General features: G+C 47.5%; 5 protein-coding genes and 3 pseudogenes across 7 annotated transcripts in view; 4 read left to right on the top strand and 4 right to left on the bottom strand.

Annotated features, from left to right (window-relative positions):
- Positions 1–19,160: 19,160 nt before the first annotated feature.
- On the bottom strand, positions 19,161–22,934 carry LOC147957773 (uncharacterized). The gene is made up of 4 exons (XM_087535678.1): positions 22,718–22,934; positions 22,181–22,599; positions 20,275–22,100; positions 19,161–20,185 (listed from the first exon to the last, which is right to left on the bottom strand). Exons 2-3 carry the CDS (start codon positions 22,592–22,594, stop codon positions 20,277–20,279), a joined length of 2,238 nt encoding a protein of 745 aa, XP_087391804.1. The 5' UTR covers positions 22,595–22,599; positions 22,718–22,934; the 3' UTR covers positions 19,161–20,185; positions 20,275–20,276.
- Positions 22,935–29,724: 6,790 nt separating this feature from the next.
- Positions 29,725–31,397, top strand: LOC147957772 (acid phosphatase 1-like). The gene is made up of 4 exons (XM_087531849.1): positions 29,725–29,892; positions 30,147–30,349; positions 30,430–30,639; positions 30,959–31,397. The coding sequence occupies exons 1-4, from the start codon at positions 29,725–29,727 to the stop codon at positions 31,134–31,136; spliced, it is 759 nt and encodes a 252-aa protein (XP_087387975.1). The 3' UTR covers positions 31,137–31,397.
- Positions 31,398–31,877: 480 nt separating this feature from the next.
- LOC147957771 (uncharacterized) lies at positions 31,878–34,590 on the bottom strand (annotated as a pseudogene). The gene is made up of 2 exons (XR_015611199.1): positions 32,600–34,590; positions 31,878–32,529 (listed from the first exon to the last, which is right to left on the bottom strand). The product of XR_015611199.1 is annotated as an uncharacterized LOC147957771 (transcript).
- Positions 34,591–43,077: 8,487 nt separating this feature from the next.
- Positions 43,078–44,181, top strand: LOC125523583 (sphinganine C4-monooxygenase 1-like). Its single transcript, XM_048688603.2, has 2 exons — positions 43,078–43,302; positions 43,376–44,181. The coding sequence occupies exons 1-2, from the start codon at positions 43,078–43,080 to the stop codon at positions 43,961–43,963; spliced, it is 813 nt and encodes a 270-aa protein (XP_048544560.2). The 3' UTR covers positions 43,964–44,181.
- Positions 44,182–53,494: 9,313 nt separating this feature from the next.
- LOC125518311 (uncharacterized) lies at positions 53,495–56,321 on the top strand (annotated as a pseudogene).
- Positions 56,322–56,589: 268 nt separating this feature from the next.
- On the top strand, positions 56,590–60,995 carry LOC125522508 (uncharacterized; annotated as a pseudogene). Its single transcript, XR_015610256.1, has 2 exons — positions 56,590–60,274; positions 60,345–60,995. The product of XR_015610256.1 is annotated as an uncharacterized LOC125522508 (transcript).
- Positions 60,996–61,508: 513 nt separating this feature from the next.
- LOC125522509 (acid phosphatase 1) lies at positions 61,509–63,544 on the bottom strand. Its single transcript, XM_048687565.2, has 3 exons — positions 62,717–63,544; positions 62,428–62,637; positions 61,509–61,914 (listed from the first exon to the last, which is right to left on the bottom strand). Exons 1-3 carry the CDS (start codon positions 63,151–63,153, stop codon positions 61,737–61,739), a joined length of 825 nt encoding a protein of 274 aa, XP_048543522.1. The 5' UTR covers positions 63,154–63,544; the 3' UTR covers positions 61,509–61,736.
- A 6,502-nt stretch (positions 63,545–70,046) lies between these two features.
- Positions 70,047–70,792, bottom strand: part of LOC125520424 (coiled-coil protein) — a 3,744-nt gene continuing 2,998 nt past the window's right edge. The window contains exon 2 of the mRNA XM_048685338.2: positions 70,047–70,603. Coding sequence (XP_048541295.1) covers positions 70,343–70,603 — 261 coding nt within the window. The 3' untranslated portion in view covers positions 70,047–70,342. The remainder of the gene's footprint in view (positions 70,604–70,792) is intronic.

The following is a 70,792-nucleotide window of genomic DNA, read 5'->3' as shown; positions in this document are numbered from 1 at the left end:
TGGTGAAAAAGGTGAAGATTGGTATTGCTAAGAGTCAGTCCAAGTACAAGTGCTACCGACTTGATGACAAGGACACTCTCTTCTTCGAGGATCGAATTGTTGTGCCCAAAGGTGAACTTCGTAAAGTGATCATGAATGAGGCTCACAACTCTCTCCTCTCCATCCACCCTGGGAGCACGAAGATGTATCAAGATCTGAAGCAAACTTATTGGTGGACTCGAATGAAGCGCGAGATCGCTCAATTCGTGAATGAATGTGATGTCTGCAGAAGAGTGAAAGCAGAACACCAAAGGCCAGCAGGTCTCCTCCAACCTCTTTCCATTCCAGAATGGAAGTTTGACCACATTGAAATGGACTTCGTGACTGGGTTTCCTAAGTCCAAGCGTGGCAATGATGCTATATTCGTTGTCATCGACAAGCTCACCAAAGTGGCTCATTTCCTGCCTATCAAAGAGTCAATCACTGCAGCTCAATTGGCGGAGCTCTATACCTCTCGAATTGTCTCTCTACACGGTATTCCTCAAGTGATATCTTCAGACCGTGGCAGCATCTTTACCTCCAAGTTCTGGGATTCTTTTCAGAAGGCCATGGGCACCAGCATTCGCTTCAGCACTGCTTTCCATCCTCAAACAAGCGGTCAAGTTGAGCGTGTCAACCAGATTCTTGAAGATATGCTCAGGGCTTGTGTTATCTCCTTCGGCATGAAGTGGGACGATTGTCTTCCTTATGCTGAATTCTCGTACAACAACAGCTTTCAAGCAAGTTCCGGCAAGGCCCCATTTGAAATTCTGTATGGTAGGAAGTGCCGTACACCTCTCAACTGGTCTGAAACCGGTGAACGTCAGCTGCTGGGTAATGACCTAATCACAGAGGCAGAAGAAATGTGCAAGGTCATTCGTGATAACCTCAAAGCAGCCCAATCCCGCCAGAAGAGCTACTATGACAGCAAGCACCGTGATTTGGCCTTCGAGATCGGAGATCATGTCTACCTCCGCGTCTCTCCTATGAAAGGGACTCATCGCTTCGGTATCAAAGGGAAGCTTGCCCCCAGATACGTCGGGCCTTTCAAGATTGTCAGCAAGAGAGGCGACCTCGCCTATCAACTCGAGCTTCCTGCAACCTTTGCCAATGTTCATGATGTGTTCCACGTCTCGCAACTCCGAAAGTGCTTCAAGACGCCTGAGCGCACCGTCAACTTCGAGGACATTGAGCTCCAAGAAGATCTCTCCTACCGTGAGCACCCAGTTGCAATCCTTGAAGAGACTGAACGCAAAACTCGCAACAAGTCAATCAAGTTTCTCAAAGTAAAGTGGTCACACCATTCCGACCGTGAAGCTACCTGGGAACGCGAGGATCACCTCCGTTCTGAGTACCCGGAGTTCTTTCAGTCCTAGATCTCGGGACGAGATCTTTTCGTAGTGGTGGAGTGTTGTAAGGCCCCATATGTAACCTTCCCGAATTGTACTCCAACTCTTGCCATTTCTGGCATTAAGTTATATTTAATTCTCGGGTTCGGGTCTTTGTCTCCGTGTGTTGTTTTCGTTTTCGTGCATCTCATATCATGTCATCTCGTGCATTGCATTTGCATACATGTTCATCTCATGCATTCGAGCATTTTCCCCGTTCTCCGTTTTGCATTCCGGCGCTTTGTTCTCCTCCGGTGGCCATTTCTAGCTTTCTTTCATGTGTGGGGATTAAAAATTTCCGGATTGGGCCGAGACTTGCCTTGCGGCCTTGGTTTACTACCGGTAGACCGCCTGTCAAGTTTCGGGTCATTTGGACTTCGTTTGATACTCCAACGGTTAACCGAGGGACCGAAAAGGCCTCGTGTGTGTTGCAGCCCAACACCCCTCCATTTTGGCCCAAAACCCACCAAACTCTGCTCCATCGTCTCGGTCGTTCGATCACGATCGTGTGGGCGAAAACCGCACCTCATTTGGACTCTCCTAGCTCCACTTATGCCTATTTAAACACCCCCCATTTCGAATCTCGTCTTCCTCCCCGTCCTCCTCCTAAAAAAACACAGATCAACCCCCCCCCCCCACCGACGGACGTGTCCGGATCCGACCGGACACCGTCCGCCCGCGCCGCCTCCGCCAACCATGCGCCGCCACGTGGCGCTCCAGCGCCCGCCGCCGCCAGCGCCCGACCCCGCCGCCCGAGGCGCCGCCGCCGCGCCCACCTCCGCCGCCTCGTCATCGTTCCTCGCCGCCGCCAGCGCCCGACCCCGCCGCCCGAGACGCCGCCGGCCCCGCCGCCTCCTCGCCACGCCGTCGCGGGACGCCGCCCCCGCCGGCGCCGCCGACCGCCACCGCCGCCGTCCACCTCCGCCTCGCCAGCCTCTTCTCCTTCCTCCGGCTCCGGCGAGCTCCGCCGGCGTCGAGCTGCTACAGTGCCACCTCGGGAAGCGTGCCCTGGATCTGGATCTGAGATCCCGTCTCGGTTGACTTTTGTCTCGAACCCCTAATTTTTTATGCCATGTTTGACTGCTCGTATCTCCACATCCGTAGCTCCGTTTTGGGCATATGATATATCAAAATCTTTGTCTCGACGGGTACATCATTTCATTACATTGCATCATTTGCATTTGAGGTCATCTTGGTGCCCAAAATGCTGTTGGAAGGAGGCATCATGAGTTAAATTGCAGATCCGTTAGTTCATCATGCACTTTTGTCATTTTTGCCATGTTTAATCCGTGCATGATATGCCTGTGCCCCTTTGGGATGAATTGTTAAGCATATTGTCTTCTTTCCAGAGGTGCCTCCCTTGCATTTTTAGGATGGGTGTGTTGTCTTGTGCAAGCTTGCGAAGTAGGGTACCTGAGTTTACCGATTTCAGGGACTTAGTGAAAATCACTAAGTCTGGGATGTTTTAGTTCACGATGCTATATGTCCAGCTTGTTTCCTAGTGATCTGTGCCTCTTTTGAGGATGATCAGTAAGAGTGATTTGTTATGCTTGTTGTGCTTAATCCATCCATGTCTTTACTTGTTATGTTGGAGCACCCTAGGTTGACTCAATCGAGCTCAACTTTTGCATAGTTGTTGTTTTGGGCAGATCGTGAACTCTTTTGCGATTTTGCCGGAGCTATTGCTAGTGATCCATGCATGCTATGCCTTTGTTCTTGCCATGTCTAGCTAGCATTTTGTGCCTTCTTCATGGATATATGCTTGCCTTGCCATGACTTGCACCGTAGTGAGTGCATCGAGCTCGTTTACAAGCCTCCGTGAGTTATATTTCAGCATGTCCCAGTTTTCACTAAGTCTGAAAACTGATTGTGTTTCATCGATGTTCGTGTGCTCGGTAGAGTATTTTGTGAACCCTTTTGGCCCCAGGTCATTTTGGGTGTTTTGTTAAGCTTGTTGAGTAGCTCAATGCCATGCTCTTACTTGCCATGTTCAGGTTTTGCTTATGTTGTTTTGCTGCTCCGAAGAGAGCATCATGGTCTGAATTTCCAGACTAGCGGTAATTTCGCTAAGTCTGAAATCTGTTTTGCTTATTCAGTTTTGCCATGCTTGTTTGAAGCCCCTAATGGATGAATTTTCCTATGCCTCAGTCCTGGTGATTTGTTAAGCTTCTTGAGTACATCACTGCCATGCAATTTGTTTTCATGTTTGGTGGTTGTAGCATGTCCATTTTGTTGCATTTAGTAGCCTACTTGCTGTAAATCGCAGATCGGTTCGTTTCGTAAATCGCTTGCCATTTCTAAACCGTAGCTCCGATTGCCATGATCTTTATATCGTTTTCAGGGGATTTCTTCCCCTCTATCCAATGGCACACTTGGTTTTCCAAGTTGAGTCCAGGTTCATGCATTTCCTGTCACATCTAGCATTTTGCATCCCGCATCGCATCCCGCATAGCATATCATCTTTGCATGTTATTGGTTGCCCTTGCACGTGGTTGATTGTATCCTTGTTGCTTGTTTGTGTTGTTGGGTAGAGCCGGGAGACGAGTTCGCTAACGAGGAGCCCGTTGAGTTTGCTTTTGAGGATCCAGTCAATTCTGACAACTGTGCAGGCAAGATGATCACACCCTTGAAATCACTACTATCTTTGCTATGCTAGTTTGCTCGCTCTTTTGCTTTGCCAATGCTACGATGCCTACCACTTGCTTGTCAGCCTCCCAATTGCCATGATTGAGCCTCTAACCCACCTTTGTCCTAGCAAACCATTGATTGGCTATGTTACCGCTTTGCTCAGCCTTCTTATAGCGTTTCTAGTTGCAGGTGAAGATTGGAGCCGTTCCTTATTGGAACACTTATTTACTTGTTGGGATGTCATTATATTGCTATGTTATCTTTACTCATCTATATACTTGGTAAAGGGTGGAAGGCTCGGCCTCTCGCCTAGTGTTTTGTTCCACTCTTGCCGCCCTAGTTTCCGTCATATCGGTGTTATGTTCCCGGATTGTTGCGTCCCTTACGCGGTTGGGCTATATGGGAACCCCTTGATAGTTCGCCTTGATTAAAGCTTTTCCAGCAATGCCCAACATTGGTTTTACCATTTGCCACCTAGCCTTTTTTTCCCTTGGGTTTCCGGAGCCCGAGGGTCATCTTTATTTTAGCCCCCCACGGGCCAGTGCTCCTCTGAGTGTTGGTCCGAACTAGAGTCCTGTGCAGCGCCCCCTCGGGGAAACCCGAGGTTTGGTTTTAGTTGTATGGAGCGCTCATCTGAGTGTGCCCTGAGAAAGAGATATGTGCAGCTCCTATCGGGATTTGTCGGCACATTCGGGCGGTGTTGCTGGTCTTGTTTTAACCTGTCGAATCATCTTGTTGTACCGGGATACCGAGTCTGATCGGTGGGTCCTGGGTGGAGGTCTATTCCTTCGTTGACCGTGAGAGCTTGTTATGGGCTAAGTTGGGACCCCCCTGCAGGGATTGATCTTTCGAAAGCCGTGCCCGCGGTTATGGGCAGATGGGAATTTGTTAATGTCCGGTTGTAGATAACTTGAACCTTAAATAATTAAAATGAATCAACTGCGTGTGTTGCCGTGATGGCCTCTTCTCGGCGGAGTCCGGGAAGTGGACACGGCGTTGGAGTTATGCTTGCGTAGGCTGCTCTATATAGTTTTCCGCTCGTGCTTTGCCTCCTCTTCTCGCCCTCCTTTGCGAATAAGTTAGCCACCATATATGCTAGTCGCTTGCTGCAGCTCCACTTACATTACCCCTTTCCTACCTATTAAGCTTAAATAGTCTTGATCACGAGGGTGCGAGATTGCTGAGTCCTTTGTGGCTCACAGATTACTATTACACCAGATGCAGGGACCGATGACACTTCTCTGGATGGCGCGCTCGAGCTGAAGTGGGAGTATGACGAGGACTCTCAGCGATACTATGTGTCTTTTCCTGATGATCTGTAGGGATGCCTATTTCGGGGTTAGATTCAGGGCCTAGTCGCTTGTTGGGGGTCTTTTCTATTTTGGCGCTGTAGTCGAGCCTTGAGTGATTGTATGATGGATGTTATTTATGTACTTTGATGTGACGTGGCGAGTGTAAGCCAACTATGCTATTATTCCCCTTTTTATTATATATGTACTTGGGTTGTGTAATGATTCCCGACTTGCGACATTGCTTTCAATGCGCCTATGTCTCTAAGTCGTGCCTCGACACGTGGGAGACATAGCCGCATCGAGGGCGTTACAGCCGGCCACCTTCTCCTAGTCCTAATAGGACTAGGGAGAGGGGGGAGGCGCACAGCCCTATGTGGGCAGCCCTTTCACCTTTCCACTAGGGCCCATGAAGGCCCATTTGGCTCCCGGGGGGTTCCGGTAACCCTCCCGGTATTCCGGTAAAATCCCGATTTCACCCGGAACACTTCTGATGTCCAAACATAGGCTTCCAATATATCAATCTTTACGTCTCGACCATTTCGAGACTCCTCGTCATGTCCGTGATCACATCTGGGACTCCGAACAACCTTCGGTACATCAAAATGCATAAACTCATAATAACTATCATCGTAACGTTAAGCGTGCGGACCCTACGGTTCGAGAACAATGTAGACATGACCGAGACACGTCTCCGGTCAATAACCAATAGCGGGACCTGGATGCCCATATTGGCTCCTACATATTCTACGAAGATCTTTATCGGTCAGACCGCATAACAACATACGTTGTTCCCTTTGTCATCGGTATGTTACTTGCCCGAGATTCGATCGTCGGTATCCAATACCTAGTTCAATCTCGTTACTAGCAAGTCTCTTTACTCGTTCCGTAATACATCATCTCACAACTAACACATTAGTTGTAATGCTTGCAAGGCTTATGTGATGTGCATTACCGAGAGGGCCCAGAGATACCTCTCCGACAATCGGAGTGACAAATCCTAATCTCGAAATACGCCAACCCAACATCTACCTTTGGAAACACCTGTAGTATTCCTTTATAATCACCCAGTTACGTTGTGACGTTTGGTAGTACCCAAAGTGTTCCTCCGGCAAACGGGAGTTGCATAATCTCATAGTCATAGGAACATGTATAAGTTATGAAGAAAGCAATAGCAACATACTAAACGATCGGGTGCTAAGCTAATGGAATGGGTCATGTCAATCAGATCATTCAACTAATGATGTGACCTCGTTAATCAAATAACAACTCTTTGTTCATGGTTAGGAAACATAACCATCTTTGATTAACGAGCTAGTCAAGTAGAGGCATACTAGTGACACTCTGTTTGTCTATGTATTCACACATGTATTATGTTTCCGGTTAATACAATTCTAGCATGAATAATAAACATTTATCATGATATAAGGAAATAAATAATAACATTATTATTGCCTCTAGGGAATATTTCCTTCAGTAATGACTTCGGAGAAACATCACTATCTCATCTGGAAGATCAACTCCCACTCGATTCAAATGATTGTTGTACTCAGACAATCTGAGCACAAACTCAACAATTGAGCTTTTCTCCTTAGTTTGTAGGCTAAGAAAATCGTCGGAGGTCTTATACCTCTTGACGTGGGCACGAGCCTGAAATCCCAATTTCAGCCCTCGAAACATCTCATATGTTTCGCGACGTTTCAAAACGTCTTCGATGCCTCAACTCTAAGCCGTTTAACTGAACTATCACGTAGTTACCAAAATGTGTATGTCAGATGTTCGCAACATCCACAGACAACGTTCGAGGTTCAGCACACTGAGCGGTGCATTAAGGACATAAGCCTTCTATGAAGCAATGAGGACAATCCTCAGTTTACGGACCTAGTCCGCATAATTGCTACTATCAACTTTCAACTAAATTTTCTCTAGGAACATAACTAAATAGTAGAACTGAAGCGCGAGCTATGACATAATTTGCGAAGACCTTTTGACTATGTTCAGGATAATTAAGTTCATCTTATAAACTCCCACTCAGATAGACATCCCTCTAGTCATCTAAGTGATTACATGATCCGAGTCAACTAGGCCGTGTCCGATCATCACGTGAGACGGACTAGTCAGCATCGGTGAACATCTTCATGCTGATCGTATCTACCATACGACTCATGCTCGACCTTTCGGTCTTCTGTGTTCCGAGGCCATGTATGTACACATGCTAGGCTCGTCAAGTCAACCTAAGTGTTTCGCGTGTGTAAATCTGTCTTACACCCGTTGTATGTGAACGTTAGGATCAAACACCCGATCATCACGTGGTGCTTTGAAACAACGAACTATCGCAACGGTGCACAGTTAGGGGGAACACTTTCTTGAAATTTTAATGAGGGATCATCTTATTTACTAACGTTGTTCTAAGCAAATAAGATGTATAAACATGGTAAACATCACATGTAATCAAATGGTGACATGATATGGCCAATATCATATTGCTCCTTTTGATCTCCATCTTCGGGGCTCCATGATCATCATCATCACCGGCATGACACCATGATCTCCATCATCGTGTCTTCATGAAGTTGTCTCGCCAACTATTACTTCTACTTCTACAGCTAATGGTTAGCAATAAAGTAAAGTAATTACATGACGTTTATGTTGACACGCAGGTCATAAATTAAGACAACTCCTATGGCTCCTGCCGGTTGTCATACTCATCGACATGCAAGTCGTTATTCCTATTACAAGAACATGATCAATCTCATACATCACATATATCATTCATCACATCCTTTTGGCCATATCACATCACATGGCATACCCTGCAAAAACAAGTTAGACGTCCTCTAATTGTTGTTTGCATGTTTTACGTGGCTGCTATGGGTTTCTAGCAAGAACGTTTCTTACCTACGCAAAACCACAACGTGATATGCCAATTGCTATTTACCCTTCATAAGGACCCTGTTCATCGAATCCGATCCGACTAAAGTGGGAGAGACAGACACCCGCCAGCCACCTTATGCAACTAGTGCATGTTTGTCGGTGGAACCGGTCTCACGTAAGTGTACGTGTAAGGTTGGTCCGGGCCGCTTCATCCCACAATGCCGCCGAATCAAGATTGGACTAGTAATGGTAAGCATATTGAACAAAATCAACGCCCACAACTACTTTGTGTTCTACTCGTGCATAGAATCTACGCAATAGACCTAGCTCATGATGCCACTGTTGTAGAACGTAGCAGAAATTCAAAATTTTCCTACGTGTCACCAAGATCTATCTATGGAGAGACTAGCAACGAGGGGAAGGAGAGTGCATCTACATACCCTTGTAGATCGCTAAGCGGAAGCGTTCAAGTGAACGGGGTTGATGGAGTCATACTCGTCGTGATCCAAATCACCGATGATCCAAGTGCCGAACGGACGGCACCTCCGCGTTCAACACACGTACAGCCCGATGATGTCTCCCACACCTTGATCCAGCAAGGAGAGAGGGAGAGGTTGAGGAAGACTCCATCCAGCAGCAGCACAACGGCGTGGTGGTGGTGGAGGAGCGTGGCAATCCTGCAGAGCTTCGCCAAGCACCACGGGAGAGGAGAAAGACTAGGGAGAAGGGGAGGTCTGCACCAGAACATTGGTATGGCTGCCCTCCCACCCCCCACATATATATAGGGGCAAGGGAGAGGGGGGAGGCGCAGCCTTGGCCCTTCCTCCAAGGAAGGGTGCGGCTAGGAGGAGTCCCTCCTCCCCAAGGCACCTCGGAGGTGCCTTCCCCCCTTAGGACTCTTCTTATCCCTCATCTCTTGGCGCATGGGCCTCTTGGGGCTGGTGCCCTTGGCCCATATAGGCCAAGGCGCACCCCCTACAGCTCATGTGGCCCCCCCGGGGCAGGTGGCCCCACACGGTGGGCCCCCGGGACCCTTCCGGTGGTCCCGGTACAATACCGATGACTCCGAAACTTGTCCCGATGGCCGAAATAGGACTTCCTATATATAAATCTTTACCTCCGGACCATTCCGGAACTCCTCGTGACGTCCGGGATCTCATCCGAGACTCTGAACAACATTCGCTAACCACATACAAACTTCCTTTATAACCCTAGCGTCATCGAACCTTAAGTGTGTAGACCCTACGGGTTCGGGAGACATGCAGACATGACCGAGACGTTCTCCGGTCAATAACCAACAGCGGGATCTGGATACCCATGTTGGCTCCCACATGTTCCACGATGATCTCATCGGATGAACCACGGTGTCGAGGATTCGATCAATCCCGTATACAATTCCCTTTGTCTATCGGTACGATACTTGCCCGAGATTCGATCGTCGGTATACCGATACCTTGTTCAATCTCGTTACCGGCAAGTCTCTTTACTCGTTCCGTAATACATCATCCCGTGATCAACTCCTTGATCACATTGTGCACATTATGATGATGTCCTACCGAGTGGGCCCAGAGATACCTCTCCGTCACACGGAGTGACAAATCCTAGTCTCGATTCGTGCCAACCCAACAGACACTTTCGGAGATACCCGTAGTGTACCTTTATAGCCACCCAGTTACGTTGTGACGTTTGGCACACCCAAAGCACTCCTACGGTATCCGGGAGTTGCACAATCTCATGGTCTAAGGAAATGATACTTGACATTAGAAAAGCTTTAGCGAACGAACTACACGATCTTTGTGCTAGGCTTAGGATTGGGTCTTGTCCATCACATCATTCTCCTAATGATGTGATCCCGTTATCAACGACATCCAATGTCCATGGTCGGGAAACCGTAACCATCTATTGATCAACGAGCTAGTAAACTAGAGGCTTACTAGGGACATGGTGTTGTCTATGTATCCACACATGTATCTGCGTTTCCTATCAATACAATTCTAGCATGGATAATAAACGATTATCATAAACAAGGAAATATAATAATAACCAATTTATTATTGCCTCTAGGGCATATTTCCAACAGCATGTCCACCCTTGATGTGCAACTCAGGGCTGACCCAATTTTGTCACCGATTGCAACTCCACCACCGACATGCAATTTGGGGGTCTCAATTGCAAGTCCAACCTCAATATGAAAGTGGGGCTCGATCCATTTTTTGTCCTAGTTGCAAGCACAACCTCGGCATGCAACTGGGGGGGGGGGGGGCTTTTTTCCTAGTTGCAAATCCACCCTTGATATGCAACTGAGGGCCGACCCATTTTTTGTCACCGGTTGCAACTCCACCTCCGACATGCAAGTTGGGGATCCCAGTTGCAGGTCCACCCTCGATATGCAAGTGGGGCTCCACCCATTTTTGTCCTAGTTGCAAGCAGGCCCATGAAATGCAACTGGGAGGGCCCACCCTCGACTTGGAACATGGCACATAGCCTTAGTTGTTCTAGTTTGCAAGTCAGTCACGGACTCGCACCCGGGCCCATGGTATGGAGGTGTCCCAATTACAAGTTAACCCTCGATTCACAATTGGGCCAGTAGTTGAAGTTATCTCAGTTGCTAGTCCAAGTTCGACTGCAACTTGCTAATAGTTGTTTTGTTGTCTGAGGTGCCACTCAACCCCCGACTCACAAACGGGCATGTAGTTGTTTGCCTTCTTAGTTGCAAGTCCATCCTCTACTAGCAACTACGACCATAGTTTGTTATGCTCCCAATTGCGAGCCCACCCTCGACTCACAACCCGGGTCCCGTAGTTTTGTTTACTTGTCCTGGTTGTAAGTCCACCATCGACTTGCAACTGGAATTGTAGTTGTAGATGCCCCAATTGCAAGTCCATCCCTCGAGTCATAACCGAGATTGTGTTGTAGGTCTCCTAGTCGCAAGTACACCCTCTACTAGCAACTACGTCATGGAGTTATAGTTGCCCAAGTTGCAAGTCCACCCTTTGACTCACAAATATGCAATTTGTTCTCATCTTAGTTGCAAGCACACTCTTGACATGCAACTCGGGGCTCCGACCCTGGTTTTTCCTAGTTGCAAGTGCACCGATGATATGCAACTTAGAGCCGACCCATTTTTGTAACTGGTTGCAACTCCACCTCCGACATGCAATTTGGGGGGTCCTAGTTGCAAGTCCACCCTCGATATGCAAGTGGGGCTCAACCCATTTTTGTCCTATTGCAAGCACACCCTTGACATGCAACTTGGGGGGGGGGGGCTTTTTTTCCTGGTTGCAAGTCCACCCTTGATGTGCAACTGAGGGCTGACCCATTTTTGTCATCGACTGCAACTCCACCACCGACATGCAATTTAGGGGTCCCAATTACAAGTCCACCCTTGATATGAATGTGTGACTCGACCCATTTTTTGTCCTAGTTGCAAGCACACCCTTGGCACACAACTAAGGGGGGGGGGGCTTTTTTCCTAGTTGCAAGTCCACCCTTGATATGCATCTGAGGGACGGCCCATTTTTTAACACTGGTTGCAACTACAACTCCGAAATGCATGTTGGGGATCCCAGTTGCAAGTGCACCCTTGATATGCAAATGGGGCTCCACCCATTTTTGTCCTAGTTGCAAGCACACCCATGAAATGCAACTAGGAGGGTCCACCTTCGACTTGCAACATGGACCGTAGTTGTAGTTGTTCGTGTTTGCAATTCTGTCACCGACTTGGACCCGGGCCTGTGGTTTGTAGTTGTCCCAATTACAAGTTCACCCTCGATTCACAACCGGGCCCGTAGTTGAAGTTGTCTCAGTTGCTAGTATATGTTTGACTCGCAACTCGCCCATAGTTTTTTTGTCAAAGGTGCCACTCAACCCCTGACTCACTATGGGCTCGTAGTTATTTGACTTGTTAGTTACAAGTCCATTCTCTACTAGCAACTACGACTATAGTTTGTTATCCCCCCAACTGCGAATCCAGCCTCGACTCGCAAGTAGGGTCCCGTAGTTTTGTTTACTTGTCCCGGTTGTAAGCCCACCCTCGACTCGCAGCTGGGATTGTAGTTGTAGATACCCCAACTGCAAGTCCACCCTTGAGTCATAACTGGGATTGGGTTGTTGGTGTCCCAGTCGTAAGTATGCCCTCTACTCGCAACTAGGTCATGTAGTTGTAGTTGCCCATGTTGCAAGTCCACCCTTTGACTCACAAATCTGTAATTTATTCTCATCCTAGTTGCAAGCCCACCATCGACTCGCAATTGGGCACATATTTGTTGTTTCCACGGTTGCAAGTCCACCTCCCACTCACAACTTGCCCCATAGTTTATAGGTGTCCCAGTTGCAAGTCCAAGTTCGACTCGCAACTAGCACCATAGTTTTCTTGTCGTCCAATTTACAATTCAACCCCCGACTCGCAACTAGGCCATGTGGTTTTTTATCGTCATAGTTGCAAGTCCACCATCGGCTTGCAACTGGAACCTGTTTGTTCTCCTCCTAGTTGCAAGTCCAACCTTGACTCGCAGCTAGGGTCTCATAGTATTTGTCCCAGTTGCAAGTCCACTCGCAACTCACAACTAGGATTGTAGTTATTGGTGCTCTAGTTGCAAGTCCACCCTCGACTCACAACTAGGCTTGTACTTGCAGGTTCCCAGTTGCAAGTCCAGACTTGACTCACAACTGAGGCTTGTACTTGTAGTTGCCCGAGCTCCAAGTCCATCCTTGACTTGGAACCGATCCCATAATTATTCTCATACTAGCTGCAAGCACACCTTCAACTCATAATCGACCATGTAGTTGTAGGTGTACCAGTTGCAAGTCCATGTTCGATGCGCAATTGTCACCTTAGTTTTTTTGTCGTCTCATCTGCAACTCATTCCCCGAATCTCAACTGGCCCCCATAGTTGTTTGTTGTCATAGTTGCAATTCCACCCTCGACTCACAACTGGAACTGTAGTTTGTTCTTCTCCCAGTTGCGAGTCGACTCACAACTGGGTCTCGTAGTATTTGTCCCAGTTACAAGTTCACCCTCGACTCGTAGTTAAGATTGTAGTTGTAAGTGCCCTAGTTGCAAGTCCACCATCGATATGCAATTGAGCCTGTAGTTTGTTTTCATCCTAGTTGCAAGCACACTATCGACTCGTAACTAGGCATATAGTGCATTTGTCACCCCGGTTGCAACTCCACCTGCGACTTGGAACCAGGCCCGTAGTTTGTTCCCAATAGCAAGCCCACGATCAGATCACAACTGGCCTTGTAGTTGTTCTTTCCTCAGTTGTAAGCCTACCCTCGACTCGCAATTTGTGGCTGACCTTTGTTTGTTTCCCTTCTTTGCCCAAATGGGGGACATTTTTATTCGAGTTGCAACTTCAGTTCCGACATGAAATTGGGGGGCTCCCATTTTTTCTTTTCCCAGGTGCAAGTCCGCAGTCGACATAACTAGCGCCCGGCCCATTTTTTGTCCTAGTTGTAAGTCCAACTACACCATTTAAGTGCAATTGGGGCCACTTTTTTGTCCCAGTTGTATATCCATCCTTCGTATGCAATGGGGGGCCAACCCATTTTTGTCCTAGTCGCAACCCCATCCATGATGCGCAACTAGGGGCTCAACCCATTTTTGTTCCAGTTGCAAGTCCACTTAGTTCTAGCCCAATTGTCGGCCCGCTCGATTCAGGTTTGCTTTTGTAAAACCCATGTATTTTATCTCGGCCTCTGTTTGTGTTTTGCTGGTCATTTTTCATGGGCTTTTCTTTCTGTGTTTCTTGTTACATGCTTTTTTGTAAAGGAGGAAGGGGCAAGCGTTGTGTTTTTTTGTTTGTTAGTGGTAGTACTCTTATGTCTTAAACCGTTAGGCAAGATCAACAAGTACACATGGAGGAACCTGGGCCAGGCCAGCCCAATGCAAGTAACTAGCTTCTTTTCCCCAGGCAAGGGAACGTAACTAGTTTTTCAAGGTGGGAAATAACTAGCTAATCAGAGCTGTTGTAGTTTGGTGCTTTTATGCTAGGAGCCACGGAATGCTTAAGTAGTTTGTACGCACGTCCCGCGATAGCAGGATAGCTTCCTGTCGGGCTGGAGCGACTAATCAACACAACAACAAAAAATACAGGCTAGAGACAAACAAACAAACAAGAGGGCCACAAACAATGATGATGTCATACTTAGATGTGACATAGTTATGTCACATCTAGATGAGGCCTAGACACACCCTTAAAAATAACCCTGATGGTCGGCCGCCCACTACCTATCGATATCGTTTCTTTGCTGCTGTGGTGCATGCTGCAGGTAATAATAACATGCACTTACATATCAAAGAGAGTACAGATCATTGCTGTTAATTTATATGTGCTTTATGGATTTCGGTTGTATCCTGGATGTTACGTAGCTTTTCTCTCTCAAGCGCCTCACTAAAGTTTGCTATGTCGTTGCACTTGGTTTTGGTGATATCACCGTTTACGGGAACTTTCAAAATGTTTTCTCTTATCTGTAATAGCACATCATTTATGTTTCCAGAATTTGTAAGCAGGACCACATGTACTATTTTTGCTTTTTAACATAATATAAATCGGGTGATCTAAAGCCTTCCATCTGAATATGCCATGGCTAAACTTGAATTTTCTTTCCAATTCTATCTTAGTAAATCCGTGGGTGGATGAAGTGTTTTTTATGTGTTCTAGTCTTCTATTTCTTGATACATTATTCGGACACATTCTGAGTAATGCTTTATTTGTATAGGTTGCTCATTTCTGCATAATGAAATTCTAGGAGTAGCAAAATCTGGAGAACGTGTCCAGTGCTAATCTACACTAACAGTTTGCAACGATGCTTGAACAGGACAAGCTGTTGAGGTGTGATGAAGACTGCTACGCATACATAGATGTACGAGGTGTATACTAACTGTTGGTATTTCACTGTACCTATTTGTGCGCCGCATTGTCCACCTACCTGTTGATCTTGAAGACCTTCACAGTTAATTTGTAGTTGTCAAATTAAAGGCAAGAGAAAATTGAGATGCTAACCATATGTTTGAAGAGATGGAAGATTATTCTGCCATATATCATAAATAAGACTCTTTTGTACTCCCTCCGTCCCATAATATAAGAGCGAATTTGGCACTGGTGTAGTGTCAAAAATGCTCACTAGTGTCAAAAACGCTCTTATATTATGGGACGGAGGGAGTAGCTATTATAAACTGATATGCAGTTCTAGAACATGGGAAAGAGTGACAGGTATGCCCATACCACAACAATCTTTCTTTCTAAAAATTATGAACAACTCGTCAATAAGTTTTGCACTCTAAATATGACAATCATTATTGGACCCTTCAAAACGTCAAGAAATCCAAGAAGTAGCCAAAAGTGACTAGTTTTCATAGAATGACTACTGGTAAAAAAAAAGCATCAAATGGAAAATTGACAGGAAGCCTAAGTTGACTTGTCTATGAGTAGACCTTGACAGTGGGTCTTCTTTCAGCTCCACCACATATAATCCCCACATTGTTCATCATATCATCCCCCATAAGCCCGAGATGAGTGACATGGCTATTCCCCACCTCGTTCATCGTAGCATCCTCCGCTAGCCCAAGATGAGTGTCATGGAAAATCCACACCTTATTCACAGTGCCATCCTCCACAAGCTATCTCTAGTCCTCATTTGCTTGCTCCTTGGATACAATTGTGAAGCTATGAGCTGGAAGGCTGAAAAGGCAGCACCTGCAAGCCTTAAGAGACACTAGCGAAAAATATCAAGTTTTTTTCAAGGGTGTAGGGGGGGGGGGGGGGGGGGGGTCTGCCCACCTGAAATTTTCACAAAAAACCGAGCCGAGCACGCGGCGATAAATTTACAGAGACAAGGGGGAGGAGTGTGGCAGACAATGCCCATCACTTACCACGATGCGGGTGCGACCATCGCTGACCACGACACGGGGAAGCGCTCAGCAGCAATAAGGATGCAAAGGTAGAGGAGGGGGGGAGACCGCGTTTGCAGGAGATCCATGTCCACGGATTGCTGTTATGCACCACAATAGATGGCTGGAGACGTTGAGATCAGTGTGGCAATGAGGTTTCTCCGCATTTGCGCGGACGCATAGGCGTGGAACTAGCGCGTGTTCTCATCGCCACGGAGACAGAAGTGCACCTTGCCCCTTTGCTTCCAGTAGATGGTAGCTTGGACAACGTGCAAGCTGAGAGAGCGCCGCACTAGGAATTCAGGCGAAGCCAGGGGCAGCTCTCCTCCAATCCGTTGAAGGGGGTGATGGCATTGTTAAAGTTTTTGACAAGCATGTCGGGGTGAACCAAGATTTTGGCCCAAGACTTAAGATCATCCTGAGTCGCTTGAACCCCAGCGTGATGGAAAAAAATTATATGAGACCAGATCTCACGGGCTAGCAGGTGGGACCCACCCTAATGGATGACACGTGGCATTCACAAATCATAAAGCATCTAATCTCTCCCCCCTGATTTCAAGTGGGGGTGGGGTAGATGCTTTGTGATTTGTAAATGCCACGTGTCATGCATTAGGGTGGGTCTCACATGCTAGCCCGTGAGACCTGGTCTCATATAATTCTTTTCCCAGCGTGACCTTGGCAGAAGGCAAGGCGATCGCAACGTCAAAGCCGACCGCGGTGATCTAGTGCTTGCTGAACCTGAAGATCTTGGAGCGAGGGATCGTCGTGGTGGCAATTAGCACAAGCGACACGTGATCTGAAACCAACGAAGGAATCGATATGATGGTGGAGTTGGGGATGTCGTCGCACCAGGCTTGGTTAGCCAGGAACCACCGATCAAGGAGTGGTAACTTGATCAGGCTGAGGCCCTTGATGCAGTTGTTGAACAGATCGGCATCTCCAGCGTCAAAGTTGTTAGAGCGCTCTTGAGGGTAGCAAACACAGTTAAAATCACCGAGTAGGATCTAGGCGTCTGAGAAATTTAAGGAGATCCAGGTGATGAGAGCGCCCCTCTCAGGACCAACGCATGGGCCATATGCGTTAGAGATAGTGAAGCGAAAGCCCATGGCCTAACACTCAAAAGTGGAGAGGATACCGGGCCCAGAGGAGGACGAGAGCAGTTCCAAGGCCCGGTCGTCCGAGGAGGGGGTTAGCGGTGGAGGTGGCAATGCAGGTGGAGCCAGGGCGTTGGTGGCTCGAAGCTTGTGACGTTTGAGGGCAAACACGCGGTCCGGCATGTTGGAGTTCACCGCCGGCCTAGCCAGAGCGAGGTGGTCACTGCGACCTTCTCTGCAATCCTAGGGTGGGATATGAGTAGAGGCCCCAACGGAGCCAAGGGTGCATCGATGATGGGTGCGGGTGTGTGCGTATCGGGGGTGCCATCATCATCATCTCAGGCACGACATGCAGGTCCTCCACCCAGGACCCGAGGATAGGGAGCACCTTAATGTTGATCTCAACGTTCTAGAGGTACGAGCTTGGAGCAGACCTTGCCATCCTCCAAGCCTCGGAGCGAGGAGAGCAAGAATGTGCTTATTGACTTAGGCACCGGATCCAGGGCCAGCTGCAGGGGGCAAGCCTGGCTGAAGCATAGTGGCAGCTTTCACATCTCCATCAGCAGTGCGACAAGAGTGGCGTTCAAGAGAAGGATGCCAGTAGCAATGTAGCATCACCGACAACATGGTCAGCAGTGATAGTTGGAGCAGCAAGAGGTGGTGGAGCGTCGATTTTCACGAAGAATTCTGTGCAGAGGAGGTCGATGTCGGTGTGGGCAGGGGCAGCATGGCGAGCTAGAGTGGCAGCCACCCATCCAGCGTGGCACAGCTCTAGCTCAGTGCGCGATGCCGCGCGCACGAGATCAACAAGTGGAGGGAGGTGGACAAGCACGTCCACACCCAACGTGGCCCGCACCCCTTCATGGGCATGGGCCATGGAGTTGATCAAACCGACCGAGACAGTGACCAGGTTGACCACTATCAGACGCGAGAGCCACCGTCTTGAAGAGCCTGTATGAGAATTTGAAAACCGTGCCCTCGCTGGCATCACAAGTGGCATGGATGTAGTAGAAGCCACCCTAGATGATTATCTTCACCCAGGGGCGGAGCTGGAGCAAATGTTACCCGATGCACCACTTTAACAAAGCTTTAAAAAAATAAGCAACGACTGTATTAAATAAAGGTGTGTTTCATAACTTCTAGCACACATTATTGGATATAACAAGAAGGCGGTTTGTAAAAATAAAATGTAGCCATCAAAATGCTTACTATAATAATAAAACAAGGTTCAAAATTACTTGAAAAAGATCACGCCGCATTTCCAAATCCCAAGATACATCATCGGACAATAAGGTTCAATAACCTACAAGATACAAATAGAATTAAACATACTAGTAGAGTATACTAAATGGTCGAATGAAAGTACGTAAATGGCTAAAAATTGAAAGTTACCTTTAGTACGTTATGTTCCTCCGAGCCATGAAATACTCAACCACCTGAGCGTTGGTGACCTTTTTCATTTCTTCTTTCTCAACATAACAAATAAGATCATCACTCAAACTATCATCATTGAGGCGACTGCGCAAGCAGGTTTTGACCAGTTTCATAGCTGAAAACCCATGATGCTATAGATGATCAACAAGAGCCCAAGATTGATGCAACCTAATCGTAGGATCACAGAGGCCGATCCTAGCGAGCAAGAACAAAAGGAGCCATATGCAGGAACATAGTAAATGCATGGAGGGCATCAAAACCACATGCTCACTCACGGGGTGAGCACCGGAGAGGCGGGCTAGATTTTCATCAAGCACCCCACAACCATGGCCAGTATCTATGAGCTGCAACACAGGGGTTAGCGGTGGAGGTGGCAATGCAGGTGGAGCCAGGGCGTTGGTGGCTCGAAGCTTGTGACGTTTGAGGGCAAACACGCGGTCCGGCATGTTGGAGTTCACCGCCGGCCTAGCCAGAGCGAGGCGGTCACTGCGACCTTCTCTGCAATCCTAGGGTGGGATATGAGTAGAGGCCCCAACGGAGCCAAGGGTGCATCGATGATGGGTGCGGGTGTGTGCGTATCGGGGGTGCCATCATCATCATCTCAGGCACGACATGCAGGTCCTCCACCCAGGACCCGAGGATAGGGAGCACCTTAATGTTGATCTCAACGTTCTAGAGGTACGAGCTTGGAGCAGACCTTGCCATCCTCCAAGCCTCGGAGCGAGGAGAGCAAGAATGTGCTTATTGACTTAGGCACCGGATCCAGGGCCAGCTGCAGGGGGCAAGCCTGGCTGAAGCATAGTGGCAGCTTTCACATCTCCATCAGCAGTGCGACAAGAGTGGCGTTCAAGAGAAGGATGCCAGTAGCAATGTAGCATCACCGACAACATGGTCAGCAGTGATAGTTGGAGCAGCAAGAGGTGGTGGAGCGTCGATTTTCACGAAGAATTCTGTGCAGAGGAGGTCGATGTCGGTGTGGGCAGGGGCAGCATGGCGAGCTAGAGTGGCAGCCACCCATCCAGCGTGGCACAGCTCTAGCTCAGTGCGCGATGCCGCGCGCACGAGATCAACAAGTGGAGGGAGGTGGACAAGCACGTCCACACCCAACGTGGCCCGCACCCCTTCATGGGCATGGGCCATGGAGTTGATCAAACCGACCGAGACAGTGACCAGGTTGACCACTATCAGACGCGAGAGCCACCGTCTTGAAGAGCCTGTATGAGAATTTGAAAACCGTGCCCTCGCTGGCATCACAAGTGGCATGGATGTAGTAGAAGCCACCCTAGATGATTATCTTCACCCAGGGGCGGAGCTGGAGCAAATGTTACCCGATGCACCACTTTAACAAAGCTTTAAAAAAATAAGCAATGACTGTATTAAATAAAGGTGTGTTTCATAACTTCTAGCACACATTATTGGATATAACAAGAAGGCGGTTTGTAAAAATAAAATGTAGCCATCAAAATGCTTACTATAATAATAAAACAAGGTTCAAAATTACTTGAAAAAGATCACGCCGCATTTCCAAATCCCAAGATACATCATCGGACAATAAGGTTCAATAACCTACAAGATACAAATAGAATTAAACATACTAGTAGAGTATACTAAATGGTCGAATGAAAGTACGTAAATGGCTAAAAATTGAAAGTTACCTTTAGTACGTTATGTTCCTCCGAGCCATGAAATACTCAACCACCTGAGCGTTGGTGACCTTTTTCATTTCTTCTTTCTCAACATAACAAATAAGATCATCACTCAAACTATCATCATTGAGGCGACTGCGCAAGCAGGTTTTGACCAGTTTCATAGCTGAAAAGCATCTCTCAACTGTAGCAGTGGCAATAGGCAAGACAATTACTAGTTTCAACAACCGATAAAACAAAGGATACACAATGTGCCTCCCTGTCTGCACCATTTTTTTTGAAAGCTCAGTGATTGTTGCTATCTTGGAAAAACTATCATCTGTGCGTACATCAGCAATATAGAGGCGTAGATCCTTATCCAGATCCCTCAATTCCCCAGAATCAAAATCTTGAGGGTATAGTTTAGCCAAACTCATAAGATTCTCCAAATTGAAATCACGAAATGAGTCTCTTGGACTCAAAGCCGCTGACCAAACAAGCAAATTAGTGGATGTCTCACTGAACCGATTGTCAAGCTCTTGAACTAGCCAGTCAAAAACATCATTGAAACAATCAACTTGATAGTGATGTTTGTTGATAATTCCAGTTACCTGCCTTCTCTTTTTTGGATTAACATATGCTTCTTCCATGTCCAACTCTACAATATCATGTGTCTCACAAAACACATGAACTTCACCTAGCATAGATTCCCATTCATTTTCTCTAAGTTCATTCAGAACAATTCTAGTTGACTTCACACATTTCATGGCATTTACTATGTCTTGATCCTTCCGTTGCAATGCTAATGACAATTTGTTTGTAGTTGTGAGGATTGTCAACATAAGATGCAAATAGAATACGAAGTCAAAAGATTGAAAATACACTAGAAGACCATTTGCTTGGTCTCTATTTGTTCTATCAGTGTCTTCTTCTTCCACAAATTCTAGAACTTTAACAACTGACCTGAACATGTGAAGCAAACTCTTAAGTGTTTTAGCATGGGAACCCCATCGAGTGTCTCCGGGCCTTTGAAGACATTGCTCTTGATTTAATCCTGTTCCTGTTGTAAGCTGTCCACACCCTAAAGCCTTTCTCATTTCTTCAAGATTAATATCTCTAATCATGTCCCTTCGCTTGGAAGATCCACCCACAACATTTAGCAAGGTAGAAATCATGCTGAAGAAATTACTAACTCCTTTATGCTTTCTTACCACAGCCACAACAACTAATTGAAGCTGGTGAGCAAAGCAATGAACATAATAAGCTGTGCTACTTTCTCTCATGATCAATGATTTGAGGCCATTAAACTGACCTCGCATATTGCTAGCACCATCATATCCCTGTCCTCTAACTTGATTGTAACTCAGTTTATATTTTGCAAAAAGAGAATCAATTGAACTCTTGAGGTATGAAGACGTTGTTTCTTTCACATGGACAAGACCAACAAAACTTTCTTTAGAATCTCCGGAGCTATCAACATACCTCAAGGCCACGGCCATTTGTTCTTTGCCAGAGACATCTCTAGACTCGTCAACAAGCAAACAAAACACATTATTGCGAACTTCTTTCAGAATAGATTGCACTATCACATGCGCAAAACCTTCACCAATATCTTTCTGGACTTCAGGAGCAGACATGAGAGAATTCTTTGCAGCATCTTTTCCCACAGCCTTGCGTACAACTGGATCATGCTCAGCTAAGAAGTCACGAACTTCCAAGAAGTTTCCTCTATTGTGCGAGTTCTTTGACTCATCATGTCCCCGGAAAGGCAACCCTTGCTTCAGCAATAGTCTAGCTGTGTCAATAGCGGCATTCAATCGAGCAAAATATGCAACCTTCAAAGTTTCACCTTGAACCTGCATAGCAACATCAATGTGTTGATCTTTTTTTGAAAATTAAGTAATTTTTTCATTGCTTGATTATGGACACTGCCCACCTCACCAACATGTTCTTTTAACCTTGATTTCATGTTCCAGCTCTTCCAACCATTCACAACGAATGCCTCATATCCAGCTTCTTTCTTCTGACTACGATCCCTAAATAAGAAGCAAGGAAAACAATATGCCCTTCTCTTCTCTTCGCTGTATTCAAGCCAGCTCTCAAATTCATCAAACCATTCGGGATTGAACTTTCTCTGTTTACCCCCAAAATCTGAGGATTCAAAATCAATCTCTCTTGGCTGACAAGGTCCATTCAACAAATACTTCCTTCTTACCAGATCTTTTAAATTAGGATGATAATGCTCTATCAATTTTCTCTTGCCTGGATCATATTGAATCTCCTCTTCCCAATTTATGTCTTCCGGAACATCCTCTGATGATGCTTTTCTTTTGAGAAGAAACTTGTCCATAGTATCTGTATTTGACAAATAGCAAATTACAAATGCGACATTCAGACTTGTATCGGCAGATGAAATATACCCCAATTACGTGTATAGGGACGAAGATTAAAGATTGGAAAGGTCGCTAATTACCGAGCTCCGGACCGGCCGGCGACGTGCGGCGTCGCTCGCGTGCGTCCTGTCGTCAGCGGCTCACCGTCGCCGCTGCGTGGTCTGCGCTCTGCGGCGTCCGGCGGCCGGCGCCCTGCCGCTAGCGCCTGTCTACGCGACGGCCGACGGCGATACGCGAGACTGGCTCCGTACGCGTCTACAGAAACCTAATCGATCGATAGTCGATGGATCGATTGGTTTTTCTTTTTTGAGGGAGCTGTACGTGACGTGACTACGTGAGGAGGTGGATCGGTAAGTCGTGCGTGGGTGCGTACGCAGGCGGCAGGCGTACTGCTGTGTTGGGCCGCGGACGCGTCGTTGAAACGGGCCGACCCTGATGCATCATTCCTGGGCCACCCTCATGCACTGGGCTTTTTTATTTACATAGGTACTACTAGCCAATTTTTGGACCCGTATTCCTGTGCATACGGGAAGGCCCAATGGGCTCCGCCCCTGTCTTCACCTCTTGGGCTTGGAGAGGATGCACTCCTCTTGGACAGTGGGCAACACCATCTTGCCTTCATCGGGGCCTAGGGTAGCAGTTGCAACGCGCCAAACTGCTGGGCATATGGGCTAGGGTCGTGCGGCGAGGAACCACCCACCTTGCTTGGTTGGCTACTCATGCGCAACCTTGGTAGAGCCACCGCCAACAGCATGGGGGGTGTTGTCACCGTTGTCTTCCCTGTCAGAGTCCGAGCCTAGCAGTGGGATGATGCGCCAGATGGAGATGGTAGCGAGCGCTCCGATTGTGTCGTTGCTCATGACATGCATGAACGACAGGGCATGCTCGACGCGCTCCACCAACACCTCCACGAGCACGGGCGAGAATCATTGCCGGAGACGCACAAAGGGTCGACGCGGTGCTGGTTGAAGAAGTGGGCTGATGTTACGCCTGCTGATCATGTTCAAGTATCTGAACCTGAAGTCGTGTGACTGAAAGTCCAGAGCACCATTTGGGGCTTGGGCTGTGTCCATGTGCAAGGGCTCGGCGGGCGTGTAGTACTTAAGCACTTGTAAGCCTCTGATGGGGTTATGCTTGAAGAGAAAATAAATTGAAAACTCACAGTCTCAATCTCTCTTCTCACTTGCTTTGTGCTCCTCTCACCTACCCTTTCTTTCAATCTCGCTCTCGGGGCGTGACAATCTGGTAATCAGAGCCTCCAAATATTCCCCACCACCCCAGTTCGCTGCCGTCGCCGCCGTAGTCATATCCTCTCGATCCAATTGGTAACATCCACTGTGCTAGGTGCGATTCGTCTCAGTGAATTTGCTCAAAATCTTGCACGGAGTTCGATTTGATTTGGAGTGAGACGATGGAGTTGCCATCCAAACATTCCGCTAGACCCGCCACGTCCTTCCGGCCATGTCGGAAATCACGGATCAGTTGAAGGGCTTGCTCAAGTTGGTCATCTGACACCTCGACGCGAACCAGATCACCGTCGATGAGCGATTCGAAGCCCAGCTCGTCTACAATGAGCAAGTCTCCCACAAGCCAACAGATGCACCGATTGGTTCAGTTACAACAGACAGGGAGCGTCCAAGACTATCGTCGGCAGTTTGAAACATCCATGTGCCATTTGCTCTCCTTGGATCTGTCAGTGAGCCTGAAGTTTTTTTGTCTCCCAGTTTGTGCTTTGTCTGAAAGACAAACTCAGGTTGGGCGTTCGCCTTCAGTCCCCAACTAGCATCACATGGGAAGTTGTCTTTGTGGGCATCTAGGATAAAGAACTGGAGAAGCAGAGGGTGCCCTACCAACGCATCACGCCCGTAGGACGATGACGACCACCCTTGCCGGCTCCAGCTCCAGCGTGAGGCCGTGCAACCACGGCCAGGCGGCGATGAGTACGCCCGTGAGCGCCGACTGCACGAATTTAGACAAGCCAACGGCCTCTATTTTTGTTGCGTCGACAAGTATTCCCGGGAACATCAATGCAAGCGCACATGCCAAGTTCTGATTATTGAAGTAGTCGACTATGGGGAATTCCGTCAGATGACAGCCAACATGCTGTCCCGGGTGAAGGGGCGCCCTCCACCATTGGTGCGTGCGTGCAAGTTGGTTATCAGGCCATGTTGTTGTTGGTCGAGTCTGGAAACACACAGTTTCATCAGCGAAGCATTTGCAGTGCGATTGGCTGTGTAAACAGAGTCCTTGCCGTCCCTATCTGTGCGCGTAGCCAACGGCTAGCGATTGCACTGCGATCGAATGGTGCGTACTCAAGCATGGCAAGTGCTAGGATACACATTCGACACGGATCTGCGCATGCCGCAGTTGAGTGCCTATGACGGTGTGCTGGGCACGGATTGGCTGGTCGTGCACAGTCCGATGGACCATCACTGGCAAGTGAAGACGATTGCATTTGAGACAAAGGGCAAACAAGTTTAGTTACAAGGCGTTAGAAGACTGATCTTCCGCCCATTTCAGGGTTGGACGCGTACGAGCTGCACCGAGTGGAGGTGGCCAACGATATCCGGTATGTGCCCTTAGTCAATGTCGAACGACCTGACAAAGGGAATGTCGCGCCCATGTCGTGCAACATTCAGAAGGTGCTCCATGACTTTGTCAACGTGTTTGTTGAACCTACAACACTTCCCCTGCGTCGTCAGTATGATCACGGAGTCCACTTGGAGCCTGGCGCAACACAGATCAGTACTCGACCCTATTGGTATTCCCAGCAAAGAAAGACGAAATCGAAAAACAAGTCTAGAACATGCTCAAATCAGGGGTGATCGTGTGCGGCATGAGCCCCATACGTTTCCCCTGTTCTTCTCGTTAAGAATAAAGGTGGAAGTTGACATTTCTGCATCGATATCCGCCGGCTCAACAAGATCACGCTCAAGAACAAGTTTCCCCTGCCGGTCGTAGATAAACTTCTCGACGAGCTCGCTGTCACTGCTTACTTTTCCAAGATTTATCTTCGTGCGGGCTACCACCAAATCCGTATGCGCGAAGAAAACACAGATAAAACAACTTTAAGACGCACAATGGCCATTTGCACTTTCGGTCATGCCTTTCGGTCTCTGCAATGCGTCGGCCATGGTAAAATGCCCCATGAACGTGATTTTCGCCAAGTACATCCATAAGTTTGTCATCGTTTTCCTGGACGACATGCTGGTGTTCAACACTAATCTGTAGCAACACCTGCGGATCGTGCTCTCCATCCTTCGCGCGCACCAGCTCTATGCCAAGGCATCCAAGTGTTCATTCGCGCAACCAAGCATCGATTACTCGGGTCTTGTGATCTCTAAGGATGAGGTTGCCACTGTCATGGGCAAGGCTAGTGCGATGCATGCCTGGCCCATGCCCACCACGACCTCGGAGCTCCGCGGTTTCCTCGGGCTCACTGGCTACTACAAGAAATTTGTCTCCAACTATGACATCCTCGCCAAGCCCATCTCCCAGCTGTTGACCAAGAAGGGGTTTCACTGGGACGAGTGTACGCGTACGCAGTAGCCGTTCAACAAGCTGCAAGCAATGATGAAAACGCTGGTGTTTGCGCCGCCGGATATCTCTCGGCCGTTCGCCATTGAGACAGACGCCTATGACACAGGCGTAGGTGCAGTGCTTGTACAAGACGGTCACCCCGTGGCCTACATGAGCAAGTTGTTGGGCGAATCAGGAACTTTCCACCTATGAGAAAGAGTTTCTCACTGTCACGATGGCCGTGGACAAATGTTGCCAGTATCTCCAACACGGACCATTCGAGATCATCACTGATCACAACAGTTTGTGTGCGCTGGGCGAACATCAACTAGACACTGAACTCTAGCGCAAGGCCATGTCCAAGCTGGTAGGTCCTCAATTCACTTCCAGATACAAAAAAAGGTGCAGACAGAGGGGCAGCTGACGCGCTCTCTCGTGTCGTGTGGTACACAAGCTCGCTCTTGACGCACTCTTGATCGTTCAGACACAGTGGTTATAGGAGGTGGACAACTCGTATGAAATGGATGAAACGGCGCGAGAACTCCTAGCGCAACTGCCGATCAAGAGCCCTGACGACCAAAGATGAGCACTTCGGTAAGGCATCATTCGGCAGAGCGACATGCCCAGATTCGCGCCAACACCTCGCTCCGGACCAAGATCATCTCGGCGCTCCATGATAGCACGGTGGGGGGGGGGGGGGGGGGGGCACTCCGGCGTCATGGCGACGTACCGGCGGGTGCGGAAGCACTTTGAGTGCCCCGGCCAGAAGCGCGCCGTCGAAGATTTCGTCCACCAGTGCCTAATCTGATCGTACGTGAAGCACGAGCAATGCCACCCTGTCGGCAAAAGCTGCAACCCCTCCCAACTACGACAGAGTCGTGGCATGATTTGACCATGGACTTCGTCGAGGGGCTGCCCAAATCTGAAGGATTCGACACAATCAAGGTTGTCGTCGATCGTCTGACCAAATTTGCGCATTCCGTGCCGTTGTGGCATCCCTTCAATGATGTCAAGTCGCTCGGGCCTTCTGGGATTCCAACATCAAGCTTCTTGACATCCCCCACTCAATCGTCTCCGACAGAGACAGAGTCTTCATTAGTGCCATGTGGCGCGAGCTCCTCATCGCCGCCGGCACCAAGCTCATGCACACTAGGGTGTACGACCCCTAGACCGATGGACAGAGTTGTGCCGTCAATGATCGGCCGAAGCAGTGGCTCGTTGCCGCAGAGTTTTGCTATAACTCGACACATCACTCCTCACTCCGGTGTTCTCGTTCAAGGTGCTCTACGGCATAGAGCCAAATCTGGAGGAGCTCCCAACCTTCAGCGACAAGATGCCAACCGACGCGGTGACCAGGGACCTCGGTTGGACGATCCACACTGAGTTGTTGTGTGCCCGGCTCGTGCGCACCAAGGATACTTCAATTAGCTGGCCGACAAGCACTGCATGTAGCGCGCCTTCGCCGTCGGTGAGCATGTCCTCTAGTTACAACCTTATGTCCAAGTCTCCGTCGCCAGCTGTCCTTGCCGCAAGCTCGCCTATAGGTACTTAGAGCAGTTCACCGTCACCGACCACATCGGCACCCTTGCCTACTGCCTGGAGCTCTTGCAAGACAGCCACATCCACCTAGTCGTCCACGTCTCCCAATTGAGGCCGCTCACCCTCAACTATTCGTCGGTCTTCTTCGAGCGGCCCATGATTCTGAAGCGCCGCATGGTGAAGAAAGGCGCGGCTGCAATCACGTAGCTCCGTGACCAGTGGTCCAACTTGCCAGCTGAAACAACTACCTGGGAGGACTACGACGTCCTACGCCACTGCTTCCCCGACGCGGTCATTTGGGACGATGTCATGGCTCAAGGAGATGCGAATGCCACGCCTGCTGATCATGTTCAGGTATCTGAACCTGAAGCCGCGTGATTGAAAGTGCACTGAAGTGCAGTAGCACCATTTGGATCTTGGGCCGTGTCCATGTGCGAGGGTAATACTTAAGCACTTGTAAGCCTCTGTTAGGGTTAAGCTTGAAGAGAAAGTAAGTTGAATCCTCATCCCCTTGATCTCTCTTCTCACATGCTCCGTGCTCCTCTTACCTACCCTCTCTTTCGATCCCCTCGCCGCCGGGGTGTGACAGCTGACAGAATGCATGATATGGTTCTTGTTCCAGTGCTCGAGCGGGTACTTGCGATGGATAGGAACACTGCGGCTTCATGGTTGAACTAAATCCAGCTCTCTGCCTGCTCCTAGGAGGCTAGGACTGGATGCACACAGTGTGCTCCTGGCCAACGGTGCAACACGCATCACCCTGTCCCACTCTACTTCATCATGGAAAATCACCACCTGGGAGCCCACCGAGGTGTAGAGAACGCAGTGAAGGTGGCCCTTGCCGGCCTCATTATCTGCACGACGGATGGCAATGACGGGTTGGAGGCGGGGTGGGTTTCATGTGGGCGAAAGCACGACATCTGGACCATCGGCATGTTGGCGTGCACGTAGTCTGGCCGGCCCTTCAACCACTCCAAGCATGAGGATGCCTCCTCCAGGCTCTCTCCTTGGCTTGCAAAGGGAAAGGCATGATGAGCATCAAACTCCAACGGGGCGGGAGCGGCGACGGCTATAGGCGCGTGATCCATCGCCACCGCCTTCTCCAATGGCTCGACCGCAGCCGGAGGATCGAGATCTAATGGTAGACCCGCAGCAGAGCCGGGAACATCATGGTCGCCAACCACTGCCCAGTTAGCGTGGCTGGGGTGACTAGGCGACGGGGAGGGGGGATGATGCCACGAGGCAAAGGCGATCCACTGGCCGCGGGAAAAAGGAACCAAGCATGGCGGAGAAGGGAAATGGCAGCGTGTTAGTGAAGACAACGGTGCATTTGCGCTGCTTGTGGCCTCTTCTGCGGCAGCAGGAGTCGCGGCAATCCGCATCATGGTGTTGAGGGGAGAGACAGTGGGCGCACAACCATGCGAGGTCCATGACAGAGAGAGGACGTGGTTGGGGTGGGCGGCGAGGCGAGAATGGAGGGAGAGGGGGTGGCGTAGCGGCATAGAAGCAATAGGGGCGCTAAAAGGCACATGCATCGCACGGGGCGAGGCATAGACCGGTGGACAGGCCGTGGACCAGGGAGGCGAAACGTCCAACGCATGAGCATCGGTTGCAGCCAAAATTGGGGTGATGGTAGGCGGAGGAGTAATAACTGCGACAAAAGGGGGTACCGCGTGGTCGCAGGCCGTCTCCCCCGCTTCGGTCGCGGAGGCACTCGAGTGCCCCTGGGGTTCACCAGTCCGCGTGAGGGTAGGAGATGGAGGGATGGTGGTGGTTGCGGTGGCGCTACGGCCCCAACTCAGGTGGCAGGCCTAGGCGCATTGGGTCTCCCCTGGCTTGAATCTTCACACGTGCAGCGTCCAGGGATGGGAGGAACCGAAGGACGAGCCAGCCATGGCATAGATTGTTGAGGGAGAGGTTGAAGGAGGCCATCGTGGGTGAGGAGAGCTCGAGCCTGAACTCAAAACCCTCCACACGCAACCACCTGGAAGTTGTCACGCAAGGAATTGAGCCAGTACCGAAGAACCCCATGGATGAGGGAAGCATTGCAACGGTGGAAGCGGGGGTATGGCGTGAAGTTGAGCGAGAAGGAAGGCTTGCCTGGTATGGCAGCGACAGGGCAGCACAGGCGATAAAATATGAACGCCCGATACGCGACGCCAGGCTGGGCAGGCGCATGAATGTTGCTGGGAAGGAGGTCCGAGGACGAGACCCAAGCAGGGCAGTGGCTGGCAGAGAAGCCAAACTTGGTGGATTGGCGATGGTGAAGGGGCGGGTGGCTAGCGGTGGCGCAGCGCGAGGGGGCTCGGTGTGGAGGTGGAAGGGAAGGGGAGATGGGCTTGGCCGGCAACGGGGTGTCGATAGGTTAGTTGCCAAGTGGAGCTCCGTCAGCAACACATACCAGTATAATTATCATGGCGTTCAGTTGCATTTGGGGTGACTGTGTTGCAGCCCGTGCCGGAGGGCTGCGTGCCGCACGTGCGCGCATACCTCACCGGCCCCGCCTACCGCTCCGACCTCGACCTCGTCGCGCGCGAGGCCTCCGCATACGCCCGCTCCGCCGCCGCCGCCTCCACCAACGACGCTGCCTGGGTCTTCGACATCGACGAGACGATGCTCTCCAACCTCCCCTACTACGCGCAGCACGGATACGGGTGAGCCATTTCCAAGACCGCCGGGCCGGGAAGCTCGATTCCTCGTCTGAGATTTGCTCACGCTCGATGTTGGATTGCAGGCTGGAGCTGTTCGACCACCGCGAGTTCAACCGGTGGGTGGAGACGGGGGAGGCGCCGGCGATCCCCTCCAGCCTCCGCCTCTACAGGGAGGTGCGCGACCTGGGGTTCAAGACCTTCCTGCTCACCGGCCGCACCGAGGCCCACCAGGCCGTCACCATCGACAACCTCAGGAGACAGGGCTTCCACGACTGGGACAAGCTCATACTCAGGTACCTACACTTTCACCGTCCCTCTTCTGCCGTTGCCATTGTACGTACATCACAAGCTCATAGGCAGTAGAAAGTTCATTATGTTGGACCGAATACTCTGTTCTAGGTACGCGTTCCAGACATGAATCTACTTAGTTAGCGCCAGTCCTTCCATCCAAATTCTAATATGGCAGTACCACAACCTGAGGACAAGGGTGAAATAGTCTTGTTGCGGTGCTGAATTTCACAGCCACTAATCTTGTTGTAGTCTTCTGCCAACTAGTGTTCTTCATTTCTGCATAATGGGATTCTGAAACCTGCCCTCTGTGATGATGTCCAGGGCAGCGGCTGACCGGGAGAAAACGGCGACGGCCTACAAGTCGGAGAAGAGGAAGGAGATGGAGGCGGAGGGGTACAAGATCCTGGGCAACTCGGGCGACCAGTGGAGCGACCTGCTGGGCTACTCCATGAGCGCCCGCTCCTTCAAGCTCCCCAACCCAATGTACTACATCCCCTGACACAAGAGAGCAGACATGATTGGTGGGCATAGTGTGAGAAATGCAGTGCTTATTTATCTGTTGCGTTCGTCATGCCGGCCCGATTGACTGAACCCTGTACTGACTGACTGAGTGTGCAAAAACAAAACTGAGAATGGAATTGAGAAGGAAGGATTTATACCGTGCAAAAGGATTGGACTTGTGAGCTTGATTTTGTAATGGATAAGATGTGAAATGTTGTTGCTTTGATGGACACAATGTGCCGAAAAGGCGAGGAATCGACGGAATGGCTCCGTGAAATATCCTATGCTGTTAAGCAGGAAGATATCTCTTGAAATAATATCTTCTGGGCATAATCTACAAAAATCTAGCCTCCTCATCTCTGCTGAACAAACCAAAAAAAAAAGTGGTGTGCATCTTCAGATCTTCTTACATTGTTGCAAGGAAGGAACCAGCTAAGAAGAAGAAAAAAAACTGCAGTGCTGCTCTGCGCACCTCTTTTTATTCTGTCAGCAGGATCTCGCATTTACCAACACTTGTGTAGGATCTCTGAGGTTTGAAGGAAGACTGCATCCAACACAGAAAGACACCTTTTTTTTTTCTGTCTACAGAAAGTAACAGCACCCAACACAAAGTTCAGAATGAATTCCCCTCAAAAGGGAGATTGATGTTTATATTTTGAAGGGCAAGCCTAGGTTAGAACGATAGCGTGACAAGATCGAAACTCGCTGGAGCTATCATGACACGCAAGGTTACCAAAAGTGTTGCCAAAGTCAGATGTTTATACTGATACTCTGTTTAGTCCTTGACTTTAAACTGAACCTCAAAGTAAACAGGATCAATGGCCAGACAACACGCTGACATTGCACAATAAAAAAACAGATGCTGAATCTTATTGCTTGTAGAAAAAACATTGTGTGTGTCGCCGTGCTTCCGTTTCATTCGAAAAGAAAATTATATCTAGTAAGAATAACAGCACGGCGTGTCTCTGAAACTTTTGACGACCTTCTGGTTCAGATGGCTTATTACGAACTGCATCATCGTGTGTTTTTCAGCGTTGCAGGACCTGCAGCACCTGCTTCATGGAACTGCATCACCGTGTGTTTTCAGCGCTGTAGGACCTGCAGAACCTGCTTCATCGACGGCCGTGATGATGGGTTTGTGCCGGTGCAAATTAGCCCTAGCTTCAACACCAGTTGTACCTCACGCGAGTAGGCTGGATCTCGTATGTCTGCATCAATCACATTTGTCAAATGGATGTCCTCATCTTGATGAAATTGCCTCCATGCCCATTGCGCCAAATTCTCGTACCCGCCCCCACCATTTGCACGCCTCCCTGTTACCAGCTCCAGAAGAACCACCCCAAAGCTGTACACATCAACTTTCTCATTCATCTTTCTCGAGCTTCCGAATTCTACAAAACAAAGTGTAAGTAGTTGTTCACACAGTTATAATACAGATTTCAAAATAACTGAAATTTTTACCTGGAGCAATGTATCCAAAGGACCCAACCACCGCTGAGACTGACTCTGGCTCACCAGCTTTAAGCAGAGAGCGAGCTAGCCCGAAGTCCGCAATCTTTGCTTTGAACTGAGGATCCAGTAGGATGTTGCTGGACTTCACATCACGGTGTGCTATAGCAGGAGAGCAACCGTGGTGCATGTAACACAGCCCTCTTGCGGCATCGGTTGCTATTGACATTCTTATATCGGCCAGTTCAACAACCGTCTAGTTGTACTAGTAGGATCATCTTTCTGATGCAGCCATTCATACAGGCTACCGTTTTCCATGTATTCGTATATGAGGAGCTTTGATTTGGAGCTTGAAATGTAGCCAAGCAACTTTACAATATTGGCGTGTCGGATGGATCCAAGAATCTCAATTTCAGCTTGAAACTGCTTTTCCAGCATATCATGTTCCCGTCCGCCACTAGTCCATATTTGCTTGACAGCTATAACCTCGCCGTTTGTGTTACCAAGGCAGATCTTATATACCTTTCCTGAGCCACCACTGCCAACAAGGTTTGCATCAATGAGGTTAGAAATGATGTCTTGAATGTCATAATCAGTAGCTTGGAAGGCCGTCAGCTTCCACAGTGGAGATGGGGCATCATCATCCTTTTCCTTTGAGAAAAATGCCTTGATCTTAGTTAAACCAATCAGCCCTGTGCATATGAGAATGGCTGAACCAGAGACCAGGAGAATTATTACAAACATCTTCAAGTGCAATCTGGTGCACTTAGGAAACTGTGTAATGTTTTCTGGTATTGGGCCGGGGAAATGGTTGTCGTACAATAAAAGGCGGGACAGATTCTTGAGCTTACAGAAATCATCTGGTATGTGACCGGATAGAGAGTTATTGTGTAGATCGAGGAGCTCCAGATTCTTCATTCTCCAAATCACAGTAGGTATTGTCCCATTAAGTGTGTTAGAAGAAAAATCTAAGGTTGTAAGTGGGGATAGATTCTTGAGCTCACGGGGATCATCTAGTATGTGACCAGATAGATAGTTGTTGTGTAGATCGAGCAATTTCATATTCTGCATTCTCCAAATCCCACTAGGTATTGTCCCATTGAGTGTGTTAGAAGACAAATCTAAGGTTCTAAGTTGGGACAAATTCTTGAGCTTACAGAAATCATCTGGTATGCGACCGGACAGAGAGTTACTGTGTAGATCAAGGAACTCTAGATTCTGCATGCTCCAAATCCCAGTCGGTATTGTCCCATTCAGTGTGTTAGAAGACAAATCTAAGGTTCTAAGTCGGGTCAGCTTGGCTATAGTGTCTGGAATTTCACCAACTATATTCATAGAACTCATTGACAATTCTTCTAGGTTTGTCAAATTTCCAAGCTGTGGATCGATTCTGTGTGAATCAAAGGGATTGAAAGATAGTTTCAGAACTTCTAGAGATGAAAGCTGGATGATTGAACTTGGAATACTGCTAGATAGACTATTCGATTCAAGGTTAAGGTGGGCAATCGTTTTTGACAGTAAATGAATATTTAATGGGAGACTACCAACAGAAGAATTGTATGAGATGTCTAGAAACTCAAGGCTTGAGCAACTGAAAAGCACCGTAGGGAAAGAACCTGGAATCTTGTTGGACGAAAGGTTAATGTATGTAAGGTTCTTGAACGAGCAAATTTCTGACGGAATTGGCTTGGCAAGATTGTAGAAGCTGAGTGAAATACCTTCAACAAAGCCCTCCTGAGTACAACTGATCCCTTCCCAATTACAGTGGCCTCTGTCCACGATGGATCTCCTCCACTTGATGTCCCAGTGTCTCGCAAGGCTTAGAAGTGCTGCCTTTTCAGCCTTCCTGCTCATAGCTTCACAGTTGTACCCAAGGAGTAAGCAAATGAGGAGGACTAGAGATAGATTGTGGAGGATGGTACTGTGAACAAGGTGCGAATTTGCCATGACATTCATCTTGGGCTTCCGGAGGGTGGTACAATGAACAAGGAGGGGAATAGCCATCATCTCAGGCTTATGGGGGATGTTATGATGAAAAATGGGGGAATTATATGTGGTAGAGCTGAAAAGAAGACCCACGGTCAAGGTCTACTGATAGATAAGCCAATTTTCCATTCAATGCCTTCTGTGACCAGTGGTCATTCTATGTAGAATAGTTGCTTTTGGCTACTTCTTGGATTTCTTGAGGTCTTGAAGGGTCCAACAATCATTGTCATGTTTAAAGTGAAAAACCTGACAACACTTACACTTACACTTACTAAGCCTTTTGTCCCAAACAAGTTCGGGTAGGCTAGATATGAAACCCTTTCACGAGAACTTCCCAGAAGGTCACCCATCCTAGTACTACTCTCGCTCAAATGGGTTTCATACCCAAAGGACTGGCTAGTTTTTATGTTGGCTCGCCAAGCCTATCACAACCCTTAGATATGAAACCCTTTCACGAGGACTTCCCAGGAGGTCACCTATCCTAGTACTACTCTCGCTCAAATGGGTTTCATACCCGACTGGCTAGTTTTTACGTTGGCTCGCCAAGCCTATCACAACCCTCCTCCTTAACCCAGGCTTGGGACCGGCTATGCCTAGAACACATAGGCGGAGTTAGTGCAAAATCTGACAAGTTGTTAATCTTCTATCTCTTCAAACATATGGTTATCATCTCAAATTTATCTTGCCTGAATTTGATTTAACTAGGTATAATTGTGAAGGTCTTCAAGATCAACAGATAGGTGACCAACGTGGTGTGCAAAAAAGCACAGGGAGATAATCAGTTGAGGTTACCTTTCATTTCTGCTAGTCTTATTTGGAACAGAACTACTATGCAGACAAAAGTCCCTGAACGACAAGGGACGACAGCCAAATCCAGCCATCTACTTCACTTCAGTGTTGGGCATGGATGACCTGATCTGCATTGCCGTTCACATGTCATCCACAGCCCATCGTGTGTATAGCAGCGCTGTATTTGGAATATTTAGCTATGTGAGACAACTTGTGGACAAACGCCTTGTTCATTTATTTGGTGCATATTCACGCTGCAGGCCTGATTGATCGTGTACTGACTGTGCGAAACAAAACAGTGCATGGATAACATATAAAATCATTCTACTTGTTTGCCTCAGCCGCATCGAGAAACTCATGCACGCCCTTAATGTACTCGCAGGTGTGTCTGTCACCATACATCCATTGCCGGTTTATCTGCGTGCATTATATATAATTAAGTGTCCAAATTAATAGAAGTGCATCATCACATTAAAACCAAAATGCATACATAGTTCTCATCTAACAACATATAGCTCTCCAGAGCATCTAATTAATTAAACCATACATTGAAACTATGTAAAACATTTCAATGCGAAAACAAATGCGATCATAATCGCAACCAAGGTAACAATTGATCCAACGGCATAATGATACCAAGCCTCGGTATGAATGGCATATTTTCTAATCTTTCTAATCTTCAAGCGCATTGAATCCATCTTGATTTTGTGATCATCGACGACATCCGCAACATGCAACTTCAATATCATCTTCTCCTCCTCAATTTTTTTTATTTTTCCTTCAACAAATTGTTTTCTTCTTCAACTAAATTTAACCTCTCGACAATAGGGTCGGTTGGCATTTCCGATTCACATATATCCTACATAAATAAAATATATGTCACGTTGGTCGGCATAATTTTCATAAACAATAAATGAACCAATAGTTATAAAGATAATATATATACCACATCCGAATCATAGACAAGACGAGGGCCGACGGGGGCGGATACCAAAACCATCGTACTATATAAGATGCAATAATAAAAGTAAGAAAATAATACAAGTATCTGTGTAAACATACAAGTGAGAATATTTTTCCTTTCAGAAAGAAGATAAAAACAAGAGGCTCACCACGGTGGTGTCGGCGACGAGCTCGGCGCGGGTGATCGACGGCGGTGAAGACGGGAACGGGGCGTGACGGACCGCTAAACCTAGACAAATATTGTGAAAAATGGAGCTTGGAGGTCGAGCTTGGAGAGGAGAAATCTTAAGTAGTGTGGCTCGGGCATTCCATCGAACACCTTGTGTGCATAGGAGGTGAGCTAGAGCACCACCAAGCCCTCTCCCCCTCGGCCAGAAAAAAACAGAGCAATGTGCTTTGCTCTTACGCGAGGGGGTATATATAGGCACATCATTGGTCCCGGTTGGTGGCATGAACAGGGACTAAAGAGGAGCCTTTGGTCCCGGTTCAAGCCACCAACCGAGACCAATGATGGTGGGCCAGGAGCGAGGCCCATTGGTCCCGGTTCGTCCCACCAACCGGGACCAATGGCCCATGTGACCCGGCCGGCCCCCTGGGCTCATGAACCGGGACCAATGTCCCCATTGGTCCCGGTTCTGGACTGAACCGGGACTAATGGGCTGACCCGGCCTGGACCAAAGCCCTGTTTTCTACTAGTGATAGAGTTTTCAAAAGAAAATTGTAGACCATCTCTAGTCTTTTCTACATAAGATGCGTAGGGTATAAAATATACAGAAGACCATTTGGTACCATTGCACACATGCCCTTTAATGAGCTGGAGGGCTATATTGGCCTGGATATGTGCCCTAGGTACTTACCTTTTTTGTTGATGTTGTTGTCAGATTAGCTATGTGTTAATTAATGTTGAACTTCTCTGGGCACAATCATACACTTTTATCTCGTTGCCACAGAATACCGAAACAAAAAATAGCAGTGGACAATATATTAATTAATTTTATAAAAGGAAGATATGATGAAACTTGAGGGATGATACATGTATGCATGTCAGTCGTATATATGTGTGGAGAAAGGGGTGATACATACCGGCAATGAGGACCACGCAAAGGAAATTTCAGAAGCTGGTAAGGCATCGAAGTGGATGGAGAAGTGTTCGTTGGTGCTGCGGAAGCTATATATTCTGCCATGAGTTCTTTCTTGGTTATATACCACCAAGCATATCTTTGATTGATGCATCCCTGTTTCACGGTGAGCTACCGGACCATTTAAATACCCCTCCGCACAAAGATTACTGGAGTAACTCGTATGACCGGTCAATAACGACGGGCTAATTGGACTGGAGAAGAGTCGGAAAGCAAGTAAACGGTATGTGCTTTGACCAAGTAAATGACAAGGACATGAGTGCCCTGGATTTATCTTGTTATGTCATTGCTAATGTCGAGCTAACCAACGCGTGTTGAATCTTCAACTAGATTATTTCACTGACTTTGCTGGCTTCTCTACTTTTTATATTTTGTTCTGAAAAGTTCTCCATTTTTTATCTGAATGAACGAGGAATGATGTAGATTTCATGTCAGTCTTGTTAAATGCTCTTTACTAGCTAGTAGGGAATGTGGCCTAAAATATGAGATGAGATCCCTTCGTGGAAGATATTAGAGCAACTCCAACGCGGCGACCCATTTCGTCCGCGTGCGCCTGTTTGGGTCGGCGCTGACAGAAAAGTCGGCCCAACGAGCCGATCCAGACGGACGCGCGTCCGCTTTTCGTCCGCCTGCCGACCCATTTTTGAGCCGGAATTGCGTCGGAGTGGACACGAGACGGACGCGCACGCGCCCGCCTACTCCTCCCTGACCCGCTGGTCGATGGCAGCCTCCACCATTTTCGTCCATTTTCCTCAAAACCCTCCCGCACACGCGCGCTCCCGCCGCTCTCCATGGACGCCGACCTCAATGTCGCCGTCGGCCTCGCCTCCCTCGCCTCGTCCGGCATCACGTTCGCCCCCTTCGGGAAAGGCAAGCCTCGTGCCCCTCGCAAGGCCGCCGCCGCGCCCAAGCCGAAGAAGAAGCCGAAGGCGGAAGAACGGGCAAGGGTGTCAGCGAAGGGAAAGGGCCGGAGGCACACGACGAACGCGAGGGAGGAGGCCATTGTGGTGGCCGCCATCGCCGCCGCCGCGCAGCAGGAGGCCACCAACGCCCACATCGCGGCAGCAACGAGGAAGGCGCTGATGTATCTAGGGTTAAACCCTGGCCAGCACGGCCTCGTCAACGCCGCCATGCTCAAGTTTGAGGACGAGTGATCTATGGCGGCGAGCGCCATCCTTTTTTGTATGCCGGCAAGTGTGCTGGCATGACCACGGCCGCGATGGCGTGGTCGAACTCCCGCCCCTTTTTTGTGTGCTGACATGTGTGCCGGCCGCTGGCAAGTGCGCCAGCTAAACTGGGTGGTGTTTTTCTGAAGCTGGTATTGTATGCTGACGCTGGCATGGTGCCGGCATGAACTATGGGCAACGGCATGGTCACTGGCATGATCTATGGCCGCGGGCCTTCTTTCAAATTTGCGTGCAGACATGAAATGGGTCGCGGCCGTTGGGCGCACTGCCGACCCAAATTTTAAAGTGGGCGGACGTCGAGCGGGCGGCCGACCTAAACGGACAAAAAGCAGACAAATCCGCCATCCGTTTGGGTCGGTGCGTTGAAGTTGCTCTTGGTATCTTACCATTTTTTGCTGAATACGGTTAGGGTTTGCAAACTAAAACATGTTTACTTGAGAACAGACGTCCAAGTCGCTCCCACAGGGGCAGGCAGGCGAAGCCTTAGCTGCCACCGTCCCGGTCTCCCACATCCCACATCCCGCTCTTCTCGCCGTTGTCGAAGGAAACTGACAAGCAATGACTGCCTAGCAGGTGGCGGCAATGGGCTTTCCTCCTTGCCACGCAGGGGCCCTCGCAGATGGCGCGTTGAGATGGCCATAAACGGAGCACACATTGGTGGAGGTTAAACGCCAAGATGGCGACCCGAGTCTTCCTGACGATGGTCGTCCCGCTCCGGCTACGGTGATAGCACAATGGCCATCCATGGAGTCGGCTATGGTTCGTGGTGCATGCTTCCATATTTCTGGTTCACTGAGTGGCGGATCATCCTGGTTCCCATTCAGGGCCGTACCGGGAAAATCGGAGGCCCTGTGCATATCAAAATTAGGCTCTATGTGTGAAAGAAAAACAATAATATTTTTGTTAACCAGTGTAGTTTTTCATAAAAAATTACACCAGTGAAGTTTTAAAGACATGTACCTAATCTGCTTTTTTAGTTGTACTATGCTATTTTGGAAGAGCTGTGAGATTGAAAGAGCTGAGAAAAAACTGATGAATCGTGATTACAGAGAGATGCGTAGGGTGGATTGTTGTAAAATATTTCAAATAGTTATGTACTCTAGTACCTAATGATTTAATTAAAACCTTGATTAACAAAAAAATGGGGCCCTTCTAGTGCCGGGGGCCCTGTTCGGTCGCTCCTATTGCACATGCTCATATACGGGTGCTAATGAGGTGAACCAAGTGTTGGATGCTTATTGTCAGAGTACTGGTCAGAGAATCAACTATGACAAATCATCAATTTTCTTCAGCAAGGGGGTCCCGGAAGCTGTCCGAGATGAGATTAAAGGGCTACTCAATGTGCCAAATGAGACTCTGAACGAAAAATATTTGGGAATGCCTTCGGACATTGGTGCTTCAAAAAGTGGTGCCTTCAAATACCTAAAGGACCGGCTTTGGAGTAAAATTCAGGGTTGGATTGAGAGCACAATGTCCACGGCAGGAAAGGAGGTATTGGTTAAAGCAGTGGCTTAAGCAGTTCCTATGTATTCTATGTCTTGTTTTAAACTCCCAAGAGGCCTATGTGAGCACCTTAACATGCTCATAAGGAAGTTCTGGTGGGGCAGCAAGGACGGGCACCACAAACCGCATTGGTTTTCGTGGAAGGAGATGACCCAACCGAAATCTATGGGGGGTTTGGGTTTTAAGGATTTCGAGCTTTTCAATATGGCAATGTTGGCGAAACAGGCCTGGCGTATCTTACAACAACCTGAATCTCTAAGTGCTCGGCTGCTTCGAAGCATTTACTATCCAAACACCACTATATTGGAGGCGACTATAGGTAACCATCCGAGTCAAATATGGCGGGCTATCCTGGAAGGAAGAGATGTGATGAAGCAAGGCTTGATAAAGCGTATTGGTAATGGTGAAAGCACAAAGATTTAGGAGGACAATTGGTTGCCTAGGGACAAAATGCTTCGACCATATGGGTGTATATCAGCAAACCCTCCGGAACTGGTGTCTGAATTGATAGACATGACATCGGCAACATGGAATATAGAGCGTGTGAGGCAAGTGTTTATGCCAATGGATGCCGCGGTGATCTTGAACATTCCTATATGCACACAAAATGTGGAAGACTACTGGAGCTGGAACTTTGAACGCTCGGGTCTGCTCACCGTGAGATCGGCGTACAACATGTTGGTCGCAACAAGAAGGAGAAGGGAGGCTTGGCTCGAGGGTACAGCCGGGTCCTCAAGTTCAAACAAAGAAGATGGATCATGGAAAAGGCTGTGGAATACTCAGGTACTAGGGAAAATCAAGATGTTTCTTTGGCGGTTATCAAAACACTCTATTCTGACGGAGGATGTACGAGCTCACAGACATATGTCGAATACAAGCTCGTGTGCGCTGTGTGGAGGACCTGATTCGTGGAGGCACTCGCTCCTAGAATGCACGGTGGCAAGGTGTACCTGGGCACTTGCTGACGAGGAGGCCACGAACAGTCTAATAGCAATCGCTAGACCTAATGCGAAGTGTTGGCTATTCTCGCTGATGGAATCGGTATCACATGCGGAGTTCATTAAGATATCAGTAACACTTTGGGCGATTTGGTCTTCGCGAAGGAAAGCAATTCATGAGGGCATATTTCAAAGCCCGCAAAGCACGCACTCTTTTATTCAGAGATTTTTGAGTGACTTGAAAATCATCAAAGAAAGAAGCTCAGGCCAAAGGAAAATTTCAGCACCTCAAGCGAGTAGAACAGCTCGCTCATTAGCACCACCAGCGGGATCAGCCAAGATTCATGTTAATGCTGGGTGTCGTTCGTGGGGACGCACGGCAGCAGCAGTGTGTCGAGATGACCTTGGGAACTACCTTGGGAGTTCTGCAATTGTACTCCGAGGCATCACAGACCTGGCTACACTTGAGGCAATCGCGTGCCGGGAAGCGCTAGCACTGGCAGAGGACCTGAACATCCATCGGATAGTCATCTCATCTGACTCAAAGCAAGTGGTAGGCGATATAAAGTCTGGAAACCTGGGAACATATGGTACGGTTATCAAGGAGATTCATAGTAGAGCTCTTCATTTTATGTGTGATTTCATGTATGAATGCCGCAGATGTAACGTTGAGGCTCATAGTTTAGCAAAACATTCACTCTCTTTAGGCCCGGGACGCCATGTGTGGCTAGGCCAATCCTTTAACCCAAGATGTATACCACAAATTGTGGCTTTTGATCATTAATAAAGCTTGGGTTACCCCTCAAAAAAAAATACGGGCCTGTTCCCATTTTTCGGCGGCGGTGGCAGAGACACACGTTCCCGATCCTTGGAAGGAGGCGATTTGTACCGTCGTGTGGCAAACTCGCTCTACTCGGTTGCAGGCCGCTTTTAGGTGTCCATTTGCACGTAGGTTATTTTACTCCTGGTGGCGTGACCTTAAGCTACTTACTATCTCTAGGGAGGCACACAGTAGTGGGTTTAGACATCAGAGCAGAGGTTGGAATCCTCGGCATGGCCCGCGAAGGCATGTGCAACCAGCAAATACTCTACTTTTTGCTTGATGCTTGGGTTAGGCCCTTGTCTAAGACCCCCCCCCCTCCCCCGCGCGGGCACCGCGCGGACTACCCTAAATCGGCGGCCTCTATACTCTTAGCATCATGGGAGCGGTCTCGATAATTGTCTCCATAGACAGTGGTCGGCATCATGTGTTGCGCGGGCATGGTTCTAATTTCCACTAGATAATACAAAAGACGGCCGCGAAGATGATTGACAATATAACACCATTGAATTTGTGCTACATAACCTCCTTTGTTGATTTTTTTCCCAGAGAAACCTCCTTTATTAATGCTTCCATATTTCTTGCATCCTGACAAATGTTGGAAACAACATTAGCAATTTGTGTATAGTTTGAGGCCCAATAAGCTGACCAATAGGGATGCAAACGGGTCAGGATAGCGAGGGAATACCATAGCACAAATATAGTGTTAATTTTAAAAACGTAATGAGTAAAATTTTAAGCTAATTGATGAGTTTCGCAGGCGAAGGTTTTGAGTTTTGGAGAATTTCCCTCAGACACGCATAGGCTTAAAATCCACGCGTGGAACGACCGACACGCTGACTACTAAACCGCGTATGTCCATGGAAGCGTACGTCTGGCTTGAACGCCACTTTTGACTAAATTCTGATGTGCGTGGAACGCCTTGCTTGAACAACTTTCTTACTAAATTCCGTGTGTGGAACGTCTGGGTAAAGTAACAGAATTTCTACTAAAATCTAGATGTGCATAAGTAAGAGATTTCACAGAAAAATTCCAGACTCCGATGATTACAGCCTTGACAAGACATTGTCCTATGACCGAGGCAATCTGCAGGGAGTATGACCAGCTAGCATTCTCAACGGTCCATATAAACCCACAGTACCAGTAACAAAAGCAAAGGTACAACATGAAGCTCGTATTCGCTGATGAAGCGCTGGCCATTGTCGTCCCCGTCGCTGCCTACTGGGTCTACTCCGGCATGTACATGGCGCTTGGACGGTCCATGGACCAGTACAGGCTACACCCAAGGGAGGAGGAGCGCAGCAAGAACCTCGTGCCCAAGCGCGACGTCGTCAAGGGCGTCCTCCTCCAGCAGCTCCTGCAGGCCGCCGTCGCCGCCGCCATTTTCATGGTATGTCAGAACTCTACACGCATGCACGCACCTGAAGACATTCATAACATATAGCATACGTACGTACGCACAGCTTACGGCCGGGAACACCGCGACGGCCGCCGGCGAAGGCGACGCGAAGCAGCGGACGGCCTGGAGGACGTGCGTGACGGTGGCGATGCAGGTCGCGGTGGGCATGGCCGTGCTGGACGGGTGGCAGTACGCGTGGCATCGGTACATGCACCGCAACAAGTTCCTGTACCGGCACATCCACTCGTGGCACCACCTCCTCGTCGTGCCCTACGCCTTCGGCGCGCAGTACAACCACCCCGTGGAGGGCCTCCTCCTCGACACCGCCGGCGGCGCGCTCGCCTTCCTCGCCTCCGGCATGTCGCCCCGCGTCTCCATCTTCTTCTTCACGCTCTGCACCGTCAAGGGCGTCGACGACCACTGCGGCCTGTGGCTGCCGGGGAACGTGTTCCGCCTTTGCTTCTGGAACAACACGGCGTACCACGACGTGCACCATCAGCCGCGCGCTAGCAGATACAACTTCTCGCAGCCATTCTTTGTGACGTGGGACAAGGTGTTTGGGACGCACATGCCCTATGTGGTCGAGAAGAGGCCCCAAGGAGGGCTCCACGTGCGGCCCATGGCCTTGACATCTACAGGAATGGGCGAATAAACTCAGTACCATCACTGCTAGAAACCATTCTGAAGAAAGAAAATCACTACCAGAAATCATAATAGCCATGTTGGTTGAATGTAACCCTCGGTAGCTTAAAAAATAGAAACTTCTTTTTAAGACAGTTCAGACAGAAGCGCTCATATACACGTGCATACACTCACTTATATGAACGCGCATACACACAACATATCCCTATAAGCACCTTCGACAGACTGAGCCGGCATATCATCTTGAGATATACAAAGTCGAATAATGCGAGCAGCAGCACTTGAATTATGGTGGACTGAGGATACCATTGTCCCTCTAACCACCCAACCACATATTGGTTCACTTAAAAAATGCTCCCTTCGTCCGGAAATACTTGTCGCAGAAATGCATAAAAATGAATGTATCTAGAACTAAAATACATCTAGACAGATCCATTCCTTCGACAAGTAATTCTGGACGGAGGGAGTAGAAACTTGAAGGGTAGTATTTCTATAGGGCAAATATTAAAATTTCCCGGCAGAAATAGCTACATATAGGGATAGAAACATTAATTTGGATGTCGGTTAATATGAGGCAATTGCAATCCAGGAACAATAACTTGGCCTATGGGGACATTTTAGTAAAAAAAATAACTTGCAAAATGTTCACCCGCGACCGATGGGTTCATTCTGGGCCGAAATCGCTTTTGTGTCAACACGTGGCCTACCACGCTAGTGATGCGCGCGCGCACACACACACATCTTCTATATCTAAATAGCTAGCCCCTATTAACTATTTCTCTTAACATGCAAGCATGCCACATCATCCCATAACATGCATGAGAAAAGGCCCACCTCCACTATCATATGTCTTCCAACATGCAAGCATGTGACTTCATCATTATACATGCATGGAAAAAAGACTCGTCTCAACATGCAAACATTGAAGAGAATTTTCATTCTACTATGCTATTTATATAGTAACCAAACATAATAAATTATATGTATTTTCAGTTTTAGCCGTCATATTATTACTTCAAATATTCATTATTCATACAACGAATCACATTGAAATATGTTGCAAAATATTCCCGCAACAACGTGCGAGGTATCATCTAGTAAATATTATGAATATGCATATTCAAGAGTCCCAAATAGTCATAATATAAATCTGTTTTTGTAACAAAGTACATAATTTAATGATGTTTCCCTACAAAAATGTGTCCAATTGACCGATGTTGCATCCGGTGAGGTGTACGAAATTTATCCAGAGTGCCATCTTCTCTATCTACATTATGTTTTTATGAGTTTCATGATGGCAGATTAGACTTAAGAAGAATTAACTTTGGTATTGTCACACTCATAGTTTGATACCAAAAGGGGCTTATGCAGATAGTTGTGCTTTTGAAAATTTTCTCTATGGCCATGAATGGAAATAGTTAAGTCCATATATGCACAGACTCATCTCTTTTTGTCAAAATGCCCATCAAAGAGAGAAATATCATGGATGGGTCATGTCCTTGCATGAAATTTTGCAAGAATCAATATGGAAAAAATATAACAAGGGGTGGTGGTCAAGCTGGATTTTGAAAAAGCCTAGGATAAGGTTAACTGGATTTTTTTGTTTCACGGCTTGACAGAGAAAGGTATCAATGAAACATGATAGGATGGTTCGAAAATATTGTCAAAGGTGGAACACTACTCAATGTGAAGGTGAATGTTGATGTTGGAAAAACTATGGTAGTTTGAAAGGAGTCAGGGGGATCCATTGTCACCATTAGTCTTTAACATTATGCAAACTATCTACAGAAGATTGTACATTTAGCTCAACAAAATGGACATCATGTTGGTCACGGTTGATTGAGAGAGGGGTGGCTATATTACAATATGTTGTTGATACCATATGATTCATACATGATGACTTTGATAGTGCTAGGAATACGAAAATTGTTGTAATATATGTTTGCGCAAATGTATGGCTTGAAAAAAAAACTTTTAAAAGAGTGACGTGCCGATGGTTTTGAATGATGATAGCCAAATGTATGTTGATTTATTTAACTTCCAGTTGGGACCTTGGCCAATTAAATATTTAGGTGTGCCTATTTGTGGTCGTAGGCTTCACACTAGTACAGAAACGGGCTTCGGCGGTGGTTCTCATATATGGGCCGACGGCGATTCCTTAATACGCCTACACCGGGGGCGGCTCATTGTGGGAACCCGACAGAAAGCCTATTGGAGGGCCCACGATGCCCGGCAACAGAGGGCAGCCCAAAGACGGAGATAAACCCCATGCAACCAACTTAACCTCCAAGTTGGTGCGGCCGCAACCCTAGATTGTTTTCCTCTCTCTGTAAAACCCTAGCCTCCTCAAGTGTACAAGGGGAGGCTAGGGAACTCTCATCCTCATCTACTCCCGTAGAAACAAGTCTCGGTAGTCATACACACCATTGTAACCCCTTGCACGAGATATCGCTCCACCATGAATAACAAACATGAGCAGAATGTAGTATTACTCTCTGGAAGCCCGAACCTGGGCAAAACCATTATGTGACCTCCAGACTTCCAGCTATGCTAGGACCCCAACTGAGGGATCTGATGGTTTTCTTCACCGTTAGTTGGCGCGCCAAGCACGGGTTCTGTCGGCCGGAGACCGATCTCAGATCGAATCTTCCCTGGCCTCCGACGGTCTCCCGCCGGGGGAGAGCCACACCTTTGGCCCCCTCAGTTTTACCATCCACGGGGTAAGCCGGGTCGACATCAACCCACCAGCCCACCCTGTCCGCACGATCTACATCAGCATTATGGCCTTCACCACCAACGACCACGACAACCTCTGCATGTGCCTACGTCGATCCAAAAGATCACATCGGCATACTCATCCATAGCTGCGGCATCCTCACCGCTTGCATCGAGCCATTCGTACCCCTTTGGGCTCCAGAACGCCGAAGTCGCGTACCAGCAGATCATCTTTAAATGATTGGACAACCGGACCACCAGGAGAGCGACAGTTGGTCAGACGCCTCAAGTTACACGACACCCTCGCCCCCGATCTCAGACTCGGAAGGCAACGAAGAACTAGCAGACTATGATACCTCATTAAAATTTACTAGTTGGCATGCATGACACTAGCTATGATACTCCCTTATCGGAGCCGGCTTGACCTTGTCACTGACAGCCAGGGAGTCTTCATGTGTGTGCCCCTAAGGGCCATTGCTCTGAAGTCGCCGTCAATGAACACTTGAATAGATCTGAAGCACCTGATACCAAATCTCGCCATCTGACAAGAAAACCTAACCTCACCGCCACAAGGAGATGGCGGGAATCTACGTCGAAGCTCCATCGACTACGTCCAGTTGGGCGAACTCGAGGAGGATCGGAGCACGTGATGCGGCTTGAACTACGTTGGTATTTCCCCAAAGAGGAAGGGATGATGCAGTACAGCGATGGTAGGTATTTCCCTCAGTGATGAGACCAAGGTTATTGAACTAGTAGAAGAATCACGCAACACTACGTAAACGGTACCTGCACACAAAGAACAAATACTTGCAACCCGACATAAAAGAGGGGTTGTCAATCCCTCCCGGGTAAAAGATAGATAAATTTGTAGTAGATCGGATAAATAGATCTCGCGGGAACGCGATATAAAATAAATAACAAAACATTGCAACAAGGTATTTTTGGTTTTTTGGATTAATATATCTGAAAATAAAAGATGCAACTGAATAAAAAGGCAAATAGCAATATATATCTGAAAATATATGATGAGAAAATAGACCCTGGGGCCGTAGATTTCACTAGTGGCTTCTCTCAAGAAAAATAGCATACGATGGGTAAACAAATTACTGTTGGGCAATTGATAGAACTTCAAATACTGATGACGATATCCAAGCAATGATCATTATATAGGCATCACGTCCAAGATTAGTAGGCCGACTCCTATCTACATCTACTACTATTACTCCACACATCGACCGATGTCCAGTATGCATCTAGTGTATTAAGTTCATGGAGAAACGGAGTCGATGACATGATGTAGACGAGATCTATTCATATAGGAATTAGATCCCATCTTGTTATCCTTAATGGCAACGATACATACGTGTCGTTTCCCCTTCTATCGCTGGGATCGAGCACCGTAAGATCGATCCAATCACAAAGCACCTCTTCCCATGGCAAGAAAAAAATCGATCTAGTCGGCCTAACCAAACCAAAGATTCGAAGAAGAAATACGAGGCTATAAGTAATCATGCATATAAGAGATCAGAAGACTCAAATAACTTTCATGGATAAAAACATAGATCTGATCATAAACTCAAAGTTCATCGGATCCCAACAAACACACCGCAAAAAGTGTTACATCAAATAGATCTCCAAAAGACCATTGTATTGAGAATCAAGAGAGAGAGAGAGAGATAGATAGATAGATAGATAGATAGAGAGAGAGAGAGAGAGGAAGCCATCTAGCTACTAACTACGGACCTGTAGGTCTACAATGAACTACTCACGCATCATCGAAGAGGCACCAATGAGGATGATGAACCCCTCCGTGATGGTATCTAGATTGGATCTGTGGTTTCTAGAACTTGCGAGCGGTTGGAATTGATTTTCGTCGACTCCCCTAGGGTTTTTGGATTATTGAGGTATTTATAGAGCAAAGAGGCGGTGCGAGAGGCCACCGAGGTGGGCACAACCCACCAGAGTGTGCCTGGGCCCCCAGGCGCGCCCAGGTGGGTTGTGCCCCCCTTGGGGCACCCCTCTGGTACTTCTTTGACACATCATGTGTCTTTTGGCCCAGAAAAATTCTTCAAAAAGTTTCGCTGCGTTTGGACTCCGTTTGGTATTGATCTTCTCCGAAGTAAAAAAACAAGCAAAAACAACAACTAGCACTGGGCACTATGTCAATAGGTTAGTCCCAAAAAATGATATAAAGTCGCTATAAAATAATTGTAAAACATTCAAAAATGATAATATAATAGCATGAAACAATCAAAAATTATAGATACGTTGGTAAAGTATCAGCACAGAAGACAAACTCAAAGGAATTACACCTGAGAGGACTAAAAAAAACCCTAACCTAACTAACCGGAGCGAAGGCAGTGGGATTCCCCTCCCCACCACCGGTCTCTAGAGCGGCAGGAAGAGGGAAGACGAATCCATAGGCTCACCGGTGAAGCCTGGAGGGAACAGTTTTCCCTAGCTGCCAAGGATAGGGATGGGAAAGAGAAACCCTAGATGTGTGATTTATATATTATGTTAAATCAACTTAGAGCAACTATGTCATGTACGTTGAAATTTAGATGTCTTGGTAAATTTAATTTACAGAGTTATGGAAAATTATTTTCCTGGCATTGGCGAGTTTTCATCGATACACACATGGGCAAATTATTGTATTAGCTTCTTTTGTAAAGCTTTGTGTTCTGCGGTAATAAATTTGGGCCCTTTTTTCCTTTGCCACGTGATGTTTTTAATAGCTTCATGGTTTTCTCAAAAATAGAAAGTTGTAACCCTGAAAGTTACTCCATAATAATAATAATCTGTAACCCTAAAAAAATTTCCCAGAAAAAAAAACCGCAACCCTAAAAAAGGACCCCGATATAGGGCGAACGTCATATTTTGGTGGAACCACCACGAACGAATGGTTCGCTAGAAGCACGAACGTTTTTGTTCTCTAGGATGGGTCTGACTGGGGTCGTTCGCGTGGAAAGGGCCATCCTAGAGAACAGAAATGTTCGTGCTTCTAGTGAACCATTCGTTTTCCGAATCATGTAAATCACGTGGTACAATCGGTACAGAAAAAGCTAGACTTTCAAAATATGGGAGGTATGCTCACTGCCTCACTATCGTCACGGAGTGCATGGGCGCTCTCTAGTTAGTGGGATGGCCACCATTTTCTATACAATTTAAAATAATTAGTGCAATCAAAAAAATAAAAAATCATGTGATCCAAAAAACAATGCAATTTTTAAAAATTTCATGAATTAAAAAAGATTTCCATATTTGAAAAAAACAGTTCATATTTTTTTAAGTTCACATATTTGAGAAAAATTTGTACGTTCATGTATTTGAAAATGTTTGTGAATTTGAAAAAAGTTCAAATTTTTTAAAGAATATCAATAACTTATTTTTCTTTCTGCTTTTGAAAAGTTCATAAATTTTATAAAAAATGTGCATTTGAAAACGATGTCACGTTTTTCAAAATATTAACAAAAAATGAAAGCGAAAAACAGAAAAAGAGAAAGAAACGCGAAAAGGAAAGAAAAGTAGAAAACCTGAATGAAAAGAAAAGAAAGAAAACCGGACTGGGAAGCTACTAAAAGTTTCCCAAAACCTAGCTGAACTATTGGCCCAGGACGGAGGGGGTGTGCGTCGCGGTGCGAAAACAACTAAAGCGGGTGTTAAATAAGATCTTTCCAAGGTCTACGACCGTGTCGACTGGGATTTCTTGGAGAAGGCCCTCATAAAATGGGGATTCTCTTCAAATTGGGTGGATCGAATCATGGTATGCATTCGGTCAGTCAGATATTCGGTTAAGTTCAATGGGAAATTGTTAAATAAGTTTTCTCTAACCCGTGGGCTACGCCAAGGTGATCCATTGTCCCCTTTTTTTAATTCCTTTTTGTGGTTGATGCTTTATCTGCATTGTTGCATAAATCCATTTTGAATGACGGGTTGGAGGCCTTAAAGATTTGTAGAAGAGCTCCAAGAATTTCTCATCTACTGTTTGCGGATGATACCTTGTTATTCTTCCGTGCTAGACCGGACCAGGTAGTTATTGTCAAGAAGGTGTTGAACACGTATGCTGAAGCGACAGGACAATTGATTAATCCTTCAAAGTGTTCCATCTTATTTGCAGACAATTGCCCGCTTGTTCTTACTCAGGAGGTAAGGAGTATTCTGAATGTTTCCCAAGAGGTGTTTGAGCCAAAATACCTAGGCTTACCAGCCCCTGAAGGTAGAATGTGCAAAGGGCTACTTCCGCCCATACAAGAAAGGCTTAGCAAAAGGCTCGTGGACTGGAGCGAAAGATATATGTTCAGTGCAAGCAAGGAGGTCCTAATTAAGGCGGTGGCTCAGGCAATTCCAACTTACATAATGAGTGTCTTCAAGCTGCCCATGTCAGTATGTGATGATCTATCTCGTTTGATTCGGCAATACTGGTGGGGTGTTGAAGATGGCAAAAGGAAAATGGCTTGGCTCGCTTGGGATAAGATGATTCTGCCTAAATCAATGGGCGGCCTGGGATTTCGAGATATGAGAGCTTTTAACCAAGCGATGTTTGCCAAATAAGCTTGGAGATTGATAGATCACCCTGAAAGTCTAGTTGCAAGACTACTAAAAGCTAAGTATTTCCCTGCAGGAGATTTAGTGGATACGGTTTTTTACCGAAAATGCTTCGGCAGTTTGGCGAGGAATTGAGCATGGACTCCAACTAGTGAAGAGAGGCATGATATGGCGAGTGGGAAATGGTAGTAAACTTCGGATATGGAAAGATCCCTAGATCCCTAGGGGTCCATCTCTACGACCTATTTCGCCAAAAGGAAAATGTCGACTCAAAAAAGTCTCTGATTTACTTGATGTGCATGGACGATGGAACATGAAGGTACTGAACAAATACTTCTGGCCAGTGGACGTTCAGACCATTTGCTCCATCAGAACGTCTCTCAGTCAGGAGGAAGATTTTATCGCATGGCATCCGGGAAATTTTGGCACCTTTTCTGTAAAAAGTTCATATCATATTGCGATGTGTGAACATGTTCAGGAACATAATGCAGGAGCAAGCAGTACGCGTCCAGGGGGGAATCGGCCATGCTGGAACCTAATTTGGCAAGCTACTGTCCCAACCAAAATGCGTACATTCGCATGGAGAGTCGCAGTAGATGCCTTGCCAACGAACAAGGGCGATGATCATCATGCTTCTATGGAGGATCTGGAGCTTACGTAATGACCTAGTCCATGATAAAGCTGCTCCACCATTGCATGTTTCTCGTTCATACTTGTGCAGTTACCTGGCATCTTGTAAGGATGCTCTTGAGGCGGAGATCAGTGTCATCCTGGAGGGGTTATCAATGAGCTTTCAACGCTCCGAACTTCCAATTAATATTAATCCAATCAACAAATTCAGTGGCCATTGCTGCTTGACGGACGATTCGCTTATTCGGTCAGCCTATGGACATCTGATGATGGAAATCAAGAAGCTCCTGCAGCTCCATGGGTTTGTTCCGTTTTTAATTAATCATAATCAAAATAGTGTTGCTCGTAGTCTAGCTAATGTAGGGAGAACTGGAGGTAGCACCGCTTGTTGGTTGCATCAGGTTCCAGACAGTATTAAACAGCTTGTATTAGCGGACTGTAACGCTATTTCTAAGGAATAAGAACCCATTTTATTCGCAAAAAAAAAACTAAAGCGGGCATTTAAGGCACAAAATAGGAGTTGCCCACTCTGCGCAGGCCCTCTCAGAGCAGCTCAAAAATCTTGAATTTAAAAAAAGGTCGTGCATTTGAAAAATGTTACTCCCTCCGTAGCGAATAATTCAGGATGCGACCTAAATGCAGCTTGAGTATGGCGGTTGTGGGCCCAAAGATGTTCTAGCCTGGGCCCTCTCAGTACAGCCCAAGATATACGTATGTATCGCGGACCAAAAAATTGGGCCCACCTAGTGTACCCCATCGCGGTTGTGGGACGCGGTTTTTTACGTTCGCGTTCTGTATGCAGCGCGAATTCGACCGGCTATCAAGCATGTTGTCCAATCAGTTAGGTCCACCGTTGTGTCAGCCATGCACCAGCCACAGGCTAGTAGATTCGTTTCTCTAGCTAGGTCTTGTGCATGCTTTGTGCACTTTTCCCTCCCATGCTCCTGTTTAGTGGCAAGTCAGCCTCATAATTATATCTAGCGTGGATAATTAACGTCGCTAGTTACTTTTTGTTGCAGGATAATGTCATTAGTTACTATGGAATTATTACATGTTAACTCACAGCCTCACTAAAAAATCACGCGCGTGCAATTTTTATGAAGGCTTTGTCGGACTTTATGAAGGATGTGCCTGAACTTTGCCATGAAAATCAGAAGGACTTTTGAAGAAACCAATAAAAAGGAGAAGTTCTTTGAGTTTTGGCGACAAAGTCCAGAAATACGGTTAAAACGTTCTCTAACTATTTTTCAAAAATTGTGAGCTATGCCAAAGTTTTCCAAAAGTACTTTTATTTGTCATGGCAAAGTTCAGATACCAGTTTAACAAAGTTTGGTTATATGTTTTTTAGGGATACAGTTTGGTTCTATTTAAAACTATTTAAAAAACATTCTTTAAGAACAATTTCAATAACATGATATTTTAAATTTTGTGATGTTTAAATTATTTTCAACAAGATAGGCTAGAGGGATAATCATAGGAATTAATTCCACTGCCGGAAGGATAAAATAAATCTAGCAACAGGGCGTCACTTACTATTGGACAAAACTAGTCTGGGTCCTAACGGATCCTTCTCAACTTTCTTACGCGCATTATGGATAGATTTGGACGATGAAGATACACGCTATGAACGGAACACGAATGTAAATGTCTTTTCCAGCGGTTGCGTGAACTGAACACGCACCTCCCGTGCCGCCGCCGATGCGCGCCGCCCAGCCTCGCCGCCGCTGCCGGAGAAAGTCGGGGATGCAGGAGAGTGGCGTGGCGGCGTCGACGCCGGCAGGTTCGACCTCTTCCCCGTCATCGCGTAGGGCGTAGATTTCGCCCACCTATATATGCGCCGATGGAGAACGACGACTTCCTGATGGAGATACTCCTGCGGCTCCCCCCGCGACCTTCCTCCTCCCCCGCGTCTCCTCTGTCTGCAAGCGCTGGCGCCGCATCGTCGCTGACCCCCAATTCCTCCGCCGCTTCTGCGCGCACCACCGGGAACCCCCCATCGTCGGCGTGTTCTTCAACTCCAGCCTCGATGAACCCTCCTTCAGGTCGACTCTGGATCCACCGGACCTCATCCCGCCCGAGTGCTTCTCCCCACGGCTCGACGGCATCGAAGGCGGCATCTTGTCCTTTCGCGGCTGCCGCCACGGCCGCGTCCTCTTCACCGGCACGGACCGTGGCAGCAGCAGCTGCCGCCAGGTCCTTGTGTGGGATCCCGTCACAGGCGACGCCCGCTGCACAGCCAGTCCACCACAGCTGAATGGTCACCACTGGAGCGTGTACGATGTGCAAGCGGATGTGCTCTGTGTTGCCCGCGACGAGGGCCACGTGCATGGTGCCTGCCATTGGAGCCCCTTCAAGGTGGTCTTGGCGTGCGTCAGCGCCGGCGTCGCACGAGCCTGCGTCTACTCGTCGGAGATGGGAGCCTGGGCCAATCCCATCTCAACCTTGGTTCCATTTGGTATGTCTCCATCTCTTGGGAATTCCCTCTACTGGTTTATGTTTGGCCCCCAGGCAGGTATCCTTGAGCTTAATTTCGACAGACAGAGCCTAGCCATGATCGAGGTGCCACCACATGCCTACGCCAACCATCATGGACTCTATTTGAGTAATCTGGGTGGCGTGCTTGGTTTCATCGTCATGTCGGAATTCCACAGAGCTCAACTATGGGAGAGGATCACTGATTTTGACGGTGTTGCTGGGTGGATGCCGGGACGAACTATTGAGTTGCGCAAGCTTCTCCCTCTAAAATCAGGGGAATGGATCAAAAGAGTAAGGATTATCGAAGGGGACGATAATTTGGTACTTCTGTCAACATCTAGGGGCATCTTCATGGTTCATCACGAGTCATTGCAGTTTGAGGAGATATTTAAAAGCAACCCTCTCAATCGGCTGTCTACTATCTATACATATCCATTCGAAAGTTTCTTTGCTGCGGCTGCAGGTAATAACATGCATTTACATGGCAATTGCAGCAAAAATATAGTTATTTCTGATGGTTTTTGTTTCACAAGTGTTGGACTACCAATTTAAATTCCATCATCTCAATTATTTCTTTGGGTGCTTGATGAAGTACTGTTGTTGTATTTGATACTATTATTCAGAAATAACACAACAAATCGATTATAGCTCACTCGCTTGCCTATTGCCGCTGTTTGAAACTTGTCTTATGTGAACTCAGATTTGTGTGGGTATAGTACAGATCATTCTGGCATGCATGAGACAGAATAGTCGGAGATTGGCAAGAAATGTGAACAGCTAATCTTTTTTATTGGTACAAAATGCTGGATTGTGTAACTGAACAAGTTACATAATAACTGCATTTTAACTCAAAGGTCTCAAAACTCCAAACGGAAACTTTTTGCAACCCAAATGGGCAGCGATAACCATCTGAAGTTAGTATTATTTAGGCCATTGCTCTATCAGTTGCAGTCCACGCATACGTAGTCACCCACAACAGGTTTTACAGCATCCGCTAACCCTACTCCTAGCAACAATTGGTGGAACAAAAAAAATTCAGAACAAAAGCTCTGTTGGCCTTAGTTCAGAACTACTGATTTTTAACTATCTACTCCCTCCGTTCCGAATTACTTGTCACATGTATGGTGTATCTAGATGTATTTTAGTTCTAGATACATCCATTTCTACGACGAGTAATTTGGAACAGAGGGAGTAACTTATTGCAAACGATTGTACTGCAAAATCATGACTGAATGCTAAACTACAGGAGTGAGTGTCCCCTCGAGGGGTTCTGGTCATTGTCTCCCAGGAAGTTTACTGTCAGCCACCGGTCATCACTACCAGGACCTTACCCTGTGGAAATCAATGCACTTATAGCTCAATGGAAGCCTTAGAAAAACCCTGACCTTACTGAAGTAGTAATTTTTGCTATAAACTGTGCAAGATACAACAGTTTGGGATTTTCTTTTTGGGAAGTATTGATAGTTGCTTCTTGGAAAGAATAATTTAATGTAGAAAATAAACTGGCCATTAAAGATTGAAAGCATGAGCTTCTTGTTGCCTTGGTTGGTATATGACGTTGGAACTTTTTGAAGATTATCTAGGACAACGATCTTTAGGTTTGGAGCTATTGTGCTTGTGCACCCTAGCGAACGCTGAAAGTTAGTCGATGCTTCTGTAAACCATTTCATTCTTCATGCAGGAGTGAGTGATCTTCGTGAGGGGCGGGGACAAGGTGAAGGTGGAGCAGGCGGCACAACGCATCAATGAGAATACCGATCTTTGCTGTTAATTTATATGCGCTTTATGGATTTCGGTTGCATCCTGGACGTTATGTAGTTCAGCTCTCTCAAGCATCTGACTACAGTTTGCTATCTCGTTGAGCTGGGTTTGGTGATATCACGCTTTACGGAACTTTCTGTGTGTTTTCTCTTATCTGTAATAGCAGTGCTTCCAGAATTTGTAAGCAGGACCCCATTACTAGTTTTTCCTTTTAACATAATAATAAACCGGGTGGTGTAAAGCCTTGCGTCTGAATATACCATGGATAAACTTGGTTTTTTCCCAATTCTATCATGGCAAACACGTGGAAGAAGTGTTTCTGATGGGCTCTAGCATTTCTATTTCTTCATACATTGATCGGATGAATTCTAAGTATGTGTTATTTGTATAGGTTGCTCAAGCAAATAGAACAGGAGGGACTCTTCTGCTCTTAATTGTGCAGCCGACATATTCAGGATGTTTGCTAAGTTGGCTAGGAACTGTCACTGTTTTCTTGCGGTCAGCTTCTTCCCTGGACATCGTTTCAGAATTCCATTATGCAGAGATAAGCAACATGGTGCTCCGGAAGCAAATTGTTATGTCCTTCCTACTTTGCCAGACTGATATCTGAAGTAGAACGGAGCAAGAACAGAAGTTGACCAGGTGAGAGGATCAGAATGAAAGTTCAGGGTAGTTGGGATCCCTAGTTAGTTCTTTCTTTACTTGCTGAACCAGTTGCATACAGAGGCTTATAACCCGCCTCACTCACAGCATCCTCACTGGCCCACCTGCCAGGAACGTCACACATAAATTAACTCACACTATGCGGGCCCACATGACAGGTAGTCGCTAGCCCGCACCGCTCAGGCCACCGTCTTCTCCTGTACCACTTCCTGTTGTCATGGCCGCACTGTAGCCGGTCATGACATTGCTTCCCCTTTTGAGACGCAGCAGCTTGCCCCCAAGCTGCAGCCACACTAGTGAGATACACAATGCTTGCGCAACACTGCATCACCTTCCCAGGTCGCCATCGCATGCGGCAGGTTGCTCCATTTCTCAGGTTCCCATTCTCCGCCGGGTGTCTGTCGTCGAGGATTTCTTCTGGTTCCAAATCCTGCAGAGAAGTATACCTGGTGTAAAATTTGGGACATGAGGCTAAAGTTGTCGCACACGGAGGACTGGTTGCACTGACCTCTGAGCGGTCCATCTTGTATGCTGCTGGACCAAGAATGGTAATGCGGTGCAAGAAAAACCCGAATGCAACACCTGACCACCCGATGATTGGGCATACGATTGCAGCTTCAAATACGGTTACTCCCCCACTGAAAACTCACAAGGTGAACAGCCATGTGCGTCATGCGTTCCCGAGCCCGTGCCAACTGTGTCTTGAGTGCGTGTTGATGGCGCCCCCGAAGAACTTCCTAGACATCAGTATTGCTGGTGGATGCGATATCAGGGATCATTTATATTTCAGTGAGTACAAATGATGCCCCATGTTTGTAGGATCCAGTTCTGCTCTTGGCTGGCTCCTGCTCGTGCAACTGTGTTTGTTGATCCTATTTGAGTTTGAGATTCAGTTTACAGTCGAGAGCAGAACAGAGTCTGAAGATACATCATAGTCTTTGACCACTACCGCGTTAGCATATGGAAGTTATTTTGGCAAAAACTTTGCTCCTGTTAGTTTTGCCTGCACACTGGAGTTTCCATCCATGGCCAAATTATGGGTGCGGGTGGCCATGTTGGTGTTGCCCTCCAAGAACTGGTGCCATGTGCGGAACAAGATGGAGAGGACTGACACTGAGTCACTGATACTTCAAAGAACTGTTGCCTTCAGAATATGATGGTGCAGTCTTGAAGCCCCAACAGCATGATGCGTGCGTGCTACATCTCTGCTGGCTTGCTGCTTCCTCTTCTGTCATCGGGCACAGTTTCACTCCCTCGCTGTCCGGTGATTCTTCATGGTGGTCTTTTCGACGACTCTGTCTCACGCAAGCATCTTTCATTGGTGATGTGTGCTGTTCGTTGCTGCTCACCTGATCATTGAGCCGTCAACAAATCCAAGAGTCAATGTAATCAAAAGCAACTATTCTACGTAGAAATGGTCACTGGTCAGAAAAATCATTGAATAGCAGATTGACAGGGGACCTAGCTTATTTTTTTGCTTCTTTGGAAATTGACAGGAAGCCTAACTTATTTGTCTTCTTTCAGTTCCACTGCATATAATTCCCACATTGTTCACCGTAGCGTCCTCATTGAGCCCAAGATGACTGCGGTTGCTAATTCCAACCCTGTTCGTGGTAGCATCCTCCACAAGCTATCTCTAGTCCTCCTCATTTGCTTACTCCTCGGGTACAACTGTGAAGCCATGGGCAGGAAGGCTGAAAAGGCCGCACTTCTTAGCCTTGAGAGATACTGGGGCCTTCAGACGACTATCAACTGGAGCTCCATCATTGACAGAGGCCACTGTAAGTGGGATGGGGTCACTTGCACTCAGGAGGGCTTTGTTACAGGTATTTCACTCAGATTCTACAATCTTGCCAAGCCAATTCCCTTAGAAATCTGCTCCTTCAAGAACATTACCAACATTGACCTTTCGTCCAACAAGATCCCAGGTCCTTTCCCTACGGTTCTTTTCGGCTGCTCAAGCCTTGAGTTTCTGGACCTCTCATTCAATTCTTTTGTTGGTAGTCTCCCATTAAATATCCATTTACTGTCAAAAACAATTACCTACCTTAACCTTGAATCGAATAATTTATCCAGTACTATTCCTAGTTCAATCTTCCAGCTTTCATCCCTAGAAGTTCTGAAACTATCTTTCAATCGCTTTGATTCACACAGAATCGATCCACAGTTGGGAAATTTGACAAACCTAGAAGAATTGTCAATGAGTTATATGAATATAGTTGGTGAAATTCCAGACACTATATCCAGGCTGACCCGACTTATAACCTTAGATTTGTCTTCTAACACACTGAATGGGACAATACCGACTGGGATTTGGAGCATGCAGAATCTAGAGTTCCTTGATCTACACAGTAACTCTCTGTCCGGTCGCATACCAGATGATTTCTGTAAGCTCAAGAATTTGTCCCAACTTAGAACCTTAGATTTGTCTTCTAACACACTCAATGGGACAATACCTAGTGGGATTTGGAGAATGCAGAATATGAAATTGCTCGATCTACACAACAACTATCTATCTGGTCACATACTAGATGATCCCCGTGAGCTCAAGAATCTATCCCCACTTACAACCTTAGATTTTTCTTCTAACACACTTAATGGGACAATACCTACTGTGATTTGGAGAATGAAGAATCTGGAGCTCCTCGATCTACACAATAACTCTCTATCCGGTCACATACCAGATGATTTCTGTAAGCTCAAGAATCTGTCCCGCCTTTTATTGTACGACAACCATTTCCCCGGCCCAATACCAGAAAACATTACACAGTTTCCTAAGTGCACCAGATTGCACTTGAAGATGTTTGTAATAATTCTCCTGGTCTCTGGTTCAGCCATTCTCATATGCACAGGGCTGATTGGTTTAACTAAGATCAAGGCATTTTTCTCAAAGGAAAAGGATGATGATGCCCCATCTCCACTGTGGAAGCTGACGGCCTTCCAAGCTACTGATTATGACATTCAAGACATCATTTCTAACCTCATTGATGCAAACCTTGTCGGCAGTGGTGGCTCAGGAAAGGTATACAAGATCTGCCTTGGTAACACAAACGGCGAGGTTATAGCTGTCAAGCAAATATGGACTAGTGGCGGACGGGAACATGATATGCTGGAAAAGCAGTTTCAAGCTGAAATTGAGATTCTTGGATCCATCCGACACGCCAATATTGTAAAGTTGCTTGGCTACATTTCAAGCTCCAAATCAAAGCTCCTCATATACGAATACATGGAAAACGGTAGCCTGTATGAATGGCTGCATCAGAAAGATGATCCTACTAGTACAACTAGACGGTTGTTGAACTGGCCGATATAAGAATGTCAATAGCAACCGATGCCGCAAGAGGGCTGTGTTACATGCACCACGGTTGCTCTCCTGCTATAGCACACCGTGATGTGAAGTCCAGCAACATCCTACTGGATCCTCAGTTCAAAGCAAAGATTGCGGACTTCGGGCTAGCTCGCTCTCTGCTTAAAGCTGGTGAGCCAGAGTCAGTCTCAGCGGTGGTTGGGTCCTTTGGATACATTGCTCCAGGTAAAAATTTCAGTTATTTTGAAATCTGTATTATAACTGTGTGAACAACTACTTACACTTTGTTTTGTAGAATTCGGAAGCTCGAGAAAGATGAATGAGAAAGTGATGTGTACAGCTTTGGGGTGGTTCTTCTGGAGCTGGTAACAGGGAGGCGTGCAAATGGTGGGGGCGGGTACGAGAATTTGGCGCAATGGGCATGGAGGCAATTTCATCAAGATGAGGACATCCATTTGACAAATGTGATTGATGCAGACATACGAGATCCAGCCTACTCGCGTGAGGTACAACTGGTGTTGAAGCTAGGGCTAATTTGCACCGGCACAAACCCATCATCACGGCCGTCGATGAAGCAGGTTCTGCAGGTCCTACAGCGCTGAAAACACACGGTGATGCAGTTCCATGAAGCAGGTGCTGCAGGTCCTGCAACGCTGAAAAACACACGATGATGCAGTTCGTAATAAGCCATCTGAACCAGAAGGTCGTCAAAAGTTTCAGAGACACGCCGTGCTGTTATTCTTACTAGATATAATTTTCTTTTCGAATGAAACGGAAGCACGGCGACACACACAATGTTTTTTCTACAAGCAATAAGATTCAGCATCTGTTTTTTTATTGTGCAATGTCAGCGTGTTGTCTGGCCATTGATCCTGTTTACTTTGAGGTTCAGTTTAAAGTCAAGGACTAAACAGAGTATCAGTATAAACATCTGACTTTGGCAACACTTTTGGTAACCTTGCGTGTCATGATAGCTCCAGCGAGTTTCGATCTTGTCACGCTATCGTTCTAACCTAGGCTTGCCCTTCAAAATATAAACATCAATCTCCCTTTTGAGGGGAATTCATTCTGAACTTTGTGTTGGGTGCTGTTACTTTCTGTAGACAGAAAAAAAAAAGGTGTCTTTCTGTGTTGGATGCAGTCTTCCTTCAAACCTCAGAGATCCTACACAAGTGTTGGTAAATGCGAGATCCTGCTGACAGAATAAAAAGAGGTGCGCAGAGCAGCACTGCAGTTTTTTTTCTTCTTCTTAGCTGGTTCCTTCCTTGCAACAATGTAAGAAGATCTGAAGATGCACACCACTTTTTTTTTTGGTTTGTTCAGCAGAGATGAGGAGGCTAGATTTTTGTAGATTATGCCCAGAAGATATTATTTCAAGAGATATCTTCCTGCTTAACAGCATAGGATATTTCACGGAGCCATTCCGTCGATTCCTCGCCTTTTCGGCACATTGTGTCCATCAAAGCAACAACATTTCACATCTTATCCATTACAAAATCAAGCTCACAAGTCCAATCCTTTTGCACGGTATAAATCCTTCCTTCTCAATTCCATTCTCAGTTTTGTTTTTGCACACTCAGTCAGTCAGTACAGGGTTCAGTCAATCGGGCCGGCATGACGAACGCAACAGATAAATAAGCACTGCATTTCTCACACTATGCCCACCAATCATGTCTGCTCTCTTGTGTCAGGGGATGTAGTACATTGGGTTGGGGAGCTTGAAGGAGCGGGCGCTCATGGAGTAGCCCAGCAGGTCGCTCCACTGGTCGCCCGAGTTGCCCAGGATCTTGTACCCCTCCGCCTCCATCTCCTTCCTCTTCTCCGACTTGTAGGCCGTCGCCGTTTTCTCCCGGTCAGCCGCTGCCCTGGACATCATCACAGAGGGCAGGTTTCAGAATCCCATTATGCAGAAATGAAGAACACTAGTTGGCAGAAGACTACAACAAGATTAGTGGCTGTGAAATTCAGCACCGCAACAAGACTATTTCACCCTTGTCCTCAGGTTGTGGTACTGCCATATTAGAATTTGGATGGAAGGACTGGCGCTAACTAAGTAGATTCATGTCTGGAACGCGTACCTAGAACAGAGTATTCGGTCCAACATAATGAACTTTCTACTGCCTATATGCAAGGACATTGCTGCAGCGCTGAATTTTGATGTATTTTTGTGACAAAGACTGCTGCATTTGGTAATTTGGGCATTCTAATGGGTCTCTCAGCCAGTGATTATGAAGAGCACACAGAAACAAGTTTAATATTTGGAGCAGGACATAGCTCAATGGAATGCCTAAAAAAATTCCCCACCAAGGCAGGGTGAAAGTGATGTGCAATGGTATAAACAGCAGAAGAGGGACGGTGAAGGTGTAGGTGGGTACTACCTGAGTATGAGCTTGTCCCAATCGTGGAAGCCCTGTCTCCTGAGGTTGTCGACGGTGACGGCCTGGTGGGCCTCGGTGCGGCCGGTGAGCAGGAAGGTCTTGAACCCCAGGTCGCGCACCTCCCTGTAGAGGCGGAGGCTGGAGGGGATCGCCGGCGCCTCCCCCGTCTCCACCCACCGGTCGAACTCGCGGTGGTCGAACAGCTCCAGCCTGCAGTCCAACATCGAGCGTGAGCAAATCTCAGTCGAGGAATCGAGCTTCCCGGCCCGGCGGTCTCGAAATGGCTCACCCGTATCCGTGCTGCGCGTAGTAGGGGAGGTTGGAGAGCAGCGTCTCGTCGATGTCGAAGACCCAGGCGGCGTCGTTGGTGGAGTCGGCGGCGCGCGCGGAGCGGGCGTATGCGGAGGCCTCCCGCGCGACGAGGTCGAGGTCGGAGCGGTAGGCGGGGCCGGTGAGGTATGCGCGCACGTGCGGCACGCAGCCCTCCGGCACGGCCGCCCACGGCGCCAGGTTGTTGGCCTCCCCCGCCGTCCTCCAGCTCGCGCACCGCAGCTCCGCTTCAGCAGCCTCCTCGGCCCGCTTCTCCTCCGCGGTCGGCAGCTGGATGACTAGCGGGCGCGGCGGCAGCTGGTCCTGGGCGGCCTCCACCGCATCTCCCGCGACGGAGCCGGCGAGGGCGAGGAGGAGCGGCAGCAGGAGCAGGGCGGCGCCGCGGTGGCACGCCATGTCCGCCGCTGGCGCGGGTGGGGTCGCCGGAGAGGAGCGGGGATGGGGCGCGCGCGCGCACGTGGGGTAGAGAATTAGGCCGGTGGTGGGGTTCGGCTGGCTCCGGCGAATTGGGCGGCGACGGGAAAGGGAAAGGGGAAAAGCGACCGAGAGCGAGAGGATGGAACAGACGAGGAGGTCGGGAGGCGACCGGCGGGATAAATAGATAGAGGCGACCGGCGTTCGGTTTTGGTGAAGGAAGAGGAAGGAAAGGGGAGCGGGGGCGAGGGATTCGAATCTGCGGGAGGAGGATTCGTCGTGGGTTGCTTAGGGGCGGGGCCACCGGCGGATTGGGTCTGGGGGGGGTGACGTGCCGGCCGCGGATTGGGTTGTCGCTGCTGGCGCGCTCACAATCGATCTCCGGTCGGCGCCGGCGGGCGGGGGCGTGCGCAAAAGCGTGATCTCTTGTAAATAAATGGAGGACGTCCCAAAAGCTAATGATGGAAGCAACCGCGTACGTCGACAGCAACAAGGAAAGGACTGGGCTGGGGTTTCCCTTTCTTTCTTTTTGTTTCTCCTCGTCCACGCCCCTTTCTTCTTCCTCAGACAGACTAGCGACAATAAAAGTAGAGGTAATATCACCGGTAGTCACACAGCATGCATTGGATGTACAGTTTAGTGCTACAACTTGTGGGGCTGGGGTTTCCGTTTGAGGCTTTCTTTTTGTTTCTCTCCTCGTCCACGCCCCTTCCCGGCACAATGTGTCCATCAAAGCAACAACATTTCACATCTTATCCATTACACAATCAAGCTCACAAATCCAATCCTTTTGCACGGTATAAATTCTTCCTTCTCAATTCCATTCTCAGTTTTGTTTTTGCACACTCAGTCAGTCACTAATTAACATAAATACTGTAACACAAGCCGGAGAATCAACTGGCACGCACCTGCCGTTCCGACCAACTCGGTTTTGTGGATACGACTAAGAACAACTACGATAAAATGACATAAGCAGACTATAAAGACTATAATATTATATACTTCCTTCGTCCGGAAATACTTATCGTACAAATGGATATAAATGGATGTATCTAGAACTAAAATACATCCAGATACATTCATTAGTTGGACAAGTATTTTCGGACGGAGGAGCTATACGAGCATAATTGGTTTGGTGCCCAAATTGGCATGCCAATGTTTGGCATTGTGCCAAATATTGGCTACTCATTGGTTGGGTAACAAGTTGTCTTGCCTATCTCGCATAAAGTTGCCAATAATTGGCTAGCCAAATATTGGTAGCAAACCAATCATGCTACGTTTAGTTGGAGGTGAGAGAAGAGGAGGGAGAAAGGAAGCGAGCTGTAGAATAAAAGCCTACTATAACACGAGACCCAAGACCCTCCGTTTCTTTTACTCCGCATATAAGATTTGGTCAAAGTTAAACTACATAAAGTTTGACCAATCTTATATGAAAAAATATGAACATCTACAATATTAAAACTATACAATATGAAAATACATTTTGTGGTGCATCTGATAATATTGATTTCATATTGTCAATGTTTATTTTTTTAATATAAAGTTAGTCAAACTTTATAAAGCTTGACTTTTACCAAACCTTATATGCAGACTAAAAAAAGACGGAGGGAATACTATTGTACAAGCAGGCTATTAGGTTGACTCTAGATGCTATGCCAACTTCTTATAGCCAACTGTTGGCTATATTATTAACCATGCTCTAAGCGCAACTCCAACACGCAGAGATCAAACCTTCCCTAAATGTTCGGACCTTGTACTTGTTGTTTGGCCTCTTTTTTCCTACACATTGTCGTGTCTCAAACATCCGGGGTTGCGTCCTGGCCTCCGAACTCTCGCAATCTAGTTGCAAAGTTGGGTGAGGTTCGTGGGTGTCCAGGCGTTCGACACCCCATACCCATCCAAATCGAGGCGCGTTTGGACAGTTCTGCATTGCTTTCGCATGAAAAAGCCCACCATTTCTCAAATTCTTCGCTACAATCACCACCATCATCCACCCAAGTTCCGTCCTTTTTGCCGTTCGACATTGCGATGGAGCCCGCTCTTCATTTGTCTTGTCGTGGTTGCTTCGATCGGAGACGCCGGTGCTCTAGGGGTAACGCGCTGCTCGACGATTGGGCTCCCCGTGCTCACGCTTTCCAGTGGTGAGAGCATCTACACCCAATCCCCAAAAATCCTCCCTAAACATATGAACAGACAGCCCGATCACTGACCGAACAAGAGACGGAAGGGAAAAAGGTAACCCAACCAAACCTCCACCTTACCCCCACCCACATTAGTAAACCGTCATACTCGAACCATATATGAGGAGGATTCGAGGGGCTCGTGGACGCACCCAGGTAGGACACTATCCACCCTGGACTACCTTTTCTTTTTTCTCTCACTCCATACCGCCAATCCGGACATTTTTAGGACGAAGTGAGAGACATGGCTTAGGGGGCGGGGCCACTGGGAGGTGACATGCCGGTCGCGGATTGGGCTCACAGCGCTGGTGCGCTCCGGTGGTCTGGTCGGCGAGGCACAGCCCTGGCATGCGCAAAAGCGTAATCTCCATTCATAAATAACTAAATAAAAATCCCATCGTGTGTGAATGTTCATGAAAAAGCCAGCGTTGGATGCATCCGTGTCATTTCTGTTCCAAAACAAAAAGAGCGTGATTGCGTATATGGCGAACGTTCGCCAACAACACATGGGATTTTCTGCAAAGATGACAGTCTCAAAGCTTTCATCATGAAAAATGTCATGTCTCTCTGGAGAAACTGCCACCCACGTATAAATAAAAAATGTCGTCAAAATCGTTCAAAATGCCATGTGTTGCCGGCGAACGATCAACAAGTAACATTACCGTCTTGTAAAGGAACACGCTCGGGAGAGTTATTTACCCAAAACCACCATACTTGGTCTAGGGTAACAACTTAGTACCATATTTGTACCAGAGCACGAAAAACCACAAACTCAGCATCTAACCTGTAACACGGAGCACTAATGCTTGGATTTGGTCGCGAAAACGACCAAACCAACAAATAGTGCCCGCATGTCAGGATGATGTGGTGTGCTTATGTGGACAAATATGTTGAGTTGGACGAATGTCCTACCCGTCAATGACTCGAGTCTTTTTTTTTCTTCCTCTTTTCCTTCACGGGCATTTCAACAAACAGGCTGTGAGCGACCATTGCTTCTTCCCTATCTCCGGCCGAGCTGCACCGTGGCTGGTTCTTCTCCGTTGCCGAGCCTGTGTGTGCCGCCAGGCGACACTTACACACGGTCGTCGGCGTTCGATGCCATCCTCGCTGGCTGTGTCGTGGAAGTCGAAGTGGCCGCCTCCTTGGGTGTCGCGCAAGGAGACTAGGTCGCGTCGTCGAAGTGGCCGCCTCCCTTGGCGTCGCCCAGGGTGTGGCCGAGCAGCCATTAAAGCACGGCGTCGCCCCAGAAGCTCGGGGCGGCCCCCATGGTTTTCTTCCGCGGACCCCGTTCCCGAGATGCTGGCCGCCGCGTCGTTCTTGCTCAGCTCCTCCCCGGGCCATCATCGAAAGCAGCACGCTCCTCCCCGTGCGACCAGGTCTGGCGCGGGAAGGATGGCCCCGACATCCACGGTGGAGCGCGCGCTAGCGCTGCTGCGCAGCTGTGCACAATGGCCGGCGACGTTGCGGCACGCTGGAACTGCTGCTCAATGCACACAGCGGCTAGCAACGCTACGGTGGTGAGCAGGGAGCCCCTGGACGCACCCGTGCTGGCGTGCATGCCATGGATGGCATGCCCGGCCGCCTGACGAGCCGTCCTCGCCGGCAGCCTGACGCCCGACGAGCCGCTGGCTTCATGTCCGTGTGGCCTCCCCTGTTCACCGCACTCTTCCCCGTGCTCCGACCGCGTCAAGCTCACTTCGGCCGCGTCAAGCTCGTCCCCATTCCTCCAAGAAAAAGCTCCTCAGCGGCCGCCCAGAAGCTGTTTGATGAAATGCCTCATAGAAATAGAGATGGGATGAAGATGGCCGTTTACTCATCAACAGGTGGGTCCTGCATTTTATTTGCCACATCAGTCGGTCAAACTTTTTAGTCTTCGCCATGTCAGCTTGACAGGTGGGCCCTATTTGTCGGGTTCGTTATTTCCTCGAGCAAACTCGACGATTAGTGCTCCAGTTACTGGTTAGGCACAGAGTGGGTGATTTTGTTTACCTTGGCACAAATATGATACCAAGTTATTACGCTAGCCCCAATTATGATGGTTTTGGGTAAATAATTTTGCTCAGAAGTCAGGATTTGGAGACACAAAGAGGGGACAACAAAAGAAACACAAGACAAAAAGAAATTGAACCAACGCCGTGCATTGAAACACCCCCCAAAATATCCGGACCATACGGTATGGGCATTTTAGTCCATCCGACGCCGTGCACTAAACATCCATGTCACAGTTCGAACATCCGGAAATTAGTTCGTGAGATTCTGAATGTTCGGACCACGACATGGACATTTGATGCACGGCGTTGGACTTGTTTTTGTGGTGCTAGTACTACTTCTACTCGGCCTTCTATTTTTCTCTCCAAAAATGCTAGACCTGCATAGGCCCTGTTTGTTTCAGCTTTAGGCATCAGATTCTCATAGAAAAAAACCAAAAGCCGAAACAAACATCTATTCGGAATCATCTTTGCCAATGAGGCTAAATCTGGATTCGGGTAATTTTCAATGCAATTGTCTGAAGAACCTCCAAGTGTAGTTTCAGTGTGCAAATCAGCTTTTATCAGTGAAGCAACTCTGCAGATGATCAGAAGCCAAGTGAAGCTGACCCAAATAAGGCCTCTCCCTCCTCAACTAAGGGCATGTTTGGTTCCAATAAGTCATCTGACTTATAAGTCATGTGACTTAAAACCAGTGACTTATAAATCATGGCTGTTTGGTTTTCACCTGACTTATAAGTCACCTGAGCATATTTTCCCACCTTATTTTTTTTATGTAAAGGTGGTGGGACTCATGCAAAAGGGGTGACTTATAAGTTTTAAGTTGGGGTGGAGCAACTGATGACTTATAAGTTGGGATGACTTATAAGTTAGGTCTGTTTAACAAAATAAGTCACTTTTTGCATTTTTCGATTTATAAGTTGGTGACTTATTTGAAACCAAACAGAGCTTTTCTTCTTCTAACCAAATCGAAGTCATCTGACCAGTTCTTTACGATGGAAGGAATATGCCCGTGAATAGACGTGGGGGCCGTTTTCCCCCTAGCAAGACGGAGAGTCAACTCTCAACTGGTAGCTGCACAAAACTATTTTGTTTGTGGATAGGACTGATGACAATAAACAGACGATGCTTAGCAAAAATATACAATTCCGGTGAAGCTGTTGGCTTCTGCCGGAAGGAAAACCAACGCAGCGCAACACGCTCTAATTCATTCATTGTAGGGATCCACAAGTCATGTCCTGGTCTGGGACAACCATCACAAAGGTCATAATGCAGCAATGCAGCATGCTTAAGCAAGCTTTATTATACTGTACAATGAAAGTCATGTCTTGGCACACGGATGGTGAGGTCACAAAACAACATGCCCAAGTATAAGATGGGGACTCAAGCCTAAGGCTGGTCACAGTGGAGAGTAACTTAGACTAGTATCATGCATATGACACTAGTCTAAGTTACTAACTTCATAATGTAAAGTAACATAATAGTAGTATCATAGATGGCTTCATTTATTAGCTCTTAGACTCATCTTGTTTTGGAAAGCGTTATGTTACAGTAACATATTATGTTATCACCTCTCATTAATTACTTGCCACATAAGCAGAATTTTTTCGAAGTGCATTATGTTACTAGCTAAGTTACTCCCACTATGACTAGCCTAAACGGCGGGTAAATGGTGTGGGATGCTTGTCAGCGCTGAAGAAAGAAAGAAAGTAAAGTAAGACTGCAACAGAAGAGGAAAAATTGAGGCATACCACTTGGCTTACACATGTTGAAGAGGAGAAAGTAACAGCACCAAGAGTGAAAGCAAGCCGAAAAAAGTACTGCCAGGTATCAAGCCAAAAACTCCACTGAGGAAGATAGGTCAAAAAGCAACAACTCTATAAGACTAACCATAATGGAAAGTAACTTCAAGAGTAACATACACATCATCCTAGGTTATATTATACGAGGGGCGGGAGGCAGAAGACAGTGATACGCCTGAGCAACACGACGACGAGGCCGGCCTGCCTAGTCCGGACCGCCTCGTGCGGGCCTGTCGACCTCACCTCCAACGGGAATGAGTAGAGTGGGATTTAGTTGTTTTCAAGTCCTTTTGCTATGTAAAAATTATTCCAAAAACTCAATAAAAAGCAGTGCCCGCTTTGATTTGCTAAACCTGGTTGAATGGCCGGCTCTCCACCCCGCTGTCCACGGACACGTTCAAACATGTCAGAACGTTGTTGGAGTTGCCCTTACGTTTTTCTATTACCAGGATGAAGAGTCAACTGGCGTCTGTCCAACACCGTTTTGTGGATAGGGCTGCTGATGGATGATGAATCGGCACTGCTAAAAGAATACAATTCTGGTGAAGCTGTTTTCTTCTGCCAGAAGGAAACCCAACATAAACAATCCACTTCTTTTTATAGGCATATATATATATATATATATATATATATATATATATATATATATATATATATATATATCTTGGTCCAGAACAATCATCAGAAAGGTCATGATCCAACAAAACATGCTTTACACATGAAGTCATATCTTATCTTGGTCCGGCACACGGACAGTGAGGTCATAATACACCATGCCCAAGTAAGATGGAGACTAACTAAACGGTGTTGAATGGCTTTGCGTCCGCTGAAGAATAAATAAGGGGGAAAATATCACATGCCACTTGACCTACATTTTGACAAGGAGAAACTAACAGCACGAAGGGTGAAACCGGGACTGAAAAGTATCAAACTCCGCCGAGAAACAAAGGGAGAAAGGTTAAAAAGGAAAAACACCACCTCTGTAACCGGTAGCAACACAGAACCAGACGACTAGGCTACTGCCTGATACTAACCTTATAGGGATGTGTAAACTGTGCCTGTCCAACACATACACGGTCGCATTCCTTGCATCATATATTTACATGCTGCTAACAAACAACACTACAGGGTCTAAACATGGCTGACCCCAACTTACCGAGTATTGCAACTTAAATAGCAGCAGACTACGTTCTCGACCGTCCTAATCTTCGTTGAAGTACTTGTCCTCTGCGTCGTAGTTGGCCTCCCTGGACCAGTGGTCGTCCAGCATCTCGTCGTTGTCGATCTGGGGGTAGTCCATGTGCTCCGAGTCTTGGCCCGACAGGAACTTCTCCTGCATCACCGAGGTGAACTGCTCCAGCTGATCCTCCATCTCCTCAGGGGATAATATTGGCTTGAAAGTCCCTGCAGGGGGGCCTGCAGTCTCGTTGGTGCAACCACCGTTATCGTCGTGTGCAACCACCTGCGACCAGGGGTTAGGAAGAAAATGAACATCTAATAATCTGCTACGATGGAGTTTACTACTGCTCCACCAGAGTATCTTAGCAAGGAAAGCCAAGATAGAAAATAGATCTATCTAAACTCAGAGGACATAGATCCTGGTTTTTCACTCCAGTCAAATAAGAAAAGGCAAATGCCACAGGTGCAAGCC

Source organism: Triticum urartu, chromosome 7A (assembly GCF_056163025.1).
Source record: "Triticum urartu cultivar PI428250 chromosome 7A, HENAU_Tu73, whole genome shotgun sequence".
Classification (NCBI taxonomy): Eukaryota; Viridiplantae; Streptophyta; class Magnoliopsida; order Poales; family Poaceae; genus Triticum; species Triticum urartu.
The sequence above is the reverse complement of the archived record's forward strand: the minus strand, read 5'-3'. Positions and strand labels throughout refer to the sequence as shown.

Bases quoted from the DNA above. Each gene is read 5' to 3' on its own strand.
- LOC147957772 (XM_087531849.1), top strand. From the start codon at position 29,725: ATGGATGAGGGAAGCATTGCAACGGTGGAAGCGGGGGTATGGCGTGAA. The intron at 29,893-30,146 runs GTCCGAGGACGA...ACTGTGTTGCAG, and splicing joins TGAATGTTGCTGGGAAGGAG to CCCGTGCCGGAGGGCTGCGT. The intron at 30,350-30,429 runs GTGAGCCATTTC...GTTGGATTGCAG, and splicing joins TACGCGCAGCACGGATACGG to GCTGGAGCTGTTCGACCACC.
- LOC125522509 (XM_048687565.2), bottom strand. From the start codon at position 63,153: ATGGCGTGCCACCGCGGCGCCGCCCTGCTCCTGCTGCCGCTCCTCCTC. The intron at 62,638-62,716 runs GTGAGCCATTTC...GTTGGACTGCAG, and splicing joins TACGCGCAGCACGGATACGG to GCTGGAGCTGTTCGACCACC. The intron at 61,915-62,427 runs GTAGTACCCACC...GATGATGTCCAG, and splicing joins TGGGACAAGCTCATACTCAG to GGCAGCGGCTGACCGGGAGA.
- LOC125523583 (XM_048688603.2), top strand. From the start codon at position 43,078: ATGAAGCTCGTATTCGCTGATGAAGCGCTGGCCATTGTCGTCCCCGTC. The intron at 43,303-43,375 runs GTATGTCAGAAC...ACGTACGCACAG, and splicing joins TCGCCGCCGCCATTTTCATG to CTTACGGCCGGGAACACCGC.
- LOC147957773 (XM_087535678.1), bottom strand. From the start codon at position 22,594: ATGGACAAGTTTCTTCTCAAAAGAAAAGCATCATCAGAGGATGTTCCG. The intron at 22,101-22,180 runs GTGGGCAGTGTC...GTTGCTATGCAG, and splicing joins TAAAAGAACATGTTGGTGAG to GTTCAAGGTGAAACTTTGAA.